Below are 72089 nucleotides of genomic sequence, written 5' to 3'. Positions count from 1 at the left end.
ACAGTCACCACTAGCGAGCGTGCTCGGACATCTGGCACAGATATCCGAACACAGAGCCAGCTACAGCACACACAGAACGACGTGCTCATGGAGCCCAATCCTTGGCGGCCGATCGGGCTATTCTCCGTGAGCTCCTCGCCTCTGGCGGGCGCGGCGACGAACCCAGAGGGGCAGGAGCCGTGCCCCACATCCATGTCCCGAAGATGGGGGAAGCAAAAAATGCTAAGGCCTTCCTGGAGACCTTGCAGGGAGTGGCCGAGGTCTCTAGGTGGCCTCGTCAGGAGTGGGCTCACGTCTCCTGCCACTCCTGCCGGGGGAGGCCCAGCTCGCAGCCCACAGTCTGCCAGCTGGGGCCCAACGGGACTACGGGACCGACCCTTCGCCTATGCCCAGCAGCTGCGGGACCAAGCGAGGAGATGGCTGGCCCCGAAGCCGAACACGCTGGAGGGGGTCATCGACCAGGTAGTCCTGGAGAGGTTCATCGAGGGGCTTCCGGCCAGAACCTCCACCTGGGTCCGGTACCACCGCTCGGCTGCCGTCGACCTCGCAGAGAGCCACCTGCCCCCCCTCCGATGAACCAGCGACCACCAACACCGGTGGTGATGCGGACGGCCTGGCCACTTCCGGCGGGAGTGCCCTATGATGGAGGTGGGCAAGGTCGTCCACGTCACCGGTGCCCGTCTCCTCCCCACGGTCCCGGCGAGGCGTACAGTATCCCGGTGAGGATACAGCGGGGTACGTATCAGGCACTGTTGGATTCGGGCTGCATGCAGACCATGATCCATCAGCGCCTGGTGCGGTCAGAGGCATTGGTAGAGGCATCTAGCGTTCCGGTGGGGTGTATACACGGTGATGTTCACGAGTATCCCTTGGAAAATCGTTATGGGGGAAAAAAGCATTGAGTCAAAGCGGCGGTTAGTTCGAGCCTCACGCATCCCCTAGGGTTAGATTGGGCGGGGTTTCCACAGGCTGTTAGAGGGACTAGGAGGTGCGAACACGACAGATAGGGACTTGTAAGTCGTGTGCTGTGTTCTGCGCCGATGCGGGGGCGTCCAACGCTGTTCAGGGACTGGGGGAGGTGGTGAGTTTCCATAGGGTTTTCCTGGACCTCATTAAAGAAAACTGGGAGGAGGGGTCCAGTGACAGAAAAAATGAAATGCAGTACGTCATGGACTTGCGTGCAAAGCTTCACTAGCTAAGGGTGTTGTCACGTGAGCACTTTCAGATACATAAAGCAAATATACAGTGTGTTCAAGCCAGGGAAGCTCTGAGGTAAAGAGTCTATGCATTCATCTTCAGGGCTAGCAGATAAGGGCTAGGCATAACAGAATCTAACACGGAAAACAGAGAGAGCAATCATTGATGATAACAAGATATGAGTGTCTGGTACAAACGTAGAGAATGTTTGGACATTGATGAGTGACATGATGATTCATTTCTTGTATAGTTCGGAAAAATATCCCAGGCCTTTACATGATCATCAAATGATTAACCATGAGGAATTCTTGAGGTTTTAGAGGTCGATTAACATCCAAGTGTCGACGCTATCCTGCCCTAGCAGCTCGGATTCTTCCCCTTGACTCTACGCTCACAGTTCCAACCATTTCAACTTTGCCCCTGTTGACTCTGATTATGAAAGGCAATGAGCGCAAATAGTATCAACCAATTTTTGGTTGCGTTAACGTGTCATATTTCGACATGTTAACACGACAACAATTGACATGTTAACACATCAGTGGGGTGTTCCACAAAGCTGGTTTTATCACATAACCGGGTAAGTTAACCCAGGGTTTGCTGTAACCCTAGGTTTTCCGTTCCAAAAGGATCACGGTATGTTAGTTGCTATAGCAACATATGCTCTGAATCAAACCTGGTCGGACCAGGTTTTGCGCAGGTTAAGTTTGAAACATAACCCGGTTTTGGGTATTTCCACCGGCGTTCACCGCAGATTTCATGTGTTCACAATGGCATGCCCTTTTGATGAAAGAACTGCTGATATCAGAGCGCAAATTATACGTGCAATCCACCGGGAGCGATTGATAAGACCACGGCTCGACATCTTGGCATATTGGATGACTTTTTGCTGGAGTGGAGAGATAGTATAGATTCTCGCGCAAATCTTTAATATATTTAAATAGCCTTACATAGCCAACACTACCAATCGAGGACCTGGCTTCAGTTCACTCCAGACTATTTGCGTAGCCCTCCGTTTTTTTCAAATGGTAGTTTTATCTATAGGCTATAATGGCTATAATGCTGGAGATGCTGAGCACATCACAGTCGTTTCAGATGACCCAACCAAGATTTGTATCGGCCTCCTATCATACAAAGAGCAATATTGTCTGAGTACTATGCCGAGAGGCATTTACAAAATAAAGTATAAAATAGTCCCAACGGACTTGCATCCACTGGAGAATGTTCGATCGTAGCCGGCGGCTTCATTACAAGCACTGATCCATCTTGATCTGTGAAGTCGATGAATTGGCACTTTTAGGTTTTCTACCCAGTTACCAAAAAAAGAAACATTTGGAATAGTATGCGCTTTGGCAAGCACACGGTTTGCATGTGTTACTTCGAAGGCAAAAAAAATCTAAAATGCAAGAAAACACAAAAACCTACATTCAACCAGTGTGGGGTATGGCCCATGACTCTCTGAGGTGGTAGGTAGCCTACCTCCAGGTACCCCCTCCATGCCAGGGCGCCCTGAATTTATGTTTATTAACAGCTCCTCCACCGGGGTCAAGACAATTTGAGGGCCAGATCCAGTCTGCCGACTGTCGGCCTTTTCACGATTGGCTTAAAAAAATGGCTTATTTAAATTTATACCAATACGATGGTGGGAAAAGCTTACCAGTTTGTATGTTTTTTATACTTCATCTTTAAGAATGCTTAACTGGGATATTTATATATGCATGGCTCAAATATTAAGGATCATGCTTTTGACGTGTAACTAACGCATTTACGCGGTCAGCGATCCGCTGCCAGGCTTTGGTTCTCCGGGTTCCAGAGGTTTTAGCGTTCCCTTTTCTTGTGATAATGTCCTTCTCCTCGTCATAGCTCTCCAGGAGAACCTGGAGTTCCATTTCATTGAAATAAGCGGCCCGTTTCGCTATATCGATCAGGGTTTCCATGATCCATACATCACGTCTTTTTAAGTTTGGCGTGGACGCGCACAACCCTGTGTTAACCAACCCCGAGTTGATTGAACTAATGCATAACCGCTGCTGTGGAACCGAAAACTCTGGGTTGGTTGGCACAGGGTCAATCAACCTAGAGTTCAGCGTTAACTCAGTGTTTGTTAAACCTCCGTTCGTGGAACACCCCTCTGGTCTCAGCTTGACGTGTAAACAATGGTCTTTCCCAGCCAATGGGTTGTTCCATTCTTATCTTATAGTGGCGTTATAAACATTGGAGCATAGAGCTAGTGATATATTTTCCGAAGCTGTTTGGATTGTTTCCTCATCGTCCGATGTTGCTAGTCTAAAACACTCCCTATAAGACAGAAAGGTCTGTAGAGCCATCGACAGGTTTCTCTAAATTTCCACGTCCCCAACTGAAACGTAAAATTGACTTCTTACCACATCTTTGTTTTACGTTTCATGGACAAAATTTCCTTTATCGGTATACCTAGGTGCTTGAAACGGGGGCATGGCACGTTGTGGCATCCCGCCCCTTAAACCTTGGCCCGGGCGGGGCCGAGGTACAGTGATAGACGGCGTGTACCGCCGTCACCCACCAGACGGCGACAAAGAGCAGCCCTTTCGCCTCCCCAATCAGCGGGATTGGGGACAGCTGGCCGGAGGGGGCAGGAAGCATGGTAACCAGCATAAAAGGAGGACAAAGACCGAGAAGAGGACAGCACGGCAGCGACGAGGAGATAGAGGCTCACGGAGACACTATAGGGCTAACTGATTGTGTTCCATGTGAACCGTGTCTGCCTGTTGCAATAAACGCCGTGAACGGCTTTAAACCCTGACCCACGTGTGATTCATACCTGGAACCCGACCCTCCAAGGACCGGGTTACCACGACGTGCGTTGATGACCACATCAGTGATTTATACCTTGTCCCTTGCGTTGAAGTTCCACAACATTGAATTGAACCCTCAATATGTATGACTGTTGGATTCATGGTCCCTGAACGTGCAACCATAAAATGCACGTTAACGTTTCAGAATATTATGTGTTAACATGCATCATTTGGTTGCGCGCCATTTCCAAGTGTTGGTTTGTCCTGATGGCCTTCCATATTTGACCTTCCGAAATGCTTCCAATCAAGTAACTGTTTGACGTCACTGTGCCATCACGCACAAACACACACACACACACACCCACGCAAACACACACACACACACACACATACACCCACACACACCGATCTATGCGCAGCAGCCCTGATGCAACCTTCAAACACTGAGATGCAGCAGCAGGTTCCGTCAGCAGATGTGAAGGTGAGGAACACCTGTCTGACCCTGATCTATGAGGCACTGACAGTAAAACGTCTACCAAGCATTCTGAGGGCTGAAAGGACTGCACTGATATTAAAGATATTAAATCATACACAAAGTGATCTGCCTTGGCAGCGGACCAAGTATTGCCTGCTGGTGGCTAAAAGTCGCTTCTTAGGATGGCTCTCTTCCAAGTGCTTTTCATCATATATATATATAGATAAATATCTCACACATACACACATGCTTACTAGGCTCACTTTTTATGGGCTTATGTATGTGTATGTGTGTGGTTGGGTCTGTCTATACATTTGAGCATGTGGTTAGGTTTGCATACATTTGCGTGTCTGTGTATGTGCTTGTCCTCATTCTGTTTGAGTGAATACAAGCTTCTGGCAGTTTTTCATTAGTAGATGCAAAGCAAAGTAGTTCCTCTGTCTTGCCCCTCCCCCTTTAGTGTCACAGCAGCATGCCTGGCCCCTCTGCCTTTAAGGCCTGATAAGGGTTCCACGTTCACGCAATGCAATGACCAGGTAGTCGCTTTAACGTAGTCGTGAACCATTATGGATACCTTTATATTTGTCTTTAAGAAGGTTGTCTTATATATGGCTGTAGGTGAGTCTTGAAACTAAGAACTCTAGTGTTTAGCATTACAATTTGTTGTACTAACTTTAACCCTATTGCCACTGTGTTGGTTTTGGCCGCTGTCGTTGTGTTTTAGTAAGAGGTCGTTGAGACTAGTTTCAGTCACAAGGTGACAACAATAGGCTTGATTGGTGGGTGGAGCTATGGCTGCCTGAGCTACCTTGTGCATTTAAAGGCTAGCTATTATTAGCGTCAAGACCTGGGAAACAAAGACTAAGGGAGTCTCTCTGTGGGAGTCCCTCGAGGAAGACCAGGGAAGCCACCCTGATTGTAGCTATGCGTCGTACTTCACCCAACGTCAGGATTTCCACTCATAGACGACGCCACCATAGATCCTCTGCTCGGCACAGCAACCCATCCAATCTGTGCCATCCAACCCTTGCCTACACTGACCTTGAAGTGATGGGAGGACTCTGGAACTGCCAATCAGCGGTCAAGAAGGCAGACTCCATTTCGGCCGCGTCCCTCATGACCCTCTGCTTCCTGGCCCTGACCTAGACTTGGATCAGTCCAGATAACTCTGCTACTCCTGCTGCCCTCTCCACCGTCTACTCGTTCTCACAAACCCCAAGACCATCAGGGCGAGGAGGGGGGACCGGACTCCTCATCTCGCCGATGTGGTCCTACCGGGTCCTTCCACTAGAACTCTTGGCCAGATCTGCATTTGAGCTCTTCATTGTTGGGATCTACCGTCCTCCAGGTCCACTTTGTGACTTCTACAACGAGATGGATGCCCTTATCAGCTGCTTTCCTGAAAATGGCACACCAATCGTTATCCTTGGCGACGTCAACATCCAGAGAAGTTGCACTCACCTGAATTAACCAACTTTTTGCCTCATTTGACATAACACTATCCCTTTCTCCTCCCAAACACAGGGACGGAAACCTACTTGACCTGATATTCACAAGGTCCTGCGGCACCTCTGCTCTCTCTGTTACCCCGCTCCCCGTGTCTGACCATCACTTTGTTGCTTTTTCTCTCCCCTTGAAGTCCTCTCGCCCACTCCTCTCTAGTCCCCACATTGTCACCACCCACCATAACCTCAAATCTCTCTCTCCCTCTACGTTTGCCTCAACTGTTCCGCCTTCACTACCTTCTGTCGAACGATTCTCTAACTATCCACCGAGGAATCCTCTGACACTCTGCTATCCTCCCTCTCCTCCTCTTTGGACTCCCTCTGTCCCTTCCACTCCGGACCTGTGTGATCCTCAACCCCCCCCCCCCCCCCCCCCCCCTTGGCTGTCTGAATCTTTTCAGACTTATAGAGCAGAGTTGCGAGCAGCTGAGAGGAAATGGAAGAGATCAGACTGTCCTATTGATCTATCTCACTATCTTTTCCTTCTCTCTGATTTCACCTCCACTGTGTCCACATTCAAATCTGCCTTCTACCGCACCAAAATCAGCTCCTCCGCCTCAAACCCCAGGAAACTCCTTTCCTTGTTCTCTTCCCTCAACAACCCTCCCTCCCCTCCACCTCCTTCCTGCCTCACTGCTGATGACTTTGTTACCTACTTTACCCAGAAGGCAAAGGATATTAGCTCCTCTTTTATCCCTGCCTCCATCCCCCCTCCTCCCATCCCCACCTCTGTCCTTACCCAATTTATCCCTCTCACCTCCGATGAGGTCAACAGAATAATAACATCTAACCATGCCACCACCTGCCCCCTTGACACTATCCCTTCCTCTCTCCTCCAGGCTGTCTCAAGCGATATCCTGCCATTTCTCGCCACACTTTTCAACTCCTCCCTCACTTCAGGCATTGTTCCAGCGTCTTTCAAGACTGCCAGAATAAACCTCTCCTCAAAAAACCGTCCCTTGATACCACTGACATTCAGAACTACAGACCGGTACGTCTTCTTTCATTCCTCTCTAAAGCACTGGAACGTGCCATCGCTAACCAACTGTCCTACTATCTCTCATCTAGCAACATGCTTGACCCTCACCCATCAGGCTTCAAGAAGGCACACTCCACTGAGACGGCTCTCCTCGTGGTGACTGAGTCCCTCCATGCTGCCAGAGCCTCGTCCCTCTCATCGTTTCTCATTCTCCTCGACCTGTCCGCAGCATTTGACACGGTGAACCACCAGATCCTCCTTGCCACTCTCGCTGAACTTGGCATTGCTTAATCTGCCCTTTCCTGGTTCACATCCTACCTGATGAATCTCAATTATCAGGTTACATGGAATGGCTCCTTGTCCAAACCTTTCACACTTGAAACCGATGTCCCTCAAGGCTCGGTACTGGGGTCTCTTCTGTTCCCACTCTATACCAGATCCCTGGGCTCTGTAATTACAACACACGGCTTTTCCTATCACTGCTATGCTGACGACACTCAGCTATTTCTCTCTTTCCCCTCATCTGACAAAGCCCTGATGGCATCACCCATATCTGAATATCTGGCAGACGTCAGCACTTGGACCACTGCCCATCACCAGAGGCTTAACCTCAACACGACTGAGATCCTCCTAATGCCAGGGAAAGATTGCCCACACATGGAATTACTGGTCACTGTTGAGGTTGAGAACATCACTGTATCTCCTTCTCCAACTGCCAGAAACCTTGGTGTGGTACTGGACAACCAGTTATGCTGCACTGCAAACATCACTGCGGTGGCCCAATCCTGCAGATTTGCGCTTTACAACATCCGCAGGATCCGGTCATTCCTCACAAGGGAAGCAGCTCAGCTTCTAGTCCAATCACTGGTCATCTCCCGCCTCGACTACTGCAACTCGCTCCTGGCTGGACTCCCTGCCTCTGCGATTAAACCTTTGCAGCGCATCCAGAATGCGGCAGCGCGTCTCGTGTACAACCTACCCATGTGACTCCCCCCTTCCGAGACCTCCACTTGCTCCCTGTAGTAGCTCGCATCAGATTCAAGATGATCGTACTGCCATACAAGGCAGTCGATGGAACTGCCCCAGCCTACCTCCAAGCATTGGTAAAGCCACACACCCCAGCTTGATCCCTCCGCTCAACTACCTCAGCTGGATGTCTGGTACCGCCATCGCTAAGAGCAAGCAAAGGTCGATCAACAAAGTCACAACTTTTCTCTGTTTTGGGACCTCAGTGGTGGAACAAGCTCCCTGCCGATGTCAGGATCGCAGAGTTGCTGACCAGATTCCGCAAAAGACTCAAACCTCAACTGTTCAGATTTCACCTCGACTCTGCATAGCTACCCAGCCCCTTCCGGCCACCATTGTATGTTGCACGTCCTGGCACTTAATGTACGCACTTTCTATATCTACATTGCACTTATTCATAGCACTTAATTGTGTAACATCGGCAGTAGCTGCTAGCATTGCTGTACAAGGGGAATGGGATAGCCTAGCAATGGTTAGTACTTGCACTTGGCTATATGAACATCTTTACTGTACTGACAGCGATATATTTTTTCACTTCTTATGACAAATGTACATATTGTAAGTCGCTTTGGATAAAAGCGTTTGCTAAATGCCCTAAATGTAAATGATGGTTCTGCGTCAGGTTTATGTGTCGCTATGCATGTCCGTGGTAAAAGAGAACAAATTGTTGGTCTTTGTCTGTGCATGCTATATATTTACAATTGGTCTACTGCTAGAATTTTTGATTATGGTATGGTATGGATTATGGAAGTTTGAAATTTGAATACGACTCAAACAATGTGCAAAAAAAAACCAGAAGATAGGCCGCTAATAGGTCGTCGTTGTCCATTCCATTCCATTCGAAGTCTATGATGAACGAACACAAAAAGTCGCCACTTTTTACAGATTACAAGCAAGTAAAAATAAAGTTTACGGCTTAGATTTTTTACATACAGAGCGTATTGCCGGAAATTATGCCGTTAGTAGATAGTAATGGGTACCAACTTGAATATATTACATTATTGACACTATATATAGATCCATATAATACATTATCGACACCTTAATCGTGATTCGAACTCTGAACCTAAGGTTCACCAGTAGAAGGCATTATCCCATTGACCCACTGACAAACCTGTAATGTAGCCTCATTCACATGGTGAAAATGTCTATTGATAAGCACACAACATCCAGAAAACTCTAAGCACACATTTCTCAAGTGAATTAAGGGCTTTCTTAGAAGAGTAGAGATCTGAAAATTTGCGCAACCCTAACCCTAACCCTGATTCTAGAGATTAAAATTATGAAAGAATTTTGAGTCCAGGTCAAACTGGTGAGGAGAAATAAGCTTAATTCATGATTTTTTTTTAAATAGCGCCAACTATGGATGCAGTACCACAAATTTGGGTCTATGGGTAGTGGGGTTATTGGTAACCATACCTGAATATTTCAAGAGTTTTCAACTTACGGTATAAGCTGCAGTATGACTTGTTTGACACATCTGCAATGAAAAAAAATATGTTACAGAAACAATAGGGGACCCATAATAAAAGAACAAGACAAATTTACATTAATGGGATGAAGTAGGTGACAACAATTAGACGGTGTTTTGAGAACAGACTCGAAAGTGGAAAGGGGGTCAAAATGACTTATGTCTGGTGGGACGGAGTTCCAGAGGTGGGGGGCCGATGGGCTGAAGGCCCCAATCCCAGTGGTGACCAGGTGGGCAGGGGGCACAGCGAGCTGAGTGGAAGAGGAAGACCTCAGAGTGCGGGGGTGCGCTGGAGCACATGAGTTCACATACGTTACGAGGAGCAGGTTGTGGAGGGCCTTAAAGGTGAGGAGCAGGTTGTGGAGGGCCTTAAAGGTGAGGAGCAGGTTGTGGAGGGCCTTAAAGGTGAGGAGCAGGTTGTGGAGGGCCTTACAGGTGAGGAGCAGGTTGTGGAGGGCCTTAAAGGTGAGGAGCAGGTTGTGGAGGGCCTTAAAGGTGAGGAGCAGGTTGTGGAGGGCCTTAAAGGTGAGGAGCAGGTTGTGGAGGGCCTTACAGGTGAGGAGCAGGTTGTGGAGGGCCTTAAAGGTGAGGAGCGGGTTGTGGAGGGCCTTAAAGGTGAGGAGCGGGTTGTGGAGGGCCTTAAAGGTGAGGAGCGGGTTGTGTAGGGCCTTAAAGGTGAGGAGCGGGTTGTGGAGGGCCTTAAAGGTGAGGAGCAGATTGTGGAGGGCCTTAAAGGTGAGGAGCAGGTTGTGGAGGGCCTTAAAGGTGAGGAGGAGAATCTTGAAGTGATGCAGTATTTGAGCGGGAGCCAGCAAAGCTGCTGAAGGACATGAGTGATGTGATTAATGGGGGGTTCTGGTGATGATGGACAGGAGTGATGTGATTAATGGGGGGGTTCTGGTGATGGACAGGAGTGATGTGATTAATGGGGGGCTCTGATGATGGACAGGAGTGATGTGATTAATGGGGGGGTTCTGGTGATGATGCAAGCGGCAGAGTGGTGGACCAGTCTCTGGAACCCAAGTCGGGACTACAACCCGACCTAAAGGACAATATTCTAGGACTCTAACCCAGCTTCCAGGACTCTAGCCCAGACCAAAGGCCTTATTCAACAAAACTCAGGACTCTAACCCTTATACAGAAACTCAGGACTCTAACCCTTATACTATCTATAGATAGATAGATAAATAGATAGATAGATAGATAGATAGATAGATAGATAGATAGATAGATAGATAGATAGATAGACACTTTATTGATCCCTTGGGAATGCTCCTTCAGGGAAATTCAAAATTCCAGCAGCGGTAGTACAGACAAGACACATAAACAAGCAAGAAAAACACAAGCTGAAATGCAACTAGACATTGTATAAATAAATAAATTTTAAAAAGAAGAAGCAGCAGCAGCAGATGTTAGCAGCAATTATTATATCTTATTTGTGTTAATAATGGAGTGTGTAGCAATAAATAAATAAATAAATAGATTATGCAAGCTTGATCAGTCTATCCTATTTCTATTTCCCTTTATCCACTGTACTGTACTCCTCCTGCTGCCCCCCCCTCCTCCCTCCAAGTGCGGAGTTGTGGAGTGTGATGGCACGATGGACAAAGGAGTTCATTAGTCTGTTGGTGCGGCATCAGGCTCCTTCAGCCTGTTGCTGAAGGAGCTTCTTTAGTTTCTGATGAGAGTGTGCAGTAGGGATGAGTCGGTCGCGACCGATTCGTTCACAACAAACGAATCCCGAATGTGAACGACAAGAACTGGTTCCCCAAAACAAGAAGAACTGGTTCTTTGATTCTTTTTTTTTTAACATAAAACAAAAATATGGTCAAATAAATAAAATATACAAACGAACAGAGCTTCGTCTCCCCTCAACCATATCGATTGAGTCTACAACGTTCTCAAAGATTCAGCCAATGAGAGGTAGCAATGGTGTTTTCATGGCACCTGGGTAAACAAATGACAAGGTGGTACCGTCGAATTTGCGCGCTTTCTCTGTCTAATAATAATAATAATAATAATACATTTAATTTAGAGGCGCCTTTCAAGACACCCAAGGTCACCTTACAGAGCATATAGTCATCATTCAAAACTATGTAAAACAGACTAGGAATAAAAGGAAAACAGAGGTTAAACATGAAGAATAATAATAATTAATAACACTCAAAGACGCCTAAAGTGAAGGGGGGACCTCACTAACCACCACCAATATGTAGCACCCACTTGGGTGATGCACGGCAGCCAATCGGTGCCAGAACGCTCACTACACACCAGCTTGAGGTGGAGAGTTAGGGATGAGGTGGAGAGTGAGGGAAAAAAACGTCTAACGTATCTTGGGTCATACCATTCGACGTGGGGCCACTCATATATCCCCCTACATTTCAGAAAATAGACTTGCCCTCCATCTGCTATTGGATAAATGCATTTCCCAATCCCAGGAGTCTTTGCTCCATTCTATGTCAATTCAAGAACAAACAAAGAAATTAAACTGCAGTTCGTATTTTTTATTTATGACCATTAAAGTTCTGTAATGCCTGAATAATGAAGAATAAAATGTAAAATACATTTTTATTTTTATAAATATAAAAACATGAATGACATATAGAGAGTAAGCAAGTGGTATAAATATTGCTGGGACGTTTGGTTATACTAAATAGTGTATCTTGTCGATTTTCACGGGGGTAGAGCCTAGACATCGCTTAAATTATGCTCAGGGCCGTCAAATGACGTAATCTGACGTAACGAACGAATCAAAACGAACAAATCAAACAAACGAATCGTTATAGTGAACTGAACTGAAAGAACTAGTTCCCGGAAAATAATAATTTTGCCCATCCCTAGTGTGCAGAGGGTGGCTGGTGTCATCCAGGATGGCCAGAAGCTTCTTTGTGGTTCTCTCCTCTGCCATTGTCACCAGACAATCCAGCTTGAAGCCGACCACAGAGCCTGCCCGCCTGATTAGCTTGTCAAGCCTGGAGGAGTCCCTCTTGGTTGTGCTGCCTCCCCAACACACCACAGCGTAAAAAAGGATGCTGGCGACCACCGACTGATAGAACATTGACAGAAGTTTTCTACAGATACTAAAAGATCGCAGCTTCCTTAAAAAATACATTCTGCTTTGGCCTTTCTTGTAGAGGTGGTTGGTGTTGATTGCCCAGTCCAGTTTTTTGTCAAGCCACACTCCCAGGTACTTGTAGCTGCCCACGGTTTCCACCTCTACCCCATTGATGTCCACTGTTTGGGGGCGTGGCCTTGACTTCCCAAAGTCTATCACCAGCTCTTTGGTTTTTGATGTGTTGAGCTGCAGGCTGTTTGCATGGCTCCAGGTAACAAAGTCTCTCACTAGAGTCCGGTACTCCTCCTCTTGGTCCCCCCCCTATACACCCCATGATGGTTGTGTCATCAGCATACTACTGAATGTGGCACGATTCAGAGTTATGGCTGAAGTCTGAGGTGTATAAGGTGAAGAGAAGAGGGGCCAGCACAGTCCCCTGAGGCGCCCCAGTGCTGCTGATTAAGATGTCCGATGTGTTGTCCTTTAATCTAACAAACTGTGGTCTATCTATGAGGTAGTTGGGGATCCAAGTTATCAGGTGGGGGTCCACTTGCATAGCTGACAGTTTGTTTTGTAGTATGAGGGGCTGGATTGTGTTGAAGGCACTAGAGAAGTCTAGGAAAAGAATCCTGACTGTGCCCGCCCCCTTGTCCAGATGTGAGTGGGCCCGGTGTAGGAGATACAGGATGGCATCCTCCACACCAACCCCTGTCCGGTAGGCAAACTGTAGTGGATCCTGAGCGTGCAGCACCTTAGGCCTGAGGTGTCTGAGAAGGAGCCGCTCCAGGGTCTTCATCAGATGTGATGTGAGTGCCACCGGTCGGAAGTCATTCAGCTCAGTAGGTCGGGTTTTCTTTGGAACCGGAACTATGCAAGATGTCTTCTAGAGGGTGAGCACTCTCCCTAGTTGTAGACTGAGGTTGAAGACGTGCTGAAGCGGCTCCCCAAGTTCAGCAGCGCAGGTCTTCAATGCGTGATGCAACCAGGGTGTGAACATGATGGCTGTACCATGGGGTGTGAGGGATGGGCGACCTGGTCATGTTATTGATGTGAGCTTGGAATGATGTGCTGTCAAGGATGACACCCAGACTCTTCACCTGAGGGGAGGGGAAGACTGAGGAGTTGGTAATGGAAAAACTGTTTTGTCAAGGTGTATTGGGTGACAATCTGGAGAACATCGGTTTTATTGCTGTCGAGTTTTAGAAAGTCTCAGGAGAACCAGGATTTGATTTCCTGTAGGCAATCGGAGAGTGAGGCGGGCGGGAGGGTGGAGGTGGGCTTGGGGGATAGGTAGAGTTGGGTGTCATCCGCATAGTGGATATATAAGATATAGCCATAACCCCTTATCTTCTATATGGGGTTATGGCCCCATATAGAATAAATATATATTTAAAAAATTTTATTTACACTATATATTGATATGTACATTAAAGGGTTTGTACAGTATCTAGAAAGAAATACTTTCACCCTTCAGTTTGAATTCCCCTCGGAAAAAAAAAAAAGATTTTGCCCTGCCTTCCTATATGTGCTTGATCTGCAGTCCTGGCCAATGCTGTGTGATAACATATCTGCAAGTCCTGTTGTTTTGGCTGCTGCTGGGTCCAGTGCAGGTTGAGTCGTGGGTGGAGGCTTTATTTAGAACGGGGAACAATCAGCCGCTTAACTCAAGTAAGATCAGCCCTCACAACATGATGGAAAGGGGAAACTGTTATCCAGGAGCCGCCCACTGAGTTGTGACCGGGACCAAGCTGCTCTGCCAGAGACCGGTGGGCATGGCTCCCCAGCCGGCAGAGGGGCCATGTGACGCAAGGCGAATGCTGAGCAGTGGGAAAGAACCTTTAAGAAGTCAGCTTTTTGCCATTATGCCTAGCAGTGTTTCCATATTGGGCTTGTTTCCGCCCAATCAGGTTACTGTTGATCCCGTTGGGCGTTGTTGGGCCGGCAGATGAAATTTTTTGTAAGCCTATTTGCACTGGGACTAGTCACTGTGACTCGTCCATTAATTATGTGCCATTAGCTGATCAATGAAATAAAATGTTTACCTGTTTTGAGTGTGTGAGCCTGCCATCCCTTCGATTTAAAAAAAAGGTTTTATTTTCAGTGTTTTTTGTTGTATGAAGGGATCATGCATGTATTTCATCACTTTATTTTGGTTGCGCTACGACACTGCTCACCACATTATGTCAGAAGGGATTTAAGGTGATAACTATTCCATTTTAAAGCCTTCTGATTAAAATGCATGATCCCCTCATGAAAACACCTATTTTCAGATGAGCAGTCAGAGTATAACTGTACACATGCTAGGAACGCATAGCAAACGGTAGTTGTATAAAAGATTACAACTTTGTATCATTTTGAAAAGACACATTATTACTCCAAGACGGCGCCGCCAATACCATCCCGGTCAAAGGTGTGCTCACCTGTGTTCACGCAGCGAAGCGTCGTACAAGAGCTAGACGTGCCGGGGCGCTAGTGCGGCTCCGCTGTGCGGATTACACATTTGGTTACCTGGAATACTCCTCTCTAAGTCAGGATCACACACTCTGCTACCTGGAATACTCCTCCCTAACGTAGGATCACACACTCTGTTACCTGGAATACTCCTCTCTAACGTAGAATCACACACTCTGTTACCTGGAATACTCCTCTCTAACGTAGGATCACACACTCTGCTACCTGGAATACGCTCTAACTCAAGATCACACACTCTGTTACCTGGAATACTCCTCTCTAACATAGGATCACACACTTTGTTACCTGGAATACTCCTCTCTAACGTAGGATCACACACTCTGTTACCTGAAATACTCCTCTCTAACGTAGCATCACACACTCTACCTGGAATACTCCCCTCAAACGTAGAATCTCTTAAACAAAATGGACCAACTCCAGCTACTGGTGGGTCAATGCAGAGGGTTTTCTTCATCCTCCGTTTTGTGGAGACATTTAAGAGGTGGCCTAGGGAAGCTATCGAGGTTCTTTGCGCATGCTTCAACTGTACTCCCTGGGGCAGGTTATGGTCCATCTCTCCTGAGTCACCTTCATGTTCTAAGGTCTCTCTAGGGCAGGTTATGGTCCATCTCTCCTGAGTCCCCTTCATGGTTCTAAGGTCTCTCTAGGGCAGGTTATGGTCCATCTCTCCTGATTCCCCTTCATGGTTCTAAGGTCTCTCTAGGGCAGGTTATGGTCCATCTCTCCTGAGTCACCTTCATGGTTCTAAGTTCTTCGCGGGCTGGTTTTCGCCCAGCAATCCAAAGCAGTCCTCTGCCTATAAGGTATAAAATGCAGTACTGCTTTGTTGGACCATTTCACTGTGATGAGACAAGAAGAACAAGAGAGGGTGAGGAGAGGAAAGGGGAAAAATTATAGAGGGAGACAGAGAGGATAGAGAGAGAAGGAGACAGAGTGAGAGAGTGAATGATGGATGATAGAGAGCAAGAGGGAGACAGAGTGAGGGAGGGAGAGAATAAACTGTTCAGACTTTTATTCATCATCTAAGTGAACCAGAGAATTGAGTGGAGTGGTGAGCCGAGGTCATTTCCACTGAGGTTATGAAACAACAAGCTTCATTCACCTGCAAACTTTATTTACGTGTTGCATGATAGCTCCAAAGCCTCAGAAGAAATAATCAGCACTCGCTCTCTTTAAACCAGCTTAAACAAAGCAATTGCTTTTTATGTTTGATTAAAGAAATATGTATGAAAGGGAATGAAAGGTGATATTACCACCCCATCCGTCGAAAATACAATAGCGTTTGTCTGAGGAAGAAGAAAGTATATTAGTACATTATAGTAGTAAAGTAGAGAAGGGTTAGCGCCTACTAGAGCCTATTAGAATAGAACATATTATTGTTTAGCATAGATGAATAGAGTAGATTAGCATCTTTCCTTAAGGGAACTCATTGAGATTACAACTATTCTTGTTTTTTAATTGGTTGAGTTAAAGGTGGTGGTAACTGGGTTTGACTATTATGTAGAAGGCCAGCCGGGTCGGAGTGGACACCAGGAAGACGAGGTGGAAGGACAGCGCCACGGTACTGAGAAGATCTGGAGAGCAAAGGGTTAGAACCCCATACTCTGGAATGTTAGGACGAAGATTTATAAGGACCAGGAACGCTACTACCGTAGATAGACAGTTAGACGATCTGGAATGATTGAGAAGCCGGAGTCGATAAACAGGAAACGTTGATTATGACAATCCACAAATGTTTCTGGTTGGGTTGCCCATAACGTGAAACAAAAAGACAGACAAACCACACAGAGTGATCCTATTTCCTTCTAGGATCCATGGCAGATGCCGTAACAGATACTAGAGGATGTGATTATGACAGAAGTGGGCATGGCTTGGATTGTAGATAAAATAAAATAAGATAAGATAAGACTTTATTAATCCCCCTAATAGATGTGCCTATTCTAACAGCTGCGTAACCATGATCAGCTCTGAAATGATTATCAAGATGAATAAAGGTTAAATCAGTTAATTAAGTCACATGATAAATACAATTCATTGCTATATTATAACCTTAAGAACTTAATAAATCTGCATTCGAATAAACGTTGTCATTGTAATACAGCAAGCAGCAGGTTACAACCTGATGAGGATGGAATGAGTCAAGGTCAACATAAAAAGTCATTTATTTCCAATAGATAAATAAATGATGATTCTGATGTATGATCATTCTTATATTCAACCCAATAATGCAAATCAGATGCACATTAACTTATAAAATGTATCACATTGACCATACCATCCAAAAAACATTCCCTAAAATGTGCTTAAGCTTGTAAGAAATGAAAAGAAGAACCCTGACTCAATAGTCATACGTTCAAGAAAAAATAATAACTAGATAGAAACAACGAATTAGGTTGCAAAGTCAATAATCAGCCAATAATGGAACCTGAATTTGGTCTTGAGACCCTCAGCAGTCTCTGAATCCCAACATACTTATACTTGTATTGTATTCTTATTCGTATACTTCCACATTCTTATGCCTGCCCTAAGAGGCTGTTATTGCTTTGGGTCTCTGTATAAATATTATGTACATTTAAAAAGCGTAATATATCAAGATAAAATGTATTGGTATACATAAAAATAGAAACTGCATGCCTCTCTTATGTCTTCATTGAACGCAGGGACCGCAAGGCTAAATCTTGCAGTCAACATTTCCTGTTTATCTACTCCTTCTTCTCAACCATTCATCGCCAGATCGCAAACTGTCTATCTACGTTAGTAGCGTTCCTGGTCCTTATAAATCTTTGTCCTAGCATTCAAGATTGTTCCCTTTACTATTCAACCTTGGCTTTTAAGAAGTCCTTTGAGACCCTCCTTGATATAAAAGAGACCCCTCCTCATTGCATCACTTCCTGTAGCGCTACGGCCTCCTAATTGATCATTCTAGTATAGTATGGTATAAATTCCCTCTTTCATATAAATGACACCACCAACACTGGGGCGTTGCAACAATTCTCCATATCTTTATGGAGAGGGGGTGCTTGTGGACAGTAGGGGTACAGCAAACATAAATAGGCTGTGGTGGGCCGTCAGGGCCTTCTCTGCTAGCCCTGTCAAAATCTAAATAATATATATATTGTGGTGGTTAACAGAATTCACCCACGGAACTATGGGTGGGGGGCTTGTTTAGAACAGACTCTTTTAGCAGACGGAATGATCGTCTCAATTCAGTCCTGCTTGCCTTTCGAATGTACTGTTTTCAAGTTGTGTTAATTAAAACTCAGTGCTGGATACTCCGACTCCTCAGTGCTGGATACTCCGACTCCCGTCTCTCAGCACTACACTGGTGACCCCGACGTAGGTCTCGCTGAAGCTTCAGGGACCAAAATAAACATGGCGAATAATGCTTTTATCAAGTTGCCGGAGCTCTGAGAGTATTCACCGACACGGTGACACGGACGACACTGCTCGCTATTACCACGTCGTATCGGCGCTGGGGAGATCCACTGCGACCCGGGCAGCGAATTTCATAGCGAATCCCCCGGACCAGGGCAAGTACAGAGACCTCAAAGCCTTCCTCTTGAAGACTTTTCAGCTGTCGCAGTCAGCGTGGGCCCAACGGTCGTTGGCTATTCGGGGCCTCGAGGACAGCAGACCCTCTGAGCATATGGAGATTATGCTCAACCTGCTGGGTCCGGAAGAGCCTAACTTCCTCTTCATAGAGCTGTTCCTCCAACACATGCCACCGCAGGTCCGGACGGCGCTCGCGGGCACGAGGATTACCGAGCCACGCGCGTTGGCAGAAGAAGCAGACCGGTTTTTCCTGGCTGCTCAGAGTTTCGTGCCCGAGGTGCTAGCCCCAACACGCAGTGTCTACCTCCCGGACAATGACAGACTAGATAACAGAAACCCAGTGGCCGCCGAAGGCCGTGCCAGCACAGGTATGTGCTATTTTCACGCACGTTTCGGCAAAGAGGTGCCGTTCCCCGTGCAACTTCAAACCGACGGGAAACGCCTAGGTTTGCGCTCATTAGTGGCCGTGAGTGCAGGCACGTCAACCCGGCTATTGTTCATCAGGGACACTCTCTCCGGCCAAGAGTTTCTTTGTGACACCGGCGCTCAGAGGAGCGTCCTGCCGGCTACGGTGGAGGACACCGCGCCTGGCGTCCACGGTCCACAGTTGAGGTCCGCTAACGACACATCCATCCGCACGTATGGTACAAAGACTGCGGACCTGTGCTTTGGAGGCCAGCGATTCAGGTGGGATTTCGTCATGGCCGACATCTCCTTTCCCCTCCAAGCAGCTCAAGCAGCTTATGGCGGGCTCTCCAGCTCCCTCTCAGAGGGGGACGAATATCGACGCCTGCTCAGGGAGTTCCCCGGTACAACCCGACCTACCTTTTCCGCGGTCACGGCGAAACATGGCGTAGAGCAGGGATGGGCAACTGGCGGCCCGCATGCCCACTCAGCCCGCACATAATTAAAAAAAAAAAAATTGTAATAATAATAATAATAATTGATCGAGTTACAGAAAACTTGTTCAAGAAAGATGAGAAGAATTCATAGAATTCAAAGGCAAACCCATGCGTCTAGTTTGCTTAGAAGCGATATCAGTCATTTAAGATATCCACTTAAGTCGCCACTACAACTACTACAACTGCTTGTTGGGTTTGAGTTCATTGAGTTGTTGCACTTAATGTTGGGCCACTGTTTTTCAGTTTTTTGACTTCATTGAATGATGATGCATGTGAGCCCTTTGCACTGATAAAAATACTGACCATTCATGTGGCTGTTTGAGCATGGAAAACATGAAATTAATGTATGTTGGTTCAATTAACATACCGTACATAGGTTATGATTCTGGACGATTTTTTAGGTAGTGGCCATCGCCAAAATGCACCAGAATACAGGAAATCATCTACCAAATTCAAAATTATGTAGCTTCTCTCAGCTCACGTTTAGTTGAAGTGTGCAGTCATGTGGCCCTCCGATGGTTATGATAAAAAGTGTGGCCCTCTTTATCATGAAAGTTGCCCATCCCTGATCTAGACCTTGCATTCGCGCATTGAGTTCATTCAGATATGCAAACGTATCTGCCATGTATGCAAGCCGCACACACCATTAATCACTTGCAAGCAGCTTTGCGTCATCAAACCTCTTTTCTTCAGTCAAAAATAGTTGTAATTCCTCCCTCAATTCGTGTACACGGGCCAGAACTTTTCCCTGGGACAACCACCGGACCTCCGTATGGGGCAATAAGGCCTTATGCACCACTCCCATCTCCTCACACAAAATTGCAAACAGTTGGCTTTTCAGGGGTCTAGTTTTAATGTAGTTCCCCATGCTCACAACATTATCCAACACACTGGCCAGCTCCATTGGCAAAGTTTTGGCAACAAGTGCCTTGCGATGTAAAAAGCAATGCGTGACTACAACATTAGGGTTCTTCTCTCGAACTCTGTTAACGAAGCCTTTGATGCGCCCGACCATGGCTGCAGCTCCGTCAGTGCACATACTTACACAACTCAACCACTGAAGTCCTCCTTGTTCAATGTGCATGTGACCCGAAAGATTTCCTCTCCTGTGGTTTTATCGGGCATTGGTTTGCAAAAAAGGAAATTCTTGCGGATAGTCTCTCCATCCACAAAGCACACGTTGGCCATTAGTTGCGCATGGCCACTGATATCTGTGGATTCATCAAGTTGCAAAGCATATTTATCACTACAATGTATCTTCTCCAACACCATACTCTCTATGTCCACAGTCATATCATCAATTCGTCTCGCTATGGTGTTATCTGAAAGGGGGACTTTAGTCACTTCTTTCTCTGCATCTGGGCCTAGAATGGCATTGACAATGGCTTTGCAGGCTGGTAATATTAATGTTTCCCCCACAGTGTACGGCTTTTTTGATTTAGCCACAAGTTCAGCTACTAAATAGCTAGCATGGAGGGCTTTATTGGACACCTTTGTGGCTTTCCTCATTTGCCTGTTTCCCAGTGCTGTCACGCAAACGAACAAAATAGTCCGAAGGCTAATTTTGGAGGGATGGGTGTTTGGTTTGAAGATGTCGCTTAAGCTTACTAGGGACCATGGCACTGTTTGATAGCTTCTCCCCACATACTACGCACAACGGACACAGTAGAACAGGATCCCCAGTAAAGGAAAAACCAAATGACAGATACGTGTCACCGTACAGCCTTGAGCTCACCTTTTTGCTTTCTTTTGAACCCCACTTGTTGTGGGCTCATTGAGTGGGTTCTTTTCTTTTCAAATATTTATCCATGTTGCGTTGCGTTACTCGCGTGCACATCAATCACTTCCAACCACATAAAAAAAAGTTAACGGGTGTTTGTATTCAGCATGTTTTACGAATACATGAGCACAGTGGTGTTGTCTATTTTATTGTAGTGGGTATACTGTGATGATTCCCTCCCAGCCTCGTACAAACCCGTCCCACCGGTACGTGTACGTGTGTGGCACTTATGGGATGTCGCACCACACTCACCAACGCAGGGGTCTACAACCCGCTGACCTTTAACGATTATCAACAATCATGTAATGCTGAGTAGGTTTATCAGTTGTAATAACAGTATGAACAAATAGAAGACAAAAATGACAAGTTGTGCTTTGTATATCTATAGTAGCAATAGCACATGCTAAACAAGGACAAAATCTACTCAAAATAATTTAATGAACTGTTTACAACCATGGCTATGAGAAGGAGATGACAGGAGACCTATGTTTCACTCTTTCAATTGCTCTAATTTGAGCTCTTACTGTTGTTATCTAACATACCATACAGTAATTGAATTGTGTAAAAGTGTGAAATTACTGCACCTTAAAAATGACCATGAATTAGCTATACTCTCATTCGCATAGTGATTAACATTATGAATTTCAATTGTGTATACCAACTGTATGTTGGCTGACATTTACCTAACTTGTTTTCCCTCGCTCTAACCATGGATGCCTGTTTTTAAATTCCCTAGCCTGACACCCAGTCTGAAAGGCTGACCAGGGGGTTCTCATCTAAAAGTAACGAGGAGATATAAAGTGGGATTAAAACATTGTCTTCTGTTGACTACTTATTATGTGGTTTACACATTAATATGTGAGGACTGGACACACGCACACGCACACGCACGCACACACACGCACACACACGCACACACACGCGAGAAGGAGGGTCTCGGCCCGCCATCTTACGTGCAGAGATGCAGGGGCAGCTTCGTGCTTCGTAGAGACAGGGCAGAGCGCGAGCGCGCAGGGGGAATTTTATGAATGTGTGAATGTAGGAGATAACTTCCCCTGCTTAGAGTATTTTATTGCAGTTATACCCAACCGATATTTGCGAAAAATAAACACAGAAGTGAAAGATCTGTCACAAGACGATTGATACGTATCCGTGCATATTTTTAAGTGGGTATATGCAAATCCTGGTGCGTTCCTAGTGGGTATACGGCGTATACCTGCGTATCACGTAGACTACACCACTGCATGAGCACCGTTTGGGTCGGACTCCGAGTGCTGGCCATCTGACAAATAAAATAGTTTAAACGTTGGTAATGCTTTATATTAAGGTCCTTGTAATAAGCCTTTGTTAATAGGTAATAATACACTTATTATATGCTTATTAACATTCATTGGTGTTAATAAGACTATCTATAAGTGTTAATAATAACATAATAAACATGTTTATTGTGAGATTATAAGAATTGTATAAGCACTTAAGAAACGTGTTAATTATTTATTGACTTCTTAATGATATTAATAATAGTCTTTCTTATAATTGTTAATAAAAAAGAAAATCCTTTATTACATTGCAAATTATCCATTTTGCAGGTACGGGATCTAAAGCGGGAACAAGTCTGCAGATGTTAAGCGAGTGTGATCTGTTTTGTGCCTCATATAATATATCGTAAAGGCTTTTATTTTGAAGGTAATTTAAAACTGGAAGTTCTGTTTATGCAAGTTGACGTTGAAGTGTTTGACGAACGTTTGGAGAACATGTTGGAATCGTCAGCACGAGCACCCCAGACCATCAACTGACCTTTAATAATAATAATAGATCCGTTTTTTATAGCGCTTTTCTAAATAAAGAGGTCCATGCAGACAGACAAAAGACAGGAACAAGCACAGAAAACCCGGATAAGAGGAAGAGGTCTGAACTGTAGGAGGACTCTGGTAAGTTTAAGAATGTAATGCTATAGTAACAGTACCTGGTTCTAGCTACCAATTTTTTTTGGGTTACATTACTTTCTTTCAGAGGCTTTGGCGTGCTACATTTGAGCTAACGTTTAGCTTATGCTTTCATATTGTAGCGGCGGCTAAGAAGTACACAGTCAGGCTTAAGTCAACTGTAGCTCTGAGTCCCATACACCGCACGACTGCAGGCTACTTTTATTCAACACCAACAACGTATAAGGAAACAGCACACCCAACGAACAAACATGTCATAGTCAGTGACGGTGGCGGCAACGATAAACACACATGTTAACATTAAGCAACACACAACTACGCACAACCAAATAACACCCCGAACCCATTAACCCCACTTAACCTAAACGACAAAACAAGGACGTCAAAAGCCCCTTTTGTCAACTGACAACACTAATTCCCAGGATCCCCTGAGTGACCCTGGAGGAGTCGCCACAATATGAAACTAGGTAAAAAATGTAATTCTAACAGTTGTGTCATGAATCCATGTCTTAACGGCTTAATGCTTATTGTTACCTGTCTGCTAACTGTCTATTGTGGTCAATGTTCACTGTGTTTCTTTAACATGAAAGACCAGCCAAAAGAATACTCAACCATCCCCTGAGGCCATGGAGAAGCTGGGCTCGGATCGTTTAGTCTGTTTTCTTAAATGTTGATGTTCAAGTATACGTTCTGAAGTTTTTAAAATTAAAGAAATATATTTCTTTCAAGAAAACTATATAAAAATGTGTTTTTGTGCTTCACTGGCATAACGTTGAATTTACAGTCTATTTATTTTTCATTTGACCTTTTATCAACATTGATAACATATAGTATTCATTAACTGTTAATAAGTGTATATTAAAGGACTTATTAACCAGAATAAGCATTGTTCCCGCTTTAGATCCCGTTCCTGCAAAATGCATAAGTAGCCTACCAGTTTAATAAAGGACTTATTAACCCCTAATAAGAATGGTTCCCGCTTTAGATCCTGTACCTGCAAAACGCATAATTGGCAGTTTAATAAAGGACTTATTAACCTTAATAAGCATAAACAATGCTTAGTAAAGGTTTAACAATGACATAATAGGTAAGTTAGTAAGACTCAATAAATGGGTTTGTAACGTGTTTATTAACAACTATAAGAAACTCATAAGACCATTGTTAATGTTATTAAGCAATCAATAAATAATTAACAAGTTTCTTATAAGGGCTTGTAAAAGTCTTATCTCACAATAAAGATGTTTATTATGTTATTATTAACACTTATTGACACTTATTTACACAAATTAAGGTTAATAAGCATATAATAAGGTCTTATTATCAAAACAGTCAAAACAACGGTAAAAAACCTGGGTGTGCAGTGAACTCTCTTTTAACTCCCACATCAAAGCCATCACAAAATCCTCCTACTAACACCTAAAACACATCTCGAAATATAAGAATTTCATGTCGCAAGATGACCTCGAAAAACTTATCCATGCCTTTGTTTCCAGTAGGTTGGACTATTGTAATGGTCTCCTTACAGGCCTGCCCAAGAAAACTATCAGACAGCTCCAGCTGATCCAAAATGCGGCAGCCAGAATCCTGATGAGGGCTAAAAGGACAGACCACATTACACCACTGCTTAAACACCTCCACTGGCTACCAGTTCAGTTCAGAATTGATTTTAAGATTTTATTATTGGTTTTTAAGTCTCTAAATGGAACTGGCCCTGTCTACCTCAAAGACCTATTGCAGCACTACACCCCTACCAGGTCTCTCAGATCCCAAGAAAGGGTCCTCCTGATCCCACCCATTACCAGAACAAAACAGGGAGAAGCTGCTTTTAGCTCATATGCTGTTAAAGTTTGGAACTGCTTACCTGAGTACACAAAAACTGCTCCAACAACAAGCTGTTTTAAAAGCAGGCTAAAGACACACCTCTTCTCCCTCGCCTATGCCTAGGTCTTTCCATCCCAACATTCCTTTAGAGCTCTCCCCTCACTCATCTATGCAAACACTTTTTCTGCTTTTAGGGATTTTATGTTTTCATGGTTTTTATGGTCTTATTATTAAACATTTTTGTTTCGCCTCAGCTTTTATTGAAATATACATCTAAAACTCTAACTTTGTACTATTTTCTTTTTTTTTAATGTACACTTTTAGAGTATAAATGCGCTTTCCTATTTTATTCATTTTTCATTTTTGCATGTGAAGCACTTTGAATTGCCCTGGTACGAAAATGTGCTATATAAAAAATTGTGCCTTGCCTTGCCTTATTATATATTAACTAAGGCTTATTACAAGGACCTTAATATTAAGCGTTACCAAAAAGTTTATAATGAACTATATGACTGTCAACGTAGTAATCTATGTATCACTGTTGGCGACTCTTCAGTAGTTTGCTACCAATATAAATTTGTTGGACTGAAAATAGATCATTTTAAGAAATAAAGGGACCGTTGTTTTTTCCCCTGATTTGTATTTCACCTTCAGACATCTTTTCATGACGTAGCATTCTCTTTACCCATATATTTTGATTAGGGTACTGTTGATACGGCGGGAAGGAGGGGGTTTACTGTCCTTCAGTAGATTGAAGAACATTTAGGAAAAGATGAACAGACAAGATCTATCTGTGTGATCAGACCATTGTAACTGTCACTCCTGACATCCCAAAGAAATCTTTTACAAATATAATTTGTCAAATCTCGTCTCCGCCATGAATGTAAACAATAGCATTGTATTGTTGAGGCGATACTTTAGACGAGAAATCGTCTGGCAAGTCACTTTTATTTTGTCTAAAATCTCCGTAGTGACCGCCGCACAGTGATTCTGATAAACCAAAGTGTTGCAGGCGCCCTTGCGCTGAATGACAACTAAAATGACAACTAATTAATTTTGATAAAAATCCGGATTCAGTAGCGCATCCAGAATTTTTTACCAGATGTGCTACTGAAGTCCGGAAAGACAGCTACGATGGTTTGATAACCAGAACATCTTTATTACAAACTTTATAACAACGCAAAATGTGTTTCATTATTAGCAATGGAATTGTCAAAACAATAACACTAAATTGCTTCTGTGTTGTTAACACAGGCCCCTCAGAATACTTACCAAGGCAATAATAGGACCACACAAAACGTGAGTGCAAAAGCTAACACTGTACGCAGAGGATGTTCGCAAAGCCTTTTAGCATCCAGTAATACATTTCCTTCCTATCCCACCACTTAATCCCTCAACCCTCCTTTTTTTTCTTCAGTTATCTTTCAAAAGTTTTTGGGTGGGATGTGAATGTCTGATAAATTAACAATATATGATAATATATGGTAAGTATAATGAATGATTCAATTCCTACATCAGGCCCAATATAAACCACTCAATAATCCTGCATATTTCAACATGTGATGTAGCACCACTGGGAGCTCGGCCATGGCAGTGTTGTCTCAGAGGAATAGCTCTCCAAACAGGAGGCTGGTAGGGCTGGCTCCTACAAGCTATCGCCTATGCATTTGAATACGCTTGTGGGCTCCAAAGAGAGAAAGAGGGCCAAGGACATGATGATGCTCGGTACAGTTTTAATGGATTTTGAAATAATATCTCATAATTCAGATTTTGGTCTCACAAATTCCTCTATGTATGTCTTATGTTTTTACTGCTTTTTATATCGTAATATATTAGGATAGGGTTGTTAATATTGGCTCTATTGAGATCTGAGCATCATGTGTTGGACGCTGTAATGCGCGGTCACTCGACGGGAAGCAGCAGCGCCGCCAGGGACGTCAAGTCCAGCCCAGAAGAACGGGAGCACAGCGGACTGTCACGGAGCATTAATACAACGGTTCTGATGTTTCAGTCATGAGCTGCACACAGGAGGCCATCCTGGCCCTGCAAACACAAGCCTGAAGGAAACTCGGAGGACGAGCAGGCAAACAGCGGCAATGTCGAGGTTGGGAAAAAACACAAGGCGGGTTAGAAACAGAGGACCCCCATGCAGATACAGGCCAAAATAAAATGAAGGGTGTCTGAGCATCAACCGGCTCTGAATGGACAATTCAGAGCCGGAAAATTCAGAGCCAATACAAGCAGTCGTCTTTTGCATTGCATGTATCATTGTCTATTATGTATTTACGAGGGTCATTTGGAAGTTATCAATGATTTACACTTTCTTGTTTCAATGGTCATTGTGGCATTTGCAGTGTTTGATGATTATTTGTTTCTGGTTTTAGTATGTTTTTCTATCGTCTGTAACACAAGGTGCTGACCAAATAAACCATTATTTATAAAACGAATCAGGTGGTAAAAGTTATGCTTTAGCAACATTTATGTATGTGAGTCATGTAAGTCATAATATTTATGGGTGGTTTTTCATTTTTGCAATGCTGGAAGGTTAACATAGATCGATAAGAAGTTCTGAACTCATAGAAAAGCCAGGCCTTAAGAGGCCCATTTGCTCTAGCTATGTGAGAAAGGCTACTATTAGACAAAGAGGTTGTGAGGCTCACTACAGGGACTGATGGCATGATACAAGGCAGTAACAACTAGTAACAATTTACAAGGCAGAATAACAACTTTGTGTAAGGGAGGGTTCCAGTCCAGCAATCAGGAGAGAGATCGAAGGAGGAGTTACCAGCAGTAGATTGTGTTTGTGATCCTGCAGGAGTAACCAGCAGTAGATTGTGTTTGTGATCCTGGAGGAGTAACCAGCAGTAGATTGTGTTTGTGATCCTGGAGGAGATTGTGTTTGTGATGTTGCGTAAGGTTTTCAACTGCAAAGAATAAATTATCTTAAACTTAGTTCACAGTGTGCTGTACCTGATTCAACCCTCTAGCGACATTCTCAGGAAGCAAATTAACAATATTGAACGCAATTCATTATATGCATATACAACGATTATAATCAGTAAGCTAGTTTCCAATTTCCTTTTTGCTTGTCATAGATGGGGAAATGTATTTGTTTGTTTAATAATGCCCATTTGTTCTTGAATGAGATTATCTTGAAGAGATTGGTCAACAGATGATTTCAATGGTTCATTGAATGGACATGAGGGCAGTCGGTGGTGCTCTTTTGTAGGCAATGTGAAGGTCCAACTTTAAAAGGACCTGGCCTACAGATTCCCCTCTTTCCTGTTCACAGATCACACGTTTAGTCGTACCATCGCTCTCTAGTGTACCACCTGTACATTTCTATAAAGTCTGTGTTTTTGCCTGAAGGAGTTCTGGATGTTGGATGGAGAAATTAGCATACTGACTTTCTAACGATCCCTCACCACTGTCTGAAAATCCTTGGAGGTCTGTTGGATCGGGGATGGGTGTATTTTATCGTTTATAATTTTTTTATTTAATGACTGTATGAACAACGTTGCTCATAGCCATGGAAATATACACAGTTTTCACAGTGGCATTCACCACCGAAGGAAGGCATATCCCTTATTCTTGAAACAATCTATAAGATTAATTTGAATGCAAAAAGGTACTTTCCTGATAACAAAAGACAATTATGTCCGGCAATCATTTTACACACACTTAAATGGAGTGCTAGCAGAGGCTGTAAAATGGACTCCATCTGCCAGGACCATCAGTCATCTTTATCACTGCTGGCTTTGCCTTTCACTTTTTGTACCATCAGTCCACAGAGGTACATATACACACCAAAGCTATATGAGCTCATCACATTTACCGTATCCATTTGAGTATTATCATTAAACGGCAACAGCTAAGTAAAGGATGAGCAAAACATTTATGGTCTGAAGTGTGCTGTTCTTCTGTCCAACCCTTTCTCTTTTGAAAGCCAAAGATCGAATAGGGGTACAATTGGCTGCAGGAAGGGATTATATGTAACTACTCTCTGGTTGCTTTCCAAAGTTATTGGCTCAGCGGTCAATGCATAGTAGTAACTGAAGTTACTACTTTGCATGGCAACACAATATGGCCGCAATTCTATAGTTCACCTTGTAATATACAGATTCATGACACAGTAACTAAGTGTGTCAAGTCTGATTTGGATACTGTAACTGAAACCAGCAAACAGGTATTAAGTAAATCATGGGTTGAATGGTTGAAAGAATGGAGAGAATTTGAAGAGGTTTGAGAGAAATAATTATCATACAGACAATAACAATTCATCTAATTTTAACCATTCAAATTAGATGGGGTTTGAGCACACAAAACCAAATTAATAGCGACAGTTGACAAACACCAGAATAATAATACATATTTAAAATATGGATACTTCAGTTCGATATTTGATCTAGTTGCCATAATTATTGGAGAGTGGTTGCATATTTTGCCCCAATCAGCTTTGAAAAAGTAAGACAAACAGGTATAATAAAACTAATGTCAAATAACAATAACATACTCAAATTTAGTATTTCCTTTGTAGAGGTTTGGTTGACTCATTTGGCGGATGCGGCAAGGTAGGCTGGGGACTGAAGGAAACACTATAATACTTCCGTCTCTGAGGCTCTTCATGATCACTGAGCTTCATTTGTCCCATCATAGGTAACGCTTTGATCCTGAGAGTTAATCACAAAGGCCAACAAAAGTGCAACTTTTACCTTTCTTCCTGTCTTCCAGGGCCAGCCGTTTCATTTGAAATAGTCTCATTTGGTTCCGTAAATCATTTCCATGAAAAGTACTGGACTGTAAATGGATTGTATAATCTGCAGGATAATGATGCAGAGCAATGAAGATTGAATGAAGCAAGGCTTAATACGGCATCACCCAACCCTAAAAACATCTTGTCCACACCAAAACAACCTTTCCCCCCGCCGTTTTCCTTCGCAGCGTGGCAGGAATTTCTTTGTAGACCGAAGAACAACAGCATTTGTTAAACCTTTAGATTAAGCAGAAGATACTTTTTTATGTACCTTAAGTTATTACATTCACCAAGCTACAAAGCTACAAAAATAGCACAAAAAAAAAGGCATTTGCAGGCACCGAAAACACTGGTCTGTACAATTGGCGCAAACTTGCAAGACTCCTGCGTTTTTACACAAAAATCGTAGCCGTGTGGACAGGGCCTTACATTCTGTGTTTACAACCTTTCCGAACATAATCAGAGGTGCACTGACACCAATGCTGGCATCTGGAAGTTGTTTGATACCTATTATATTACCTATGTCAGATATGGAAACAATATTGGACTTTTGGTTGTCAATAAGGAGTATAAATAAAGCATAAATTAATGGTTATTGGCATACTTTATGAGCTCCTCAAAATTTTCTTCCTACACCTAACCCATGTCTGTTCTAAGCTGCCTGGTGCCTCTGTGGTGGGTACAATTGATTGTGAAAACACCAAATTGGTTCTACTGAATTCTTAATGTGTTCTGATGCATGCATGCGTCGAAATTAATTTGCCAAGAGAAGTTCCTGACATACCAGAGGTAAAGAGGCTGACAATATGATTTGTTAAGCAGGGGGAGGGGGGGGATTTAGGAACACCTCACAAGACCAAAGTAGGCGAGCAGAAAATCTGTGCAATCATTGTCACATAGTGTAATCATAAATCAATGGTGGAAGTCTTCTGACTGCCCTCTATTACACCGCACACTGTCTGCATTAGGGAGTCCACAGAGAACAGCTATGCCAGAGGCCATTAAAAAACAATTACCACACCATGACATCATCAACAGAAGAGCAGCCCTAAGAGGATTGGCTGCCACTTCATCAATCACCACTGCGGCCCCACAATCAACTGCAGCCGAGCATCACAGAGGGAGTCCTTTCACCAGTCCTGGAAACCTGAAATTAACATTTCACCTTTTATTCCGAGTCCAGGAAAAATCAATACAGCAAAAGGCATTTGACAAAGATGCACAAACGCAAGCACACACACCTGGGTTCTTATAGCTGGGTAAAGAAACCATTATCATGGGAGAGGCAGATGTAATCATCTGCATTATTGGGAATTAAATGTGTGTCATCATTTACTTCATCAATGGAAAAACAATTACAGCTAGAAGTAACATCTACTAAAAAAACAATTCAGATGTTACACACACATATATATATATATATTTATATATAGATATACACACATATATATATATACACACACACACGTATGTGTGTGTGTGTGTGTGTGTTCTGGTTATATAATCCAGCACAGCAACAATAATATACTCCAATGCAAATATTTTTAAAAACAAGTACGGTATAGCTTATTACAATTTGGCAAGCAAATGTCTGACCAGTATTCACTGGTCAGACATTTGCTTGCCAAATTGTAATAAACTATATTACACAGCATCCATAATCCAGCTGGAAGCGCCTCACAGATCTGTTTTCTCACACGTTCCACTCATGAGCCCCACCCACACCGACGGCGTTGCTGTTCACACCTTAAACTCCAGCCCGAACATCGTCCATGTTCTCTTCCCCACTATCTCAGCCGGCTGTCTGTGAGCCGTTGGCTTACTGCTGGGCTCCGAGCGTGTCCCAGAGCTCAGCAGTAGCATAGGGTGGGAGTAACTCCAGTTTTACACTCGCACAGATCATTTGAATATTGCACAACTCTCAATGTGTGCTAAATGGAAATATATTATGTGCTTTCTATTCAATAAATATAAATACGTTCCAAAGTTGAGATGGGACAAGACAATATGTAATGTTTTGTAGGATTTAGAAAAGGATATGATAGGATTATGATTATGACAATTGATATTAGAGACTCCAGCAAGACAGAGACTAATTCAGGCCCGCTAAATGTCCCACAATGTTCAGAGCAAATGAAAACCATTTTACGACCCATCAATATCATCAATATCAGATGGGTCATACACTGATTCTCCTTATCTATTCATCTATCTCATTACCCAATGTTCTCTTCTACGACATCAAGAAAGTAACAGTCATCTTGTTTATCGTGTGGTTCAAACACTGAAAGGTAAATAGACAATTAGTGCCTTAAGTACGCCCATTCTTCCAGACATTGACACACGGATGCGTTGCCAACGATAAAAGTCCTTTCCCTATTGTTTTCTCACAATATCACAATTTGTATGCATCAATATCAATTGTCCAATCCATTTTAGGTTAGGACACTAGGGGCCCTATATTAACGGTCTGAAACGCAAGTGGGAAGCGCAAGTAGCTTTGTGGGCGGTTCTACGGCGCTATCGCTATTTTACAGGGGGATAAATGACGCTTGCGCCGCGGCGCAAGTGTCAAAAGGGTTGGTCTGAAGCAGCCTCATTACCCGTAGGTGTGGTTTGGGCGTAACGTGCAACAAACCAATGAGAGTGCCAGCTCCCATCCCCTTTAAGAGCCATGAGCGCATTTGAATTGGACGACTTGACATTTTGACAGCGCGTCTGCAGTCTCCGATGAGACAGATGCACATGAATTTCAAACTGCAAATGGCTTAGTTTATTGCCAAATAATATGGCCTAATTCCCACATGGAATAAGGGGGTTTCTTCCACAACTTCAGAAATACTGAGTCCTCAAATAAATTTCGGCAAAGAAAACGTATGATAGGCTATAACATATGATATGCGGTAACTGTGGTTCTATTTAATGATATACGCAATACATTATAAACATTGTTTCTTATCAGTATTGTATGCTATCCTAATATGCATGTGTCCCCGCGGTAATAGACATTGCCATTGATTGTATTATGCGTTACGTGTTTAGTTTGCCCAAGTGAAGGAGTTCAAGTACCTCGGGGTATTGTTCGCGAGTGAGGGAACTATGGAGCGTGAGATTGGCCGGAGAATCGGAGCAGCGGGGGCGGTATTGCGTTCGCTTTACCGCACCGTTGTTACGAAAAGAGAGCTGAGCCGCAAGGCAAAGCTCTCGATCTACCGGTCGATCTTCGTTCCTATCCTCACCTATGGTCATGAGGGTTGGGTGTGACCGAAAGGACGAGATCGCGGGTACAAGCGGCCGAGATGAGTTTTCTCAGAAGGGTGGCTGGCGTCTCCCTTAGGGATAGGGTGAGAAGCTCAGCCATCCGTGAGGAACTCGGATTAGAGCCGCTGCTCCTTTACTTAGAAAGGAGTCAGCTGAGGTGGTTCGGGCATCTGGTAACGATGCCCACTGGGCGCCTTCCTTGGGAGGTGTTTCAGACACGTCCAGTGGGGAGGAGACCCTCATTGCTACCCCTCATTGCTACCCCTAACCGATCCCCTACCAAATGGGACAACCCCAGTGGCGGCGCCAGAGATTTTTTTCTGGTGGTGCTATGGGGGTGCTCGGCGTTTTACTGAGGGTGCTATGAAATTAGGGTGATATCATATGAGTCTCATTTTTCTCTACTACAACACCTCCCCACCATATCGTCACATATGTTTACACGTTTGCTCTCTAACGGGTCTTTGGGGTACATAAAAAGCGCCATTCAAATCGATCGTATTATTATTGTCAGTAGGCTACTTCTGACGGACGCGCACAAAGCCGCGTTCACATCCGACGGTCAAAATGGATGCAGCATGTTATAGATAACGTAATCCGAAATACTTCACTTACTTCAGTGTGTGGATTAAAGTTTGCGCCAGATGACTACCAGGTCACCACTACCATGAGCGACAAATTAAACTAAACATACCAAGTTCAATACACTTCTAACTAAAGACGGCAGATTAGAACGTCAGATATAATTAATTTAAACAGGCAAAGAGTCAGAAATGCTTTCAAATAGATTATATTATTTTAGGTCACAATCAAAACATGAAACCAAACAGTAGGCACTCAAAACCACAATAATAAGATATCAAAAAGTGTATCAAAAAGTGCACACAAAACTATGCTTAAAATCCTTAAGAAAAACCAAAATCCAGGCAAGCCAGCAGATCAGGTGTCAGTTTCCACCTAAACAAGAACAATGTGACAGAAAAACACATTGTAAACCCAATTGCAAAAACCCAGCAGAATGCAACAGACAACACGGAAAAATCGTTCACTTACCTACGTCTTCATAACAGGACAATGCGCCTGTTGTTGTGGTTGAGAGCGAAGGCATCTATGATCCTGTCGATGTCCAAAGCCCGTGCTCGCAGAGGGTTAATCGCCAGAAGTGCAAGGTCACTGGTTCGGCCATCCCCACTGCTATTCCTCAGGTAGCTCTTCAAGCGACGCAGACAAGAAAAACTGCGCTCGCAGCTCGCAGATGTTACAGGCAGGGTCAGAGATATGGAGATCAATTTGTAGAGGTCCACGAAGGCGTCTTTGTAAGGCCGCATAAGGGATAGCAACTCCTGGTTGCTGTTAATGGTGCATCCTTGCTCTTCCTTCCTTTTCAGGAGCCGGCGAACTTGATGGAGTTCTGCACACAAATTCTCCTCGCTGACCCCATAATGGCGAGCCATGGGCAGAATAACTTGCTTGTCAAGGAATGATGGGTGATTAGGGCTTAGGGCTGGCAAGCCTGCCAGTACACCATTTGCTTCGATGGAAAAGCGTCGCCGGAGTTCCATTAACAACCTGTCTAAGACAGGATAGAATGACTGAGTTTTCAGTTCATCCATGCTGCCCATGCCTGGTCTTTCTATCGGGGCCTCCACAATAAAGCCCTCCAGATGTTTAGCTGTTTGGGTCTGCCTTTTCTCACGATGTACAGTAGCTATCCCGGTATTAACGCACATGTCTCCTGCCTGCTTACGGATTGCTGCCCAGTTGTCATCTGTACGTTTCTCCGATATGGCCGTGATCACAGATTGGGCCAGGTCATCCGCTGTCAAGAGATCGAAATTGGGAGACTGTAGCGCATCGGACATGAATTTGGTAGTTCTAAAAACATCCTCAAAAAGAATTAAATGCAGAACAAACTGCTCATCCATAAGGGAACTGACAGATTTAGCCTCTGTCCTCCGTTTCGCATTCTTGTCGCGAACAGTGTCACGCAGGGTAGCGATGATAGCCGGGAGAGTTCTCTTGACTGCACAGATAGCATCATACTGGCATGCCCAGCGAGTGTCACTCAGTCTCTTCAGCTCTATGCGCTGTGCCGTTGAAAGTTCCCTTTGTTTCTTCAGAAAGAGATCGTGCACCACTGACCCCGAAAAAAACTTGTACAGTGTTTGCAACGTCTCAAAAAACTCAGCGGCAGCATCTACATTATGCACACAGTCCACCAACACCAGGTTAAGCCTATGAGCATGGCAGTGTATATAAACTGCTTGCGGCACCTCTCTTCTGAAAAGTTCTTGGACTCCGTTGTTACATCCAGACATGACTGAGGCACCATCATAGCACTGGCCAACACAACAATTCAGGTCAATACCGCACCGACTGAGCGTCTGCTTGATGCTTGCAAAGAGCGAGTTTGCGTCTAGTCCATCAGCTGGGGTGAAATGCAAGAATTCCTCCACCACTCTCTCTGATTCCGTGTTCAAATAACGCACGATCACTGAAATTTGCTCTTTTTTGCTGATGTCTTTGCTTTCATCCACCAAAATGGCAAAATGTTCAGCGTCCTTAACCTCATCCCTTAATTGTTTCCTAATCATTTCTGCCATTACATTGATGATCTCATTCTGCACGTCATGGTGCACATACTTTGCATTTGACGGGTTGTTATCTGACTTTTTCTGAACGGTTTTGTCAAATTTTCCAATTACAGACAGCAACTCGCGGAAATTACCCCTGTTTGCTGAATCCTCATCTTCAATGTGGCCTCGCTGTGCGATCCCCTGACAGGCAGTATAGCGCAAGCTTTCCACAACGCCCATCATGTACCTTCTGTTTTCCTGGATCAATACCGAATGTCCTTTATCCAGCATATTTGTTATTTTTGAACCGCTTTTTGCTTTTAGCTTAAACTCAGTCCATGCCTCCATGGCAAATTTGTGTCCCATACTTTCGTGATGGCCCTTAAAAGATGCTGTTGCTTTCCGCCAGTTATGAAAGCCACTGGTTGTATACGTTGGCTCCCGATGAAACCCGTGCCCTCCTCCACCGAGAAAATGCCTGCAGGCAAAGCAAAAGACGGCATCCTGGGATACACTGTATTCCAACCACGGATATGGTTCCATCCAGCCCTTGCAGAAACTTCTTTGCTGGACTCCAAACATCCGAGTTGGATATTTGTGTAATGTTGGTATTTTCGGACCATCCTGGGCGTTCATGCTTAAGTCACCCAGGGTGCTAGCATCATGGCTAGCAGCGGCGCCCTCAGTAGAGGTGAAGGGTTGACTACTTGGACCAGGACTTTCCTCTTCTTGTTCTACATCAGAATCATCCACTACCTCCTGCCTTTTTTCTTCCTCTTGAACGTCTCCTTCAACTCGAGGATTTTTTCGGATCAAATACCGATCCATTTTCGTGATTTTGTGACCACTTGATTTAAAATTAATTGACCGATCGCCAGGATTACTGTTACTTAGCCGTTAGCCTACTACTCATTTGAACAATCACGTTCACGCACGCGGCACGCCACGCCACGTGTCTGTGTCGTGCTACGTGAACAATCTGTTTATTTCAATCTGTTATTTTCTTTTGTGATTAAAATATTATTATCACACAATACATTTTATTAAGAACTCAGAATGATTTTTTTTTTTTTTTCTTATTTTACCATTATTTTCTTGGGGGTGCTATGGGGGTGCTATGGCCAATCTAGGGGGTGCTCTAGCACCCCCTAGCCCCCCCCTGGCGCCGCCACTGGACAACCCTACCCTGTGACGTCATCATGGCCTCCCCGTGCCCCCTAGCAGATAACCAGACCCCTGGTAATGTTACAAGAGACAGACTGGCTGCCATTGTCTCGGGCAACGAGCAAGACCTATTGTAAAGATGTTTAACCTGAAATGGTATTTATATTTTGTAATTGGCATGTTTAAATAAAGTATTAAAAAAAAAAAATAATAATAATACTATTTGTCCCTCATAATATACCTTTATTTTGAATGTCACTTAGCTACATGTTAAAGGTGGTATTAGGGTGCACTCACACTAGGCCATCTGGCCGTGGCCGTTGGCCGTTTTCACACCTAACCGTGCTCAAATGGCCCCATTGTTCTCTGGCCTGCACTCACACTAGGCCATCTGGCCGTGGCCGTTGGCCGTCGCAGCTGTGGCCTGGCCACGGAAGGCTCTTGTACATACGTCATCACGTCGTAACACGTCATCACCAAGCGTCCGCTGCATGGACCATAATAAAGTCTGCCGCCAGTCAGAGTTTTAACAACAATGGACAACAACACAGAGAACACACCAGTGTCCAACAGTTGAACTGCTTGACGCGATGTTTACCGTTTAATGGGAAAGAAGGCTCGTCGTCGCCTTTATTATGTACGTGGTCGTCGCATTGACTATACGTCATCCAGCTCAGGTTGCATAGCCGTGCGTGTGCGCGTGTCGGCTCATTAGCATCTGTACCGTAGCGGCCCGTACCGGAGCAGCACACCTCTCCCAAGTGGCCAAATTGGCCTGGCCTGGCCAGACTGGTCACACTCACACTGGCAGATTTGAGCATGGTTAGGCCACGGCCACGGCCAGATGGCCTAGTGTGAGTGCACCCTTAGATAATAATCGGTTATGAACAAGAACACTTTAGAAGAAACACTTTATTTAAATAAGAAACACTGAACCACACATCTAAAAATACACACACACGCATCTAAAAATACACACACACGCACACCTAAAAATACACACACACACACACTCTCTCTCTCAGCTTTTGAGAGAATGGTGGAGAATCACATCTTCTCAACCATTCCGCCAACTTTGCCTCGCTCTCCTCATGCCTCGCCTGCTCCCTGGCACTCTCCTCTTGGAAGGGGTGTCTGGGGTGGTGGAAGAGGTGCCTGGGGTGGAGGAGCATGAGGGAGAGGTGGGGGGGGCTGGTGGCAGTGGACTCAACGAAGTCCTGAAAGAAAACGAATAAGAAGGAAATTAGGAATTATATGCCAGAACTGGTTGATATGGCCATATGTTATGTACAATATATAATAGCTATGTACACAATATAGTACTGCCAAAAAATACATTGATTAACCATGTAATATTACTAATATAATATATTAGTATATATAATAATACTTATGGAATATTACTAATATAATATAATATATTAGTAATATATAATATTACTTATATAATATTACTAATATAATATAATATATTAGTATAAATCATATTTTTAACCTGGAGTCATCCAGATCTGGATATCATACGACATGATATGCAGCCCGGTCTGCAGAGCCCGGTCGACGGCCGGGCTGCAGAGCCCGGTCGACGGCCGGGCTGCAGAGCCCGGTTCTCGGCCGGGCTGCCGGCCGAGAACCGGGGTCGAGCGGCCCGCGAAAGTCGGCCTCGCGATCTTCCGCGAAAGTCGGCCGCGGACTTTCGCGATCTTCCGAGAGTCCACGGCCGGGCTTCGAAGAATATTACTAATATAATATAATATATTAGTATAAATCTTATTTTTAACCTGGAGTCACTAGAACATGGAAGATCTGGATATCATACGACATGATATGCAGCCCGGTCTGCAGCCCGGTCGACGGCCGGGCTGCAGAGCCCGGTTCTCGGCCGGGCTGCCGGTCGAGAACCGGGGTCGAGTGGCCCGCGAAAGTCGGCCTCGCGATCTTCCGCGAAAGTCGGCTGCGGACTTTCGCGATCTTCCGAGAGTCCACGGCCGGGCTTCGAAGCCCGCGGCCGGGCTGCAGAGTATAATTAATAAAATAATTACTAGTTAATTACAGAGAAAACACTTACATTTGGGTTTTTCCAATCCTGTCGCATCTTTTCGCCCTCCATCTTGTCTAGGATATTTCTTGATTTTCAGTTTTCTCGCAAGGTATTGTGGGAGCAAGTCAGAACTGAAGCGCTTTGAGGGTGCCCATGGAAAATCTCAATTTTGAGGGGATGTTGGCCCTCCCCCTTACCCCTCAAGCTACCTCAAATGTGGTAATGGGACATGACTCCACGGCGCGTGAACGCGCAACAGTGAGGGTTAGGGTTGAGATTTTCTATGTAGCAAAGAAATGAGATTGGGCCTATATCTCAACACTGGCCTGGGAACGCCTCGAGATCCCCCCGTCAGAGCTGGTCAATGTGGCCCGGGAAAGGGAAGTCTGGGGCCCCCTGCTTGAGCTGCTCCCCCCACGACCCGACCCCGGATAAGCGAACGAAGATGAGATGATGATGAGAGTGTTTAGTTTGCGTGTGTTTAAACAGAGCACACACGCGCGCCCGCATTCATTCATTCTTTTTAACACTCACTCGCGGTAAAACAATGTTTTTCACGATCAAATAGGCCTACTCATCAATCCTAAATGTTATGGGCATGTAGGCCTACACGATGTCTGTGTCAAGAAAATATGTGTTGGCTGTATGGTGTTTGCAGATGCATTGATTTAAAAGTACAACTTATTACCGCTGCATCAGATGTTCTTTCCCAAATAATTTACCAAGAATGTACGGCTAGGTAGATGAGAGAAGCAAAGTGTATGCGCGAGGTGCACAAGCAATCCGTATGCATCTCATGCGAATGTATGCATGCGCCCTTAAAATAGCATCTGAACAACGCGCCACTGACTTTAAACCAGGTACTTCCTGGTCAGTAGCGCAATGGTATTCAGAGACGTCAAAATACCGTTTGCGCCAGAACACGCCTCCTCCTTCCGCCGAACCGCCCCTTGGAGCGCATGATCAATCCCTAATTTACCGGCGAGTGGCGCTGGCGGGAAAAGAACGCTCTGCGCCAGTTGTAAACTAGCAACGACACATGCGCCAGTGACTAAGTCACTTGCGCCGGATGCAAGATAGGGCCATAGGACTCTTTGTGTTATTTTTGGTGAACAAAGCCTGTTTGGCTCAATCCCCTTTAACCTGACCCAGCAGAATGGAGGGATTACAGACCACAATTGTCAACAGGCCTGTAATAAAGTGTATCATATAGTAAATAGGCCTCTAACATAGACCATCATATAGTCAACAGGCCTCTAACATAGAGCATCAAACCATATAGTCAACAGGCCTCCAACATAGAGCATCATATAGTAAATAGGCATCTAACATAGAGCATCATATAGTCAACAGGCCACTAACATAGAGCATCATATTGTCAACAGGCCTCTAACATAGAGCATCATATAGTCAACAGGCCTCTAACATAGAGCATCAAACCATTTAGTCAACAGGCCTCTAACATAGAGCATGATATAGTCAACAGGCCTCTAACATAGAGCATCATATAGGCAACAGGCCTCTAACATAGAGCATCATATAGTAAATAGGCCTCTAACATAGAGCATCATATAGTCAACAGGCCTCTAACATAGAGCATCATATCGTCAACAGGCCTCTAACATAGAGCATCATATAGTCAACAAGCCTCTAATATAGAGCATGATATAGTCAACAGGCCTCTAACATAGAGCATCATATAGTCAACAAGCCTCTAATATAGAGCATCAAACCATATAGTAAACAGGCCTCTAACATAGAGCATCATATAGTCAACAGGCCTCTAACATAGAGCATCATATAGTCAACAAGCCTCTAATATAGAGCATCAAACCATATAGTCAACAGGCCTCTAACATAGAGCATCATATAGTCAACAGGCCTCTCATATAGAGCAACAAACCATATCAACAGGCCTCTAATATAGAGAATCAAACCATATAGTCAACAGGCCTCTAACAGAGCATCATATCGTCAACAGGCCTCTAACATAGAGCATCATATAGTCAACAAGCCTCTCATATAGAGCATCAAACCATATCAACAGGCCTCTAATATAGAGAAACCCCAAGCTCCCAACGTCCCCAAAGCCCCAACAGCTCCTTTTTCCCGACCTGATTAAGGTCTAAACCCCACACCTAAGGACTGCACCTATTGTTAACCTTGTTATTTGTTATTTTTTTAATAAATTTTTCGATTACTTCAGGGACCCTGCACATTTGGCACATTTATATTTATACTTATATTTATATTATACCTCATATTTCATCATACTTATTTATTTATTTGTTTACATAACACACTGGTCACCTACAAACGGACAGTTACATGTATATAGTATGTTTGTTTCATCTTATCTTTATTTTATCTTATTCAAAGAGTTTTGTACTATAATTTTTATTTTAAATTAGTAAATTTATTGTATATATACTGCTTTTTGCACTTCTCTTTTCCCACTGTACTGCTGGTCACCTGTGAATTTCTCCCAAGGGGGATTAATAAAGGACTGTCTTATCTTAATCAAACCATATAGTCAACAGGCCTCTAACAGAGCATCATATAGTCAACAGGCCTCTAACATAGAGCATGATATAGTCAACAGGCCTCTAACATAGAGCATGTAATAGTCAACAGGCCTCTAACATAGAGCATCATATAGTCAACAAGCCTCTAATATAGAGCATCAAACCATATCGTCAACAGGCCTCTAACATAGAGCATCATATAGTCAACAGGCCTCTAACATAGAGCATCATATAGTCAACAAGCCTCTAATATAGAGCATCAAACAATATCAACAGGCCTCTTATATAGAGAATAAAACCATATAGTCAACAGGCCTCTAACAGAGCATCATATAGTCAACAGGCCTCTAACATAGAGCATGATATAGTCAACAGGCCTCTAACATAGAGCATGATATAGTCAACAGGCCTCTAACATAGAGCATCATATAGTCAACAGGCCTCTAACATATAGCATCATATAGTCAACAGGCCTCTACTATAGAGCATCATATAGTCAACAGGCCTCTAACATAGAGCATCATATAGTCATCAGGCCTCTAACATAGAGCATCATATAGTCATCTGGGGTCTCATTTATAACCGTTGCGTACGCACAAAACAGGGCTGAAATTGGTGTACGTGACTTTCCACGCCAAGGTTGGGATCTATAAAAAAACAACTTGACGGGAGAATGTGCGCAGCCCTAAGCAAACTCTGACCCATGCGTACGCATGGTTTGGAGGAAAAGGAGAATTGGCGACACAGATGGTGTGGTGGTGAACTGAAGTCAGACAGAAGAATTGTAGAGTGAGAAGAACGATTATGTTTTATCATCGCCCTTCATGAATTTAATTTCAACCCGTATCATGCGTTAAATCTATGAAATCAGAATAATTTAAGTCAACTGCGTTATTTCTCAGTTATAACTTCAGAAATATCTCCTTAGAATAGAAATAAAATAAAAAATCTCTATATTTAATCCCGTCACTCCATACAGTCAACTGACGGCGCGACTGCATGGAATAAAGCATCTGTCCAACATGCGTCAATAACATCATATTTTTATGTGACACTGTAAACGCATAATCAAATGTCAATTAAATCCCAAGTGTGGAAAACCAAGCCACACTCATCATCACAATCGTTGTCCGTTACTCTTGATGCTTTTCATGACAAATCAGGCTTTAAAAAGGGGTTATGTTCAAGAACATTTGACGTGGGTGACTACAAACTGATTATCCAAGGTGTTCTCTGTCAGTCTTATTACCGTAACCCTATAAATAAAGAGTTGAGCGCCGTGGTAATGCTGCACCATATGGCACTGCTGGCGGACCATGCAAATGGCAGGATTCGGAGGGAGAGGGTCTTTAGGGACCATAACGATTTATTTGTACATAAAATATGTACCTTTATGTCATACCACTTTAATTCTGGGACTGTGCGCTCCGTGCTACTGACAGAGTTAACTGTTGCAGCAACATGTTGCCACTCACTCTGCTTTTTGTTGTTGGCGATCCCAATCCCAATCCCGAACAAAACTACTTTTAGGGCCTCCAACACACCCACAAGTGTCTCCACTTCAACCTCCGTGAAATTTCGCTTTTTTGCTTTTCTGAGTCCTTCTGCCATTGTTTCCGACAAGACATAATACTTGCATCTGAGTCTGTTTTATATGCAGATCAAATTCATGAGGTCATTTGCATTGACCATTTATGGTTAAAAAGGGGCGTGTACAGGGCGGAACGTGAAACCCTGCGTACGCAGGGTTTTATAAGTCTGAATATTTTTTGGCACACGCAAAACTTGGCTTCTGGGTGTACGCACATTTTTAGTAACGATCCCACGCACAGTTTTATAAATGAGACCCCAGGCCTCTAATTTAGAGCATCAAACTATATACTGAACAGGCCTTTGAACAAAAATTCCATGTAACAAAGCAAAATAGCAATTTAAATTGTATTATATGTATCATATCATATTTTATTAATAAATGTTATATCTACCACTCTGGTCTGGGCTATATTAATTTAGCTCAAATGGACTCTAAATCAACGGGGTATGTCATAACACCTGTCAATCACGATTGGAAGACACCGATCGGATGCTGATTTTCTTAAGCGTGGGCTTAGAAAAATCAGCCCAGACAGATCGTCTGGGCTGACTTTTATAAGCCCACACAACATATCTATATGTATTTCCTGCGTCTTTGTGATTATTTGGTGCTGTTGCTTCTCCGTTGCACCAAAATCAACCAATTCTAAGTTTTAGTAATTATTATATTTTAATATTTTCATTATTTTAATAATGTTCCCATGTTTATTGTAAAAGATAGGAAGGGCTTAGCCCCACTAGCCCATTGATACCAGCCGTCCCCTACCCCTTCACGGGAATGGCAAAATTTAGGGTTAGGGCTCAAGGGGAAGGTACGGTGCCCCTCAGGTGCCATGGGTGAATATTTATTAGTTTGTGGCCACAGAATAATACTTTGTGGGCACTGGGCACACATTAATAGTTCGTGCTCACGCAATAATAATTCGTCGCCACACATTAATAATTCGTGCCCACAAAATAATAATTCGTGACCACACAATAACAATTCGTGGCCACAGAATAATAATACGCAGGCACACATTAATAATTCGTGCCCACGCAATAATAATTCGTGGCCACACATTAATAATTTGTGCCCACGAAATAATAATTTGTGGCCACACAATAACAAATCGTGGCCACATAATAAGTAATTCGTGGCCACAGCATAATAATTCATGGCCACGTTTTTTTTTTTTTTTGCCAACGAATGAGTAGGCTAATCAACACCATCAAGTGAAGTCATACCGGGCGGCCACACGCGGAGAACTGGAGTTTGGAAACGACTGTACAAGGTTGGTCTTACTAGCATTACCTGGCTGAATGGTGGCTCAACAACACGAGACATTAGGAGATATACCGGTATTTTATTAAAGTACGTAAGTTTGTAGGCCGGGAGTATTGAGAGAGGAGTTATTTAAGGATCTTTGGTGTAGCCTAAATTGCAGGCTAATACCACGTCCGCCCCCTGCACACATGGGGTCATCCCTATGTTCCCCGGGTCCTATGTTCCCCGCTCGGGGAACATAGGACCCTTTTTAAAAAAAAAGGTCCTATGTTCCCCGTTTTTCCCAAAAAGGGTCCTATGTTCCCCTGTAGCCATACATACCGGGGAGCATAGGACCCTTTTTGGGAAAAGCGGGGAAAATAGGACCCTTTTCTGGGAAAAGGGTCCTATGTTCCCCGCAATCTATCAATCTTTAAAAATGTTTAAACTTTGACGCGACATTCGCGTGATGACAGCCAATCGGCATCCAACAGCGTGGCCACTGAGTGACATGTGTAACGTAACAGCCAATCAGCGTTCAACCGGCCAACTCAGTGCAGTGCAGTCCGGGGTGAACTGAAGCATGGAGGAGAAAGTGATTGTTGCCGTTTGCGACTCCCGGAGCTCTTTATATAATAGTATATAATATAATATAATTGTATAATATCACGGCCAAAAGCTCTGTGCGCCTCCGGATGGCCGTAGCGCGGGGAGCTCTCATAGAGATTGGGCTTCTCGGGGTTTGTTTACCGGCGTATGAATAGACTGCGTCAGGTTCTCCGACGTCTCTCCCTCTTCCCCAAAAGGTAAAGACATGCAATGGTAGTTATCTCGGCCGGAATTTGGCAGTAATGGTGGAAAAAGTAACAGACCGGGGAACATAGAACCCTTTTTTTTTAAAAAGGGTCCTATGTTCCCCAGTCTCATACAAAGAGGGGAACATAGGACCCGGGGAACATAGGACCCGGGGAACCTAGGACCCGGGGAACATATGACCCGGGGAACATAGACACGCTCCCGCACACATGGGGTAGCTAAGTAGCTACATAGCTAATGCTATGTATTTAGTAGACGCTATCGTTCCTCAAGACACTTTGGAGTCTGTGTCATTCACATCAGACGGGGATATTCTCTGATATTATGAACCTTAAAGACTGCATCGGGTTCTCAGACTCTCGGGTACTTCCACAACAAAGTCTCGTAGTGGGGGTTATCTCGGTTCTGGTGGAGAAGGAATTGGGGGAAAGGACCTTTGGCTTTGACTCTGAAGTCCAGATTGAAACGCTACATGGAGGAGAAAGGGACAAAGGGAACAATGGATCGTTGGAGAAATGACATGAGTTTACAGCTGTCTACTGAAAACATCTTTCTCGAATGCTGAGTTTGTTGTTGCTGGCGATTGGCGACGTAAAGCGGTCAGCCGGTGGCTCTACTACCTCTTGTTGAAAGGGCTACAGTGCCAACTAGCGTAGCGGAGTCAGCCATGCTCCCGCCATTATTCGATTCTCTGAAAGGCCATGGACATTCAAACAAGTGACACGGTCCGTTCAAGTATCAAAATTTGTATATGGCTTAATCCGATCTAGCTGTCCCATGTAAACTGTGTGTTTTGTGCCTTTCCAGTATTTGATATCAGATTAGTCAAAACGTGATAATATGTATCATAAATATATGATAATAGTAATGCATTTATATAAATAAATATTTTCGGATGTAGATTTGGCTACTTCCTGTAGTTGGTGGATTTAAATGTTAACTGTTTAGAAATGAGATCCTTATTGTATTTTATCCTATCCTGTATAGTGTATATACTCTCCCGATCCAGCGCAAACCTATTACCTTCCTATAAAAGTAATAGTTTTAAGTGTATTTGTCACATACATGAGGGCACAACTGCAAAGAGCATATTTTTAATTTATCCTTTCATACTTTCTATTTATCTACCTGTTGTATTGCGACACTGAATATCAATGATGAAAAAATACAGAGTTCAATCCCATCTCTCCTCCTTCGTATATATTCTTACTGATATACCATCTAGTGTAGTTTCATTACCCTATTCTGAACCTGCACAATCCTATCACCTCCCTAATAACCATTGTTTTTTGGTCTGATGACATTTGTACTCAGGTAAAATGGAAGGACAAAATGACTTGCTGAGGTTTCTGGAGGACCGAGGAATTTAACAAGAAATTCTGGATAAACTGAAAAAAGACAAGGTATTCTGAAGAAAATGTTAATTTATTCTGGGACCAAACTGTAAATAAATAAACTGCTTTCTCTGTTAGGTTTATGAACTGTTAAATTACTAACAAAGTCTTAGAAAGTATACGGAGGACATCTAGTGGTAAACCTTTTTTCGTCCCCTGTCGTCCTCAAATGAAAATGAAATTGAAAAGGCTTATGAAATATTTCTACTGCCAAAACGTACATGTCACATAGAACGATTTACTTTTGAAAGTCACATACTACGATTTAATCTTGAAAGTGGCCCATTTCTCATTTACGTCGTACAACATCTTTAAGGTAATCAAGAACAAATTGTGTATATACATATATGCTATTTTCAAGGAATGTAAATGGCAAATCATGCTTGCTGTTATAGTTTCATATAATCTTTGTTCTGTAAGAATGATGACATTGTCGATTGTTGATATCACGTGGAAGTTATTTCCTCAATATGTCTGGTCAGTTGTCTCTGAATCTGTGACTGTAATATTTACTGACCAGTTTTCCATGTTTGAAGTTGGATTTTCTTTAGTTCAGCCAGGAGGGATTTTCTAGCCATCTTTCATTCGTCCCGCAGCAGGTTTCATTGCGCTTTTGCCAGTGGAATTTTAATCCTTTTAACATATGACTTTGTATTTTGCAGATTGATTCTTCAGTACTGACGTTAATGTCAGAGGATAATCTCTCCAAGTACATCCCCCATTATGGGAACAGGCTGCTGTCGCGTTCTGCCGCAGACATTCACAATCTGCCGCAGGAACATTTACACATTCACAACCTGCCGCAGGAACATCTACACAAGGACTTCTAGAAAGAGTAAGAGCAAAGTACTCTTCCCCAGATAGGCCTAATATGAAGAAACAATTGTCCTGGGGGACATTTAAGGGGAACAAAAATGCAAAGAAAACACTCAGAAGAGTAGAAATTGGTTGGATTCACTTCTCTGAAAATGAGAATGCCTTTAAACAGGGGCGAACCAAAAGAGGGGGTGGGACCCGGCATGTCTGTGCAGACAGTTTTGCAACAATTGGAGACCTCCAGGAAAATGCAGAGACACTTTTTTTTCCAAATGGTTCCTGCAAGTCTCTTAAACTGACAGAATGCGTCCGGCATATGTGTGACTTTGCCCAGAACAGGATTTTCTCAGAGTGTTCAATTCAAAAAGTATATGAAAAAAATAAACTAAAGATACTTAGATTGTACCTATGCACCAAGAGAACATCACCAAGGCAGCAGTCACATGAAGTGGTGCATCAAGAACAAGAAAATCAGACAACAGTGCAGATGCAGAACCCCATTGATGTCCAGGATGATAGTGAAGTTACAAATCAAGAACAAGAAAATCAAACAACCAACACAACAGACGACAACCAAAACAACAGACCAGACCAAGAAAGAACAGTTTCAGATGTGCAGATGCAGAACCCCACCGATGTCCAGGATGATCGTGAAGTAACATTTATAGGACAAGCTTCAATGACAGATCCTGTTCTCCTGAAGGACACCTTTCCGTGGGAGGATTCAAAGCCAGTCCTTGTCATTGTTGTGCGTAGGGGTCACTGCCTTGCAGACCTAATGATGGCGTTTGTGGACCCTGAAGTAATGAATAAAGACATTAATGTGAAAAGGAAACTCCCAAATGGACAGCTGGAAGAAGGTGAGGGCTCGGGTGTTCTTAGAGACTGCCTGACAGAATTCTGGGGAGACTTCTACAGCAAATGTACATTGGGCACCAACGTCAAGACACCCTACATTCGGCATGAATATCAAGCGGAGGAATGGCAAGCAGTCGCAAAGAATCCTGGTCAAAGGATTGACATCTGCAGTTATTTCCCACTCCTTCTCCCACTCCCATTCTTGGAGGAGCACTGTACGGAACTAGGGATGGGCGATATGGCCTAAAATCCATATTGCGATATACATTGCAACCTATTGCGATAACGATATATATCACGATATATAAATCATAATAGAACCATTTCAGAACAGGTTACATAGTCTCTAAGGAAAGCCAAACTGTTAAATGTATAAAACAAAAGAAGAAAGAAACTTAGTAGGCCTATGTCGTTTTGAGAACATTTATTGTGCAAAACTGTAAGCATACAACATAATGTTGTAGCTGCAGAGACTTTAACAAAGAAAAATATCTTCTGTGTAATGAAGTATACTTCTCTTAATGAAATTAAAACTGTTGGTGTCTTGTTAATAAAGAAACGGATACTGTGAATTAGGGAAATGCGTCCAGTATTAGGCATGGCTATTTTAAATAAAGAAAAATCTTCCAAGTGTGTGCACAGATACTTGATATTAAAACATAAAAGTGCAAAATGAACGCATACAATTTTGAAATGAACATGAAATGAGCGCAATCACCAGCTCCTCCGTTTTGCATTCAGCCATATTTACTTAGATGACGATGATGCGTTGAAGCCGGTTGCAGCTCGTGGCTCTTTAAATTTCGCGGGTCATGGATAGATCGCGTCAAACATGCATTATCGCGATAGAGCAATATAACTAAAATCTCTAACGTAGGCCATTTTTTATCGTTCATATCGTATATCGCGCATTCCTATACGGAACCACTTACAGCAGTGTCACAGAGAACTTTTTGAAATATGTCTCAAAAGAGGAGAGAGGAGTAGTCCTACTTCAGCAAGCACTAAGCTCCTTACAATCAGTTGATCGTGATGCTCTTTTAGATGTGTTGGATGCGCACGATTGCCACCACCAGGCCACTGAAGATAACGTTACAGTTTTTATCTCACAGTTGGGTCACAAGACGTTGATCCAGATGCCGATGTTTGTGATCAAATGTTGGAGACCAATCTTAAAAACGCTGGCAGACACCTTGTGCCCACGGAAACTTGCTGAAGTAATTGACATGCATAACCCAATTCCAAAACGAGTCAAAGTCCTCCTGATATTCCCAACACAAATGACGGCCGTCCAAAACTCAGCAGCAAGAAATTTGAAAAGGTATGTAGGGGAATGCGATGACCCAACCCTAAGATCATTTCTTAGATTCTGCACAGGAGCAGATGTCCTTTTCGGACAGAGAATTAAGGTGGAGTTTATTCAAACGTCTGATTTCCAGTGTCGCACACAGGGGCACACGTGTGGGTGCCAGCTAATGTTGCCGATCAATTATCAGAATTACCCAGACCTCCGTAATGACTTTGACCTCATTTTGGGTAGTTTGGGTAATGGACATTGTGTGAATCAAACCTAAGCAGGTCTTTCACATTTAATTCCATGCACGGATGTACCCGCTAATAAGACTGCACACATAGACACACACACAGGCACACCTATTACATGTTGCAAACTCTTTTTATTGTTGCATTGGTCTGCTGTTCTTAAAGGCTCGTCTTATTCCATGCGCGGATGCACCCACTAATATGACTGCACACATAGACACACACACACACACACACACACACACACACACACACACACACACACACACACACACACACACACACACACACACACACACACACACACACACACACACACACACAAAGGTACATCTTTTACATATGCATTCACATTTGCTTTTTTCTACATATTTGTTTTGCAAATTCATTCATGGTTCTTGCAAAGATTTAAAAAATGTGTGTTGCTTATACATTCACTGAATATAATCTGCATTACAGTTCAAACTAGTTACCTGACATGCATACCAGTTACAAAGGCAATGTGTTATGTTCTGCCACTTCATGTCCTTTCATAGTATTCTATGTTGTAAGTTTATATATTGTCCATGTGCTTGGAACTCTCCATGTTCTTTAAATATGTGAAAAAAAGTACGGAAAAAGTAATGTGGTGCCCTTGAATGATTGTATTATATTGATTTCATTTTTGATATTTGATTGTCATTTTATCCAAAGAAAATATAACAAAATTCCATTCAAATACACTCATAACATTTGAAGATTTATAGAAATGTGTGAAGTAAATCATTCACTGACCACTGAGTGTCAACATACATTTGTTAACCCATGCTTTAATTAACCCATGTTTAAATAGTTATCATTGAACTAATATTTTAGTAATGGAATTGGTAATGAGTTGTATTTCACTTTCAGAATCGTTGGTCATATTACAGGTGGAGTGTTAACATGTTTTTGCAATTGTTGAATACATTTCAAAGAGTTTTGTGCCAATGTGTGTATGCATCCTTTTTACTGCAGACTGTTTGAGTAAAGGCCTTTATAAGAGGTTGGTTATTCAAAATAATTAAATATGTACACGCAACACAGCACGTTACAAATTAGATGGGGCAATATTCTGGCTCAAGTAATAATTTCACTGTCTAATCATCTTCTTCCAGTTACTGATGGCGTCATCGCCCTAGGCTACTTGAACCAGATGCCCTTACCAACCTTCATGCAATTGTAACAATTCAAAAGATGCAAAAGGATGCTTTGGAGATCCAAATTTTGGAACATAAGTTAAAGGTGGGTGAGGTGGAAACTGGGATACTGTTCCCTGCTCTAAAAACATACCCAATATGAATGACTTTGTGCTTTCAGGAAATAAAAAAATCCTCATCAAAAGTAGATTGTCTTTATTAGAACATCGGGCTGTGGTGGGACAAGTTATTTTGTTCAACAGCTTACTCAAAGGGTTTTACTTCAGTGAACATTGCAGACGATTATGCTGAACAGCATCTGGTTAAAAGCAGTACCAGGGACTTTTCTGCCTTGCATTCTTAAAATGAGTTTCTTGACTTGCAGCAGTTATAGGTCCGTGGTTAGTCAGCTACTCTGATCATGGGAAAGCCACAACGTTAAAGTGACTGTAGTACAGAGCGGGTGTGATGCACGGGGCAGATCATTCTACTCATGCGTTAATTGCGTCAAAAAACTTAAACTTAAACTTCAAGCATGCCCCCGGTGCGTTTGACAGTTAACATGGGGGCTGAGAAGGTGGTCTAAATAAATGATGGATTGCGCTTAAAAACGATAGCGCTCGTGAAGAAAATTATCCGGAAAATAAAGTATATCCAACCGGGGTCTTAATAATCGTTCCTCACGGAGATTAGGACCAGTGGCGGCTCGCCTATAGAGGGCGCTGGGGCGCCGCCCTCCCGCCGACCGGCCATCTTTTCTTTTTTAAATATATTTATTAGAGCTGTCAAGCGATTAAAATATTTAATCATGATTAATCGCATTAATGTCATAGTTAACTCTAATGAATCGCGATTAATCACAAATTATTTTTCTATGCTAAATATCCCTTGATTTTTTTGTCCCATAATTCTTCTCATTTTAATTCTCTTATCAACATGGTGAAGTGCATCGGCTTGCCTTGTGCAAATGATTTTTTATTGATAACAACATTGGCATATACACTGATCAAAACAGGACGATACAAAAAAAGAGCCTATAGTGCAATTAAACGACTGCTTTGAACAAATGTCATTTGAACATAGCAGTCAGGCTACTGCTTCTATGTTTTGAGCCAAAGAAAAAAAAAAAAAAAAAAAAATGTTTTTTTTTTTTTTAATAAAATAATTGCGTTAATCGCGCGATAAAAAATTTAACGCCGTTAAATTTGGTTTGCGTTAACGCCGTTAATAACGCGTTTAACTGACAGCTCTAATATTTATATATATTTTTTTAAATAATCTTCTCATTTTGAGAATTAATCTATTTTAATTGCATTCGAGTAATGCATTTACTTTAGAATATCTTTAGAATCCCCCATGATTAAATCTTGATTCACTGACATGTTCAACGTTCATTTTGGTGAAGCAGATGTCTTCCGTGGGGCGCTTTTCGCTCAGCCCCACATGCCTGAATTATTAGCCAATGGTTCCCCCGTTGCTAGGCAGATAAGTATATTATTTCGCCAATCAGCGTCGTCGAATTGTATGGCTTTGGGGCGCTCAAGATATAGCCCCGGGGGCGCTAGCGAGCAAGCTATGGAGTAGACGCATCCGACCAGGCTCCGCAGAACTTTTAATTTAAAGTTGGTAAAAAAGGCACCTTTCGACAAAACACTCTTCTTTATTTTACTTATTACGTTTTTATCACACTATTGCATATCGGCATACGGAAAATAATGGCTGGCAAGTCTACAAAAACCCGCAACATAACTTCATCATCCACGAGGCCTAGTGGTCCCGGGTCATCCCCGGATCAACGTGATAAACCAAACACAGCCGACGAGACCATGGCGCTATCAACTCAAGCTTTCAGGCAAGAGTTGCTTACGTCGCTCCGTGAAGATATCGGACATATAATCAAGTCGGAGATTAGAAGCGTGCTGGAAAAGGAAATGGAGGGATTCAGAGCCGACATTAAGGTTGTACGGTCTGAACTGCAGTCCTATCAAAACTCGGTTGCTACAGAGCTAGCCACGCTAAAAGGTACCACTGGCGAGATGGAGTAGTGTCTGTCTTCGTGTACGTATGATATCGTTACACTGCAACGTGAAGTGGCGCGCCTCAAGGCTCAGTCGGAATCACTACAGGATAAGTGTGAGGACTTAGAGTCGCGGTCGAGGAGAAATAACATCAGGATCGTGGGGGTACCGGAGAGCCACGACAGCTCCACAGGCGCCGTGTCAGCCCTACTTCAGAGGGCGTTCAGCCTAACGGAGGCGCCGGTGTTGGATAGATCCCATCGCGCGCTGCTGTCGGCGCCCAGGCAAGGCGACCGACCACGCGTAATCGTGGCCCGCATGCACTACTTCCAGGACTGTGCCAACATACTTCGCCTCGCCAGGGATAAACAACAGATCAAACTGGACGGGATGACCATGTCAGTCTACCCAGACTACACGGCGCGTATTGCCAGAGCCCGAGCAGGATACAACGGGGTGAGACAACAACTCCGGGGACTGGAGGGGGTCCGCTTTGGGATCCTCTATCCGGTCCGGCTGCGCATCACACATAATAACCAGGAGCGGATCTTCACGACGCCAGAGGAAGCCCAGACTTACATCAACAAAAACTTCCTGCACGTGAGACCACATCCAATAAGTAACTGCTGAGCTCCCCTTATGGAGTGTTGTTATACTGCATATCTGAGTGAGTAATATCCTCAACTAGCTCATAGCTCTTCTCTGAGATGACGTTTACATCTATCCATCGTTAGTAAAATATTCTGAGCTCTCTTTCTGTTAGCTTTATTGCTACGGTGACTGTTATGGTTCACCCTAACGTTATTGTTGCTACAATCCTTATTTTATATCAACCCTCTGTTGTTGGATGTGTGCATATGCACGTGTGAGTGTATGTGTGCATGAGGAGGTTGGGAGTCATGTATGCTCAAGGGTTTCTTTTTGCTTTCATCAAAATTGTATAACCATTACTACTGACAGTACCACCTCCTAATTTCATTCTTCAATGCGACATAACTATACACATAAGAATGAATGTGTGTGTGCATTTCATATGCTTCTATTTTGAATCGCCTATTTAAAAAAAAAATATATTTTCTTTTTATTATTTTTTTATTGTTATTTTTTTTTCACAATTTGTCTGCAATATCATAACAACATTTGATCTCTAAGCATCCATTGAGTCGGTCTTTAGTTAGTAATTCTTTTTTACTTTTTCAAATGCTGCCCTAGTGCCATAATTGTTTCATAAGCCATGTTCTGTGGGTCCTGGTGTATAGTTAGGAGTTACCCAACTATATCCATGTTAGGGTTTAGCCTTATGGTAGGTAAGGTTAGTGCGACCTGGGAGTTCAGATCAGGTCAGCAAGGGGAACCAAGGTCATTTTGTTTTTGTTTGTGTTTTTTGTGTTTTGGGAAGCAAATCAAACTTATTTGTACACTCCACTCTAATTTTTCTGTTATGGTAGGGTCCTGTATCCCATCTGTTATTACCCAATTGGCTAGGGAACAATATCTGGTAACAATACATCAAGACAATGGCTAATACAACAGCCTTAGGTTCAGTCAGATTCATGAGTTGGAATATTAAAGGGATACAACATCCTATTAAACGTAACAGGGTTTTCACACACCTAAAATCACTGGGTTCAGATATTATGTTTCTTCAAGAGACCCACCTTCGGGCTAGCGAGCACACTAAGCTAAAGAAGGGCTGGATCGATCAGATATTCCACTCCAACTATGGAAATAGGTCTAGGGGGGCAGCAATATTAATAAGGAAAGGTGTTCCGTTCGTGCCAGGCAGTGTAACACCAGATAATAATGGCCAGTTTGTCATTGTGACAGGGAAGTTATATGGCAATTTAGTCGCACTGGTTAACCTCTATGGCCCCAATTGGGATGACCCTCAGTTTTTCTCTTGCCTCATAGGAAAACTCCCTGATCTTAACTCACATTTGCTAATATTAGGGGGAGATTTCAACTGTACGCTACAGCCAGCACTAGACAAGTCTAGCCACAGACGAAGCAAATCTGTGTCCAAATCGAGTGCACTAATTCTGTCGATTATGGAGTCTTACAAATTATTTGACCCGTGGAGACACTCCAATCCCACTGCTAGACAGTTTTCATTTTTCTCGCCAGTTCATCTTTCATATTCACGAATTGATTTTTATTTGATTGATCACAGGACCATTTCTCTGGTAACTAACTGCCAGTATCACGCAATAGTGATCTCCGACCACAGTCCTGTCCAATTAGACATGTCATTTCCGAACAATCCCAGACCTCAGCGTTCATGGCAACTTCAAAGCGCCTCAGAAACATCTGTCTACCTATCGTCGCATCAATTGTTTGTGAGTACAGCATAGATTGTTTGTGGCTACAGGCTACACAACCTACAAAATGACAACATCACCTGAGGACTCAATCCTCCTGCAAAACGCCCAAAACAAGATAGCTTACCTGACTGATGACATCCGTAGACTTTCTGCTGAGCTGCGAAAGAAAGAAGCGATCCTCTCCAGTTTCAGTGAAACACTCCGGGAGAAGGAACTTTTACTCTCAAGCTTCACTGATATCGCAACCGATCAATCAAAGCAGATCTCCACCCTTAGTGCAGCCCTCCAGGACACGGTCCTCTGGGACCCATCAGGCATCCGAGCACCTGTCTCCTCCACTCCTGGCCCTCAACCCTGGACGGAGGTCATCGTTCGCGACCGAAGAAGAAGGCACACTAGGGCGGTCATACCTGCTCTGCCCCTCGGAAATCGGTATGAGGCCCTCGCCGCAGTCGAAGCTTCAATCGCTCCACCGGCCGGGTCGGACGAACAGCAGGACCTGCCGCGTGCCTCGCCGGCACAGTCATCACCTCCGGCAACTTCCCGCTGGACGCTTGCCAGTGTCCCGGCGATTGGGGCTGCTCCTCCGGTCGTTTCCTCCCTGGGGGCTGAGGTTATATCCAACGGCTGTCCAGGGGTTCCTCCAGTGAAGCATCAGTCCGTCGCCGCATCTACCATCCAGTCCGATCAACCAGGCCAACAGCAAAATGGATATTCCTCATCCCGGCGAAGACTGCTGCAGGAGGCAGTCTCCAGGCGATCGGCACCTGAGGCGGAGCTTCCTGAGGCGGAGCCCGACGGTGCCTCTCCTCTCCAGCCCTCGGTGGAACAGCCGCTGCAGGGAGCCTCTGGAACCTTTATGGAGGATTATCGTCCATGTCGGGTCAGATGACTCTGCCCGTTGTCAGTCAGAGCTCACAAAAACTGACTTCAGTGTTCTCATTAGCTACCTTAAGCAGTGTGATAAATCTGTATTTGTCTCGGGTCCAATTCCTACCATTGGACGCGGGAACGAGCGTTTCAGTAGACTTTTGAGCCTTAACACTTGGCTTCGGGACACTTGCGGGGAAACCAACGTTGGCTTTATTGAAAATTTCGATGTTTTCTGGAACAGACAATCACTCTACTTGAGGGATGGATTACACCCAAACGCGAAAGGCTCACGCCTACTGGCTGCAAATATCCACTATACCATGACATGCATAGACACATCCAGATGCAGTCGCCATGCACAAAAATGACTTCCTGCCTCTGACTTCCGCTCCTCTCCTGTGGAAACTACGATCCCCCTACAGCTTACAGCATCTAGCGCCCTCTGCTGGCCCATTCCGGCATTGACAACAAATAGAAAAATACCCAAGACTAGGCAAAGTGGAAAAGCCAAACTCATCGTTTATACCAGAGATAAGTGATCTGCTGACCTCACTCTGCAGTATCTCAACAAACATTGTCATTGTTGGTGATCTTAATATCCATGTCGACAACCCCTCCTGTCTGTTCGCAGCAGATTTCCTGAATGTGCTTGAGTGTCTTGGCCTGCAGCAGCATGTTGAGGTCCCTACTCACACCAAGGGGCACACTCTGGATCTGGTCATTACTGACACTGCCCTAATAAATAACATACAGGTCTACGATCTTGGTGTATCTGACCACAAGGTGGTCTCAATGGCCTTTACTTTTATGCTGCCAACCACTACACTTAGGCGTCAAATGTCTTTTCGCAACTGGAAAAAGATTGACGCAGCCACTATGAGCATGGATCTCCAGCTCATCACCTGCCCAGCATCTGCCTCAGCGGATGAATTAGTGGAGATCTATAATACCTCACTGAGCAGTGTTTTTGATCTCCATGCCCCGGTCAAATCACGTATTGTTAATTTCTCACGGTCTGCTCCATGGTTCACTCATGAACTGAGGAAAATGAAAACAGCTGGGCGTGTCTTGGAACGGCGATGCAGGCACTCTGGGCTCACAGTCCATAAGCTGGCCTTCCGTGAGCATCAAAAGGCATATTCAAATTCCCTTAAAGATGCTCGCTCACAGTTCTACTCCAGCCTAATAAATGAAAACCCTGGAAACTCTAAACAGCTTTTTTCCACCATAAAGCATCTCCTGAAACCACAACCATCCTCCTCAACTGAAGCTACAGAAGAGCAATGTAACAGCTTCATCGACTTTTTTAGATCAAAGGTCGACAGCATTCGCTCTGAGATGTCCAGCTCTCCATCTCTGCTTCCCTCTGATGCCAACACCCTATCTGCAAGTGTGTTGTCTCCCCTGCATCTTGCTGAGGTTCAGGAGAGCCATGTTGAGGAAATCATCAGGAAAATGAAACCCTGTACCTGTACCCTGGACCCCATTCCCACTGCTCTGCTCAAGTCACACATCCCCACTCTCAGTCCTCTCATCACCAAAATTGTCAACCTTTCCCTTCAGTCAGGCTGTGTCTCGCCGGCTCTCAAGGTCGCTGTCATCCGTCCCCTTCTCAAGAAGCCCACCCTGGACCCGGAGGTCCTAGCCAACTACCGGCCTATCTCCAACCTTGCCTTCCTGTCCAAAGTGCTAGAGAAGGTAGTTGCTTCTCAACTTCAGGACCACCTCAAACACAACAACCTGTTTGAAAAATTCCAGTCAGGATTCCGTTTAGCCCACAGCACTGAAACCGCCTTGCTCAGGGTGACGAATGACCTGCTGATGACAGCCGATGCAGGATCACCCTCACTCCTCATCCTCCTGGATCTGACTGCTGCATTCGACACAGTGGATCACACAATCCTCCTAGAGCGCCTCCACACCACCATTGGACTGTCAGGCTCTGCACTCAAGTGGTTCCAGTCATATCTATCTGGCAGAACTGAGTATGTCTCACTGGGAAGATGCAATTCCAGACAGCTCCCTGTCTCCTGTGGTGTTCCACAAGGGTCTGTCCTCGGCCCCATCCTCTTCATTATCTACATGCTCCCCCTCGGCTGTGTTGTCAGCAGACATGGGATGTCCTTTCACTGCTATGCCGATGACACACAGCTGTACATCAAAACTGCCCCAAACCCCTCTGCTGCCATGTCATGTCTCACTGCCTGTCTTGGGGAGATAAAGGCATGGATGAGAAACAACTTTCTCCAGCTAAACAGCAGCAAAACCGAGGCCCTTCTTGTTGGCACTCCACACCAAGTTCAGTCATCCTCCATAACTCATCTCACTTTCGACAGTCAGGTCATACCCCTCTCCACCACAGTAACAAATCTAGGAGTTAGGTTTGACCCTCACCTCACCTTCAACGATCATATAAAACATCTGTGCAAAATCTCCTTCTACCATCTCAAAAACATCGCCAAGCTCCGCCCCACTTTAACCCTGCCAGATGCTGAGAAGCTCGTCCACGCCTTCATCTCCTCAAGACTGGACTACTGCAATTCACTGTTCACTGGGATCACTGGCAGGAACATCCAAAAGCTGCAGTACATCCAGAACAGCGCTGCAAGGATCCTGATGAGAGTCAGGAAATACAACCATATAACCCCCATTTTACACTCACTGCACTGGCTCCCTGTCTCATCCCGCGTCAACTACAAAGTCCTCCTACTCACCTACCAATGCATAAACGGTCATGCCCCCCCTTACCTGCAAGAACTCATCACTCCCCAAAAATCAACCCGCCCCTCAGATACAATAACATTCTGTCCCTGCAGATCCCAAACACCAGGCTACGCACCATGGGCGACCGGGCCTTCGCCGCTGCAGCCCCTCGACTGTGGAACAGCCTCCCGGACCACTTAAGGGCAACACAAACACTAGCCTGTTTTAAGACTGGCCTAAAAACCTTTTTATTCATAAAGGCATTTCCTACTTTTTAAAAATTGTATACTAGCACTCTGAGATTCTGCTAGAATGAAGAGTGCTCAACAAATAAAATGAATTATTATTATTATTATTATTATTATTATTACTTGACCCACTTTTATTAACAAATAAGTCATTTCAAAAACTAATTTCTAACGAAATTGACCTTTACCTAGAGATCAACAGCACCCCTGGAATGTCATATGCTACTATATGGGAGTCACTCAAGGCCTACCTCAGAGGCAAGATCATCTCATATGCAGCTCATAGAAAAAGAGAACGGACCAAGCGTCTTACAGAACTAACCCAGCAGATATCAGACGTTGACGACGAATTATCTCATGATTTCACACCTGATCTTTATAAAGAACGGCTATTGTTGAAAACAGAATATGACAACCTCTCCATAAAACAGACAGAACGGTTGCTACTTAAAACAAAGCAATCATATTATGAACACGGCGAAAAGGCAGGAAAATTACTATGTCATCAACTTAGACAGGCAGCAGCGCGTAGTGCAATTCCTGAAATCCGTGTTTCACCAGGCTCGACCTCCACACATCCCCAGATCATAAATGACCAATTTAAGGCATACTATGAAGAACTCTACAGATCGCAATCCTCCATGAACGCAGCAGAAACCCAAGCCTTTCTAGATGGCATAGAATTACCAAAAATTAGTACAGAAGACCAAGCCTCCCTCGATGCCCCTATAACAAATGTAGAAATATCACAGGCAATAAGTTCTATGCAGAGTGGGAAAGCACCCGGACCTGACGGGTTTCCTATAGAGTTCTACAAGTTATTCTCACACAAGCTGGTACCGATTCTGAACTCTCTGTTCAAGGAAATCATCTCAGTAGGGAAACTACCTCTAACCATGACTCAGGCAACTATATCGGTCCTACTGAAAAAAGACAAAGATCCCTTGGAGTGTGGTTCCTATCGCCCTATTAGCCTGTTATGCTGTGATTACAAAATCCTCACTAAGGTGCTGGCACGTCGCTTAGAGACGGTGATACCTAACATCATTGATCCCGATCAAACAGGCTTTATACCGGGGAGGCAGTCATTCTATAACATGCGACGGCTGTTCAATATTCTCTACTCTTCTCACTCAACCCGTCAGCCGGAGGTTCTGCTCTCCCTTGACGCGGAGAAGGCCTTCGACCGCGTTGAGTGGAATTACCTGTTCATGGTGTTGGATGGGTTTGGGTTCGGTACGTCTCTCATTTCATGGATTAAAATATTGTATACCTCGCCATCAGCTTCAGTACGAACTAACCAGATCAGGTCCAGCCCGTTCATGCTACAAAGAGGAACTCGACAGGGGTGCTGCCTCTCACCATTTCTATTTGACTTAGCCATTGAACCTCTTGCTGTAGCGCTGAGGATACAACAGGATATTCCAGGTATTGTTAGGAACCAGATAATACATAAAGTTTCGCTATATGCAGACGACCTTCTGCTCTACATATCCAACCCAGCAGAATCGATCCCTAAGCTCATAGACGTATTACATCAATTTGGAAAACTATCTGGCTACAGACTAAACTTATCAAAGAGTTCACTTTTTCCTATTAATCAACTGGCAATTTCCATTAATTATAGTAATCTTCCCTTTAAATTGGAGCACCAGTCCTTCACTTATTTGGGCATAAGGGTTACACGACAATACAAGGACCTATACGACTGTAATTTTAAACTGTTGCTGGAGCGCACCAAACAGGATTTCCAAAGATGGTCTGCACTCCCTGTTACACTTGCAGGCCGAGTAAACACAGTAAAGATGACAATTCTGCCTCGATTCTTATATTTATTTCAGATGATCCCCATCATATTAACCAAGTCCTGGTTCAAAGTGTTGAATAGTAATATTACCTCCTTTATTTGGAACAACTCCACCCCACGTATTAAAAGAGCTTACCTGGAGATGCCTAAGGAGGCAGGAGGTCTGGGCCTGCCACATTTTTTATTTTATTACTGGTCAGCTAACATTTCCAAGCTGAATTACTGGATTTCTACCCACGAAAACAAAGAAGGGCCAGCATGGGCTTCTATGGAACTTAATTCCAATTCTCCACTCTCACCCATATCTATCCCGAGTGGCCCCTTACCTGTCAGCGTAAGTCTTCAAGGTTTGAGCCCAGTTGTCAAAAACACTCTTAAAATATGGTTCCAATTCAGGAAACATTTTCATTTCAGTCAGGCAATTACTTTGCTTCCGCTAGCAAACAACCATTTGTTTCCTCCATCTCAGATTGACGCTGCCTTTCAAGTGTGGCATAGGAATGGTTTAGTGTTTTTTGGTGACCTCTTCGTGAAAGGCACATTTGCTTCATTTAATATGCTACAAAAAGATCACAACCTTCCCAACAATCACTTTTTCAGGTACTTACAGGTACGTAGTTTTGCCAGGAAACATTTCCCATTTCCCTCCTTATCACCTAAAAATGCAACCGATATCATACTGGACCTGGACCCTATGTTGAAAAAAAGGGTGTCTAAAATCTACAAAACAGTACTAGGCATTAGCCCCCCTCAGTGGGACAAGGCCAGACTGGCATGGGAAGAGGACCTAGGTGTTGCACTGTCTGACGAGACATGGCAATGTAGCTTAAAACGCATACATACCACTTCTTTATGCTTAAAACACGGTCTTATTCAATTTAAAATTGTGCATCGGTTGCATTATTCACCAGAGAAACTGGCCAAAATATATCCTGGCACCAATCCTGTGTGTCCGAGGTGTGGCCACAGTCCAGCTAAATTAGGTCACATGTTTTGGTCTTGCAATTCGCTTAATAACTTCTGGGTCAGGGTCTTTGAAGCAATCTCCTCCATTTGTGACAGAACAGTGAATCCCGATCCAACAGTTGCTATTTTCGGGGTATTCCCATCAGAAGAACCATTCACTGTCCCCCAGGTAAATGCTGTAGCATTTATAACACTACTAGCCCGGAGACAAATTCTTTTGCTCTGGAAGTCTGTAACACCCCCCTCGTTTAGACACTGGATCAAAGAGGTACTCTCTGTGATCCCATTAGAGAAGTTAAGATATAATCGGAGTAATTTACGGGACAGGTACATTAAAACCTGGGCCCCCTTTATAGAATTTGTTGAAAATGTATCCTTCACATGATGTAATTCTTTACATATCAATGTACTGCCAACTGGATCTACTGATGTATGTCATGATGATATATGTGGTATAACGTTACAGGATATTCCCATTTTGAGAATTGTAAAGTGATATACAGGAAACGTTTGTAACTATGTTTTGTGTACCTACCTCTACTGTTTGTTTGTTTTTGTTTGTCTTGTTTTGTGTTTTGTTTTTTGGTTGTCTTTCTTTTTTTTTTTTGAGCCTTGGGGGGTGGGATGGGGTGGGTTTGTGATACATTGTATCTTTGTCATTCTTTTTTTTGCAAATTGAAAATCTATAAATAAAGTACTTAAAAAAAAAAAGATATAGCCCCAAGCGCAGTGCACCGTCCACTGCGCGTAACCGCGTGTTTGCCATTACCTCAGATCAGCAAGATGGTGACTTTGAGTACTGCTTCCCCTGTTTCCCTGTGAGTTCAGCTAGTAAAAGAACTCGGAGCAGAAAAGCCAGAAGTGAACGTAACCCAACAAGCAAGAGAAAAGGATAGAGCCTACAAGAGAAGTTTTTCCAGAGTTTGGTTCAGGCTTGGCTAACTAGCTCTGGGTATGCCAATGCAATTTTTTGCTTTCCTTGTATACATTTTAAAACAAGTGCGTGTGATAGTTCGTGGACACAGACCTGACGTAAGAGGAATGACACATTTTGTCAGAACGGATCAAATAAACACAAGCGAGCAAGAGTGCATATGAACAACTGTGTGAAGCTAGCCATGCTAGAGGTAAGCAACTTCTATTTATTCCACTAGCCTATATGTATTTCCCTTGAGATGGACACTGGTTGCAGACCCTCACAACCTCCCCCCACCCCGTACTGTATATAGTTCTCTGCAAACCTATGGTGGGACCAGGCCTTCATTGTGCATATTGTATATAGTCCTCTGCAAACCTATTCAGTGTACATACTGTATATAGTTCTCTGCAAACATGGTGGCATCAGGCCTTCAGTGTGCATATTGTATACAGTCCTCTGTAAACCTATTCAGTGTACATACTGTATATAGTTCTCGGCAAACCTATGGTTGCTTCAGGCCTTCAGTGTTCATATTGTATATAGTCCTTTGCAAACCTATTCAGTGTACATACTGTATATAGTCCTCTGCAAACCTATGGTGGCATCAGGCCTTCAGTGTGCATATTGTACTGTATGTAGTCCTCTGCAAACCTATGTTGGTATCATGCCTTAAGTGTGTCTTCAACAACCACACACAAAAGTTTGCACATTTACATAAATTTTGTGGAATTCATATTTCATTGTATTTGTCTAAATGCTTAATAATGCAGACTGTAGATATATTTATGAGTGACGTTTACCAACACAATGGCTTGGCCGTAACACAGTCACCCATTATCTCTATCTCTCTCTCTCACTCACACACAGAGAGAGAGAGAATGTTCTTTTTTTGCCTTTACTATTTTGTCAGAATGCACCAGAATGCTTCGTTTGTTTGTGAAAATCACAAAAAAATCTTGTGGGGGAGGATGCCCCCAGACCCCCCTTTTTGGGTTTGGAATGCAAACGTTCAGCCCCCCCTCAAATAAATTCCACCAGCCGCCACTGATTAGGACATAAATAAAACATATCATAACATATCAATTATATCATATTGTAGCTGTTCATATGTGAGGCTTTCACAGTGGGGCATACTGTAACTATATCTGTTATTCCAAAGAGTCGCCAGCAGAGATAGGAGCCAAGTCCAAGTCAATTTATCAACATAAAAGGTTCATTGACCTCAGTGTTAAGAGTTGCACTGACTGTTGAAAACAAAACAGAAATATATTAAAGAAACCGTCAGAATAATCTAACCAGTTCATTATCTGCTCTGTATGACATTACAATTGACCTTTTACCGGTCACCAAAATCTAGTCCGTTCATTGAAGACTATGCCCCTACCTTTTCTATTTGAAGTCTTAAGACATGCCTGGGGTGTAGCTTCAATCATTTAGTTGCCAATAGGCTGCTCAGTTAAATATGAGGGAGCGAAGAGCCACACGAATTGTCAAGTAAAACTCTTGAGCTTCTGAAATGTTTTTCGGGAAAGTAAGGTCCGACTCTTACATGATCATAGTACACAGGTCAAATATATCTTCATCGCAGGGGACAGCTGAGAGGAATTTGCAAGCCTCTTTGCAGACATCAAGATAACTATGTGGAACAATAAAGTCCTCAGTACCCCAGAGCTGTGGTACATTGAACATCACATCAGGGATCCCACTGGGTACATTGGGATTATTGGTTGGCCGGATGCGGTGGCTGTTCCAGACCCTCTTATCTCATCTAGCTCATCCTACCAGACCAACATGAAAGAAAGTAGACACGATTATTGAGAAATTAATATAAGCTTACCCACACTTTAAGCTACCCCAGTAAATGTACACTGTTATACAAGCTGTACACTGACTACTTTACATTTTAGCAAATTGTCATTTCTTAGGCCCACATACTTTCAAACTCACCTGAATAATGTTCCGAAAGCAAAACTGCACAAGGGATTTGTCCAGGTAGTCCCCAATACACAGGCCCTCGTCTTTCATTTCTCCCAGGAGTTGTATCCAGTAGTCCATGCTTTCTTTGCGCAAAATGCTCCACCAACTTTCAATCCTCTGATTTGAGGTAGGGGAGAGCTGGGTCGATTGAAACACGGGACGATTGAAACACAGCGATTTCCTCGAAAACCACGCATTCACGTCAAATTGTGTCACTACGTTCAGCACGCAAGACTGACCAACCCCACGAAATTTCGTGTGACGACGTCCCACCGTTCAAATGTTATCCCCCAAACCTGTTTTCGAGAGCGCTAACTAAAATCCTCCTGCAGTAGTTTTTTTGTAATAAATAGTTGTGTTTTTTGTTTCATGCCATAATAATATGACTATACAACAGATGAATTAGTACTTAAACCTGTGTTAAAGTGTGCAATGTCAGACTTTTGAAGTTTAGAGGTAAAAAAGGTTTAAGTGTCAGTAGTCGCTGTCGGGACGATTGAAACACTTGTTTCAAACGCAACAGGAGTCATGTTATCCGGTTGACGTGGTAGTTTTTGTTTAAAATAAATAAAAGGATGTTCAACTGTGTATCCCTAAACATGAGGACAGGGAAATAAGTAAATGTAATGCAAATTTTGTCGTCCAAAAGAAGAAAGGTGAGTTTTAATCGAAATGTGCATCTTGACAATTACGCACAATTACGCACAGGCCAAAAATATATTTTAACCTATTTATATTATTCGGAATTATGTGAAATTTTAGCAATGACGAGTACATTACTATTATTACTATGTTGTCCGGTATATTGCATGAAAACAAGAGTAAGTTCAATAGTTTATTTTTAAAATATGCTGTTTCATTCGTCCCGCATGTGTGTTTCAAACGTCCCGACTAGGCAGGGTGTTTGAAACAGGTGTCAACTTACTTTCAAAGTTAAAAAACAGCTCGATCTTCCAACATATGCATTCAATTACACTTGTAACTAAGATAACACACATGTGAGTTGTTGATCACATGTTGAAATTATTTGTCATCTTTGAAAAAGACGTTTAACTGAAAAGTGTTTCAATCGACCTGGCTCTCCTGCAATGTAGCTTTTTTCATCTGCTCAAGATACCATGCAATCTCTCGGTTTATTGGGCTGAGGAAAGGAAAGAGTTTTTATAACTTATTATTCTATTACACATTCCATGTTTATCAACAATAATAACTGTTGTCGTCCATGTGGTGCATTCTGATATTTCATTGAGCATCATACCCGCTACACGGTGTATTAAACCTCTATAACTTGTATATAGCATGTGACAAATGATAAGTGCTCAGACAATCAATACTGTCACAACTAGGGGTGTGACCGGGTACACGTGTACACGTGTAACCGGTTAGTAAATGATAACCGTTTAGGAAAAATCTGTAAACGAAAACCGAAAAAAAAAAAAATTATAATTTTACCAAAAATAACACATAGGCTACTATTTATCTAGCGATTAATAAAGATACAAATGTTCCGCTTGGACAACATTAAGGAGCTAATAAATGCACGCGATAAAACACCGGGCATAGGCTACGTCATGTAACGTGGCCACTGAGTCACATGTGTAACGTAACAGCCAATCAGCGTTCAACCGTCAAACTCAGTGCAGTGCAGTCCGGGGTGGGATGCAGCTTGGAGGAGAAGTGAATGTTGCCGTTTGCGACTCCTGGAGCTCTATATATAATATAATAGTATATAATATAATATTTGTATATATAATATCCCGGCCAAAAGCTCTGTGCGCCTCCGGATGGCCGTAGCGCAGGGAGCTCTCATAGGGATTGGGCTTCTCTGGGTTTGTTTACCGGAGTCAGGGCCGTAGCACCAAATCCTGGGCCCCTATACTATAGGTACTGATGGGCCCCCCTGCGCCAGGTTGTTGACGGGGGGGGGGGGGGGGGAGGTCCGGAGCGATTGTTGACGGGGGGGGGGGGGGGGGGGGACTGGCCGGAAGGTAAAAAAGAAATTTTTTTTTTTTTTTTTTTGGTCATGGGCCCGGTTTATTAGGTAGGCCTATCTAACAAATCTCTGTCTATTCATTACAATAATATTGTAATATTCATAATATTGTAATGACACATCCGTGGTCATTACAATATTATGAATATACTCCGTCGGGTCCTCCGACGTCTCTCCCTCTTCCACAAAAGGTAAAGACATGCAATGGTGGTTATCTTGTTGTGGCACGACAAATTCGAAATTAGGCCTACCTAATAAACAGTTTTTTTTTTTTAATCATTGCTTTAATGGTCTAATCTGAGGAGAAATCTATACCATTAACAGAAATATTATAGGCCTTTATTACACGGGTCTTCTCAATGAAAACCTTACTCTACCCTCCATTGGTCGTATAGCGCGACTGCGGTCCACTTAAAGAAAATAAATAAAAGAAAAATGGTTAACCGTGTACACGAAAAAAAAGGGGTCGTGTAACCGTTTACAATTTTTTGTAACCGTTCACACCCCTAGTCACAACTCACAACCTCAACAAAGGTAAGCGCTGTTGACATAATTTCCACACCGACTTGTATACTTTTTGAGCACAAGGTGCTGAGCAGGTAACATTTTGGACCACAACCTTTAGCGTTTCACATGTTGTTAGCATGTAGCGGGTGTTTGTGGCAGTGCAGGAAGGTCAGACACGCAGCATACGAGCTGAGAGACGAGAAGTTTTTCTTTAAGGTAACAAAAAATGTCACATTCCATTAGAGATCCTGGGGATTATTTTGTATAATATTAAAATAATGGTTAGTTTTTGTGTGTCACACCATCTGAGCATTCATAGTGAGCACCTTTTACAGATACACGTCTCCATCGACAAGCAGGCTCATGTTTTTTTCCACTGCTGCCTGCAGGTGTGGAGCTAAGCAAGGAGCGAACCAAAGGAAGCCACAGTAAGGAAGGTTAGTAAGTGGAGCCATTTGAAGAGGGATACAGTGTGAATGAGACACATAAAAAAATGTTTGGACTGCTTATAGACCACAGCTTATTGTGATGACTTCTGGGATTGGAAAAAGGATGGATATTGTCCAGGCAAGAAGACATTCCCTGTTGACCTCTCCTGTTCTCTGCGACCCTCTCCCCAGAGGCCTGTTTCAGGTAGCTGGTTTAACATACTCTGAGTTTAATCCTGCGCTCTGAGTTGGTTGACTCAGAGTTCAGGGTTGAAAAGCAACTCTGGGTTTTCGGTTTCAGAACAGGTGATCAGCGTTGGGTTAATCAACTCTGAGTATGTTCACTCTGGGTTGAGGGCGTGCCTGTTGACTATGAAGAGCCATCATCAATGGATCTCTGATAACATGATCAAACATGGACCAAAAGCGTAGATCCACTTACTTTTCCCCCACGGAATTGGAAATTCTAATGAACGTGTATGCCGAGCAGTTACCCATTTAACAAAAAAAAGCAATACCGCCGCGGCAGCGAGAGCGCGAGAGAGAGCTTGGCAGGAAATAGCTGAACAAGTCAATGCGTGAGTCAAATAAATTAGTAAAATAAAATAAAATAAGAGGAAAGTTTAATATCTTCCACTTATTCAATATGTAAATTGTGTGTGTGTGTGTGTGTGTGTGTGTGTGTGTGTGTGTGTGTGTGTGTGTGTGTGTGTGTGTGTGTGTGTGTGTGTGTGTGTGTGTGTGTGTGTGTGTGTGTGTCAATTACGCAACCCCGAGTTGCCCCACGAGGACTTGGCAGCAAAAGAAGTACAAAAATATAGTTTAAACAGGTAAACTAATGTTTAATTGAAATCAAATCAATTGTGCTGTTTTGCCTGCTCTACCTAATTTAACAGCTATGTTCAACATGTATTATATATTTGTATACTATATATAAAGAGCCCATGCCATTAAAATCACATTTTTCCTATTGTTTGTTAAATAACATAGGTCTGAATAAGTTTGTGAGCTGTGGTAAGTTTGGAATCTATGCAGTTTGTCTGCTGAATGCAATAGGCAATGAAAGGAAAAAGGCAGAAGAAATGAGCCGATCTGGATAAGGTGACACTGTGACGTAGCGTTGTCAAATTATTATTCATGGCCCTGCCCACTTGGTTGGTTCGTAACCACCCACAAGAATTCTGAAGGAGTCGTGATTGAGCTAGTGCTAAATGCTAATACGTGTACGGTAGTTGCTTAGTTCGTAGTAACAGGCTAGTTACAGAATTTTGAATGCAATGGCAGAACGACATCGAACTACATGAACTGCGACATGCTGCCTGCCGCAGGTTGCCGCGAGGCACCACCGCCGCGAAGCACCACCGCCCGGCAGCGGGCAGCCGGGCGGTGGTGCCTCGCGCCGGCAGCAGGCAGCAGGCAGCGCAGGGTTCTGTCTACTACAGATTGATGTGGAAGTGGAAGAACCAGAGAAGTCGGAGAACCCGACGAAGTCCTTTGTGATTCATTATATCGTCTGGACGTGCACACAGCTTTTGGCCGTGATAATATGTATTATTTGATATAGATATCTATGTATTATATGATATTATTTAGATATAGAGCTCCAGGACTGTAACGCAAGTGTTGTACACTTCCTTGTTATTTGGATAACCGTTCTGCTGTTGGTGTGATGGCGCATAACACGTCGGACTCTCATCTATGGTATTTCTACAACTAGACCCGTAGTGGGGGTTATCTCAGCCATGGTTGAGAATGAATTGGGGGAAAGGAACTTTGGCTTTGACTCCCTGAAGTCATGAACCACGACATGGAGGAGAAAGGGATTGTTGACCGCGGTCGTCTCCCGCCGGAGCCTCGCTGCCGATGGACCACCGCCTCGGCTTCAGGATGCGGTGATTAGCGCTGACCGCTGCCGAGGCGGTGATTAGCGCTGACCGCTGCCGAGGCGGCGGGAAGCAGGGCTCAAGCGGGATACATTCGCGGCCAACAATCCCTTTCTCCTCCATGTCGTGGTTCATGTAGCCTACTTCAGGGAGTCAAAGCCAAAGTTCCTTTCCCCCAATTCATTCTCAACCATGGCTGAGATAACCCCCACTACGAGTCTCGTTGTAGAAATACCAGAGACGAGAGTCCGACGTGTTATGCGCCATCACACCAACAACAGCAGAACGGTTATCCAAATAACAAGGAAGTGTACAACACTTGCGTTACAGTCCTGGAGCTCTGCTCTATATCTAAATAATATCATATAATACATAGATATCTATATCAAATAATACATATTATCACGGCCAAAAGCTGTGTGCGCGTCCAGACGATATAATGAATCACAAAGGACTTCGTCGGGTTCTCCGACGTCTCTGGTTCTTCCACTTCCACATCAATCTGAAGTAGACGCGGTCGTTTGAGATTCATAATAACCTATCGTCTGGAGGCTCACACAGCTTTTGGCCGTGATAATATATATTATATATTATATGATATAGATATCTATGTATAATATGGGTTTCTAAGAGCCATTGCGATACATCCACCGTAAACAGAGAGCGCATGGTACTGTCAGTGGCTACATGCTGCTCAGGGCCACACCCCCACCCCCCTCCTTGACCTGCCTTGACACGCCCACCGTATACAGAGCGCATGGTAGTGGCTACAAGCTGCTCAGGGCCACACCCCCACCCCCCTCCTTGACCTGCCTTGACACGCCCACCGAAACAGCGCGTTTGGGGGAAGCTCAATGTGCGACTGTTTCGGAGTGACTGTAACTCTGCACCACGGCTGAATTTCGGGGACGTCTTTGAATACTGTGTTTGTGGCCCACTAATACCTATATTAAAGCATCATAAAATAGAATGGCATGGGATCTTTAAGCAGTAAATGTAAGTAGTACATTTCCCAGCCACCCCAACACTGCCAATATTTAATAGGATTTAGATATATTAGAAGGCTACACCTAGGCAAAATGCATTATAAACATATATGTGTCTTCAAAATAGCGCTTACTGAATATTAGGGTAACATTTTCCTCCATGTTAGCAAATCGAAAAAATGCAGAGGCCCGGCAGACTGGAGGGGGTCCACCACCTGCAGCCCTCACAGAGGCTGAGGAGATGGCCCTCAGCCAACAGAGTATGCGTCCTGTGGCTGAGGGCATTCCTGGGGGGAGCTCCTCTGATCCCCCCCACCCCCTAGGATAGAAGTGCGAGGTTGGTTATTCAAAATAATTAAATATGTACACGCAACCCAGCGCGTTGCAAATTAGATGGGGCAATATTCTGGCTCAAGTAATAATTGCACTGTCTAATCATCTTCTTCCAGTTACTGATGGCGTCATCGCCCTACTTGAACCAGATGCCCTCACCAACCTCCATGCAATTGTAACAATTCAAAAGATGCAAAAGGATGCTTTGGAGATCCAAATTTTGGAACATAAGCTATAGGTGGGTGAGGTGCAAACTGGGATACTGTTCCCTGCTCTAAAAACATACCCAATATAAATGACTTTTTTTTTTTTGTGCTTTCAGGAAATAAAAAAATCCTCATAATAAGTAGATTGTCTTTATTAGAACACGGGCTGTGGTGGGACAAGTTATTTTGTTGAACAGTTTACTCAAAGGGTTTTACTTCAGTGAACAATGCAGACGATTATGCTGAGCATGTGCATGTAGAGAAGAACAGCATCTGGTTAAAAGCAGAACCAGGGTCTTTTCTGCCTTGCATTCTTAAAATGAGTTTCTTGACTTGAAGCAGTTATAGGTCCGTGGTTAGTCAGCTACTCTGATCATGGGAAAGCCACAACGTTGAAGTGACTGTAGTACAGAGCGGGTGGGATGCACGGGGCGGATCATTCTGCAAATGCGTTAATTGCGATAAAAAATAAATAAAATAAACTTAAAGCATGCCCCCGGTGCGTTTGACAGTTAACATGGGGGCTGAGAAGGTGGTCTAAATAAATGATAGATTGCGCTGAAAAACGATAGCGCTCGTGAAGAAAATTATCAGGAAAATAAAGTATATCCAACCGGGGTCTTAATAATCGTTCCTTTAGTGATGGGATTTTCGGCTCCTTTGCGAGATGCGGCTCTAATGGCTCTTCTTACTGTGGAGAGCCGGCTCTTTCGGCTCCCAAACGGCTCCCCATACACATGTTTTACATTATTAATTAATCAATAGCTTAAACCTAATTTTATAACATTTTGTTTCATTATTGACATTGTTAAGCACTTATGAGTAAAAATGCAGCATAACAATGCTTTATGAATAAAACCTTTATTACTAAATAGCACCACTTCCGTCTGTGCAGGTTGTTAGTGGAGCCTGCACGATAGGATATTCTGGTTTTGCAGAGTCTACACTCTGCCCTGGTGGAGTCTGACATTAAAATGAGTCCAGATTTTGCTCCGTTTTCTGTCACCACTCATTATCACACAGGCCTATTCAATTGTCACACTGACTCCCCTTCTTTATGCCGTGTGTGCTTCTTGACTGCTGCGTGCGTGACTGTGCATTGACACCTGCCCACGAACGCTATACAGCTTGGCCAATTGCCTGCGGTTTCCAAAAAAAAAGTGGAGAGAAACTTTTTTTTCAGTGTTTTCCCGGCGCATTATTAATTGAAAGCTGCGTGTGATTGGT

At 43.6% G+C, this 72089-nt stretch overlaps 1 protein-coding gene, 1 long non-coding RNA gene and 1 pseudogene across 2 annotated transcripts; 2 read left to right on the top strand and 1 right to left on the bottom strand.

Annotated features, from left to right (window-relative positions):
- The first annotated feature begins 5493 nt into the window (after nucleotides 1–5493).
- Nucleotides 5494–8060, top strand: LOC115534892 (uncharacterized; annotated as a pseudogene).
- Nucleotides 8061–22902: 14842 nt separating this feature from the next.
- On the top strand, nucleotides 22903–25588 carry LOC115534777 (uncharacterized). Its single transcript, XR_003974372.1, has 2 exons — nucleotides 22903–23598; nucleotides 23722–25588. It is a non-coding gene; the product is annotated as an uncharacterized LOC115534777 (long non-coding RNA).
- An 8152-nt stretch (nucleotides 25589–33740) lies between these two features.
- LOC115534778 (zinc finger MYM-type protein 1-like) lies at nucleotides 33741–36710 on the bottom strand. The gene is made up of 2 exons (XM_030345998.1): nucleotides 34020–36710; nucleotides 33741–33923 (listed from the first exon to the last, which is right to left on the bottom strand). Exon 1 carries the CDS (start codon nucleotides 36368–36370, stop codon nucleotides 34028–34030), a length of 2343 nt encoding a protein of 780 aa, XP_030201858.1. The 5' UTR covers nucleotides 36371–36710; the 3' UTR covers nucleotides 33741–33923; nucleotides 34020–34027.
- Nucleotides 36711–72089: the final 35379 nt, after the last annotated feature.

Source organism: Gadus morhua, chromosome 21 (assembly GCF_902167405.1).
Source record: "Gadus morhua chromosome 21, gadMor3.0, whole genome shotgun sequence".
Taxonomy (NCBI): domain Eukaryota; kingdom Metazoa; phylum Chordata; class Actinopteri; order Gadiformes; family Gadidae; genus Gadus; species Gadus morhua.
Note: the sequence above shows the minus strand (reverse complement) of the source record. Positions and strands in the feature narration are given on the sequence as shown.

Coding starts and splice junctions, on each gene's coding strand:
- LOC115534778 (XM_030345998.1), bottom strand. CDS start 36,370: ATGGATCGGTATTTGATCCGAAAAAATCCTCGAGTTGAAGGAGACGTT.